General features: G+C 55.2%; 4 protein-coding genes and 2 long non-coding RNA genes across 10 annotated transcripts in view; 3 read left to right on the forward strand and 3 right to left on the reverse strand.

Moving 5' to 3' along the window:
- Tnfaip2 (TNF alpha induced protein 2) overlaps window positions 1-4,547 on the reverse strand; it is an 11,566-nt gene extending 7,019 nt beyond the window's left edge. Inside the window, exons 1-3 of the mRNA XM_055593149.1 lie at window positions 4,378-4,547; window positions 1,732-2,095; window positions 855-1,485 (exon numbers count right to left, since the gene is read on the reverse strand). Coding sequence (XP_055449124.1) covers window positions 855-1,485; window positions 1,732-2,080 — 980 coding nt within the window. The 5' untranslated portion in view covers window positions 2,081-2,095; window positions 4,378-4,547. The remainder of the gene's footprint in view (window positions 1-854; window positions 1,486-1,731; window positions 2,096-4,377) is intronic.
- A 10,450-nt stretch (window positions 4,548-14,997) lies between these two features.
- On the reverse strand, window positions 14,998-28,157 carry Exoc3l4 (exocyst complex component 3 like 4). 4 transcript variants are annotated; one of them, XM_055593104.1, is made up of 13 exons: window positions 27,885-28,157; window positions 24,765-24,827; window positions 23,089-23,504; window positions 21,566-22,220; window positions 20,557-20,668; window positions 20,224-20,349; window positions 19,863-19,963; window positions 19,620-19,700; window positions 18,324-18,438; window positions 17,838-17,957; window positions 17,610-17,762; window positions 16,943-17,064; window positions 14,998-15,841 (listed from the first exon to the last, which is right to left on the reverse strand). In XM_055593104.1, exons 3-13 carry the CDS (start codon window positions 23,486-23,488, stop codon window positions 15,658-15,660), a joined length of 2,169 nt encoding a protein of 722 aa, XP_055449079.1. In that variant the 5' UTR covers window positions 23,489-23,504; window positions 24,765-24,827; window positions 27,885-28,157; the 3' UTR covers window positions 14,998-15,657. The 4 variants fall into 4 exon arrangements, with proteins under 4 accessions (XP_055449079.1, XP_055449078.1, XP_055449080.1 ...); XM_055593103.1 differs by having other exon boundaries at window positions 24,765-24,936; XM_055593105.1 differs by lacking the exon at window positions 24,765-24,827.
- On the forward strand, window positions 28,157-30,060 carry LOC129666082 (uncharacterized). The gene is made up of 2 exons (XR_008718483.1): window positions 28,157-28,713; window positions 29,430-30,060. It is a non-coding gene; the product is annotated as an uncharacterized LOC129666082 (long non-coding RNA).
- Window positions 30,061-33,989: 3,929 nt separating this feature from the next.
- Window positions 33,990-39,691, reverse strand: Lbhd2 (LBH domain containing 2). 2 transcript variants are annotated; one of them, XM_055593088.1, is made up of 4 exons: window positions 39,281-39,324; window positions 37,938-38,024; window positions 36,149-36,305; window positions 33,990-34,644 (listed from the first exon to the last, which is right to left on the reverse strand). In XM_055593088.1, the coding sequence occupies exons 1-4, from the start codon at window positions 39,284-39,286 to the stop codon at window positions 34,511-34,513; spliced, it is 384 nt and encodes a 127-aa protein (XP_055449063.1). In that variant the 5' UTR covers window positions 39,287-39,324; the 3' UTR covers window positions 33,990-34,510. The 2 variants fall into 2 exon arrangements, with proteins under 2 accessions (XP_055449063.1, XP_055449064.1); XM_055593089.1 differs by lacking the exon at window positions 39,281-39,324 and adding an exon at window positions 39,564-39,691 and having other exon boundaries at window positions 33,992-34,644.
- A 64-nt stretch (window positions 39,692-39,755) lies between these two features.
- Window positions 39,756-44,578, forward strand: LOC129666057 (uncharacterized). The gene is made up of 3 exons (XR_008718480.1): window positions 39,756-39,814; window positions 40,336-40,526; window positions 44,381-44,578. It is a non-coding gene; the product is annotated as an uncharacterized LOC129666057 (long non-coding RNA).
- Window positions 44,579-62,041: 17,463 nt separating this feature from the next.
- Cdc42bpb (CDC42 binding protein kinase beta) overlaps window positions 62,042-67,979 on the forward strand; it is an 88,988-nt gene continuing 83,050 nt past the window's right edge. Inside the window, exon 1 of the mRNA XM_055593240.1 lies at window positions 62,042-62,589. Coding sequence (XP_055449215.1) covers window positions 62,415-62,589 — 175 coding nt within the window. The 5' untranslated portion in view covers window positions 62,042-62,414. The remainder of the gene's footprint in view (window positions 62,590-67,979) is intronic.

The raw sequence follows: 67,979 nt of genomic DNA on the forward strand, positions 1-67,979 counted from the left end.
GTCCTCCCGGCTCTTCACCTGCCCCCTTTCTCCATCCCTCCCACAGGAGGCTGGCTCAGCACCTGGCCAATTGCTTACACACTCCTGACACTGGATACCCCCAGCCTTTCCTCCTGCAGACTTCACACTCAAGGTCTGAGGAATCAGTAAGAATTCCTCGTCTCGAGTGCTGTGGAACTTTCACTCTGTAACACAAGTCACTCCCCGCCCCCACCCCTTCCCCCCCACCGGCTGGTGTGGATGACAGGTAGGCACACTCTGGGATTCACAGAGTCTGGGCCAATCAAAGGATGCCTGAGGCTGGGCCTAGCCGAGGACCCACGGTCCATCTACAGCTAGTACCGCTCCACTGTTGCTTCACCGCTGACTTGAGACACAGCAGCTCAGCTTCCAGAACCGTCACTCCACTTGCCTGGAACACTCTCCTCCCTATTACTTCCCTGTACGCCCTGTCCCCTCCCTGCCTGCCTGTACATCCATTAAAATGTGAACTGACTCAGGACGTAAGACTCCCTGACTCCCCCAGGCCTGGTCTCCCCTCAAGCCCCGAGCTCTGCCCAGCTCCACCCATCCGCCCTCCCCCCACGCCACCCATGTCCAGATGCCCCTTTCACGGCCCCTCCTCCTCGTTCCATGTGAGTGGGGCTGCCCTCCCCCGAGAATGAATAACAAAGCCTGTTTTCTTGCCTCCCTTCCCCCAAGTGCAGAACGGCAAGGTCCAGGAAACGGAAGTGCAAAGCCAACCTATGGGGCACAATTCCCAACTCTCCCCCTTCACCCCGACACCGTGGGTTCAGGTGTCTCTGCTCCCCGTCCCGTAGAGGGGACCCACCCCACCCGCTGGCGTGGCTCACTTGGGGTAGAGGTTCTGCACCCAGAGCAGCAGCAAGTAGGCGTCCCTCTCACACAGCTCGAACTGCGCCATCGCGCCCAGGTGCTCCGCGAAGTGCCTGTGGTAGCTCTCGGCGTAGGTGTGCACCACGTCGAACTCGTCGGGGAAGAGCGGTTTCAGCCGCTCGGCCACCGCCTCCAGGTCCTCCCTCATGGTGCGGCCCATGTGCAGGAACCTGCTCTCGGCCTCCGAGCGGCCGTCGGCCGCCAGCGCGGGCTGCGCGTCCAGGCGCTCGGCCGCCACCTCGGCCACCACGCCCCTCCAGAGCTGCAGCCAGCGGCGCGGGCGCGTGGCCTCGAGCGCGGCCGCCGCGGGCCCCCCGGCCGCCCGCCGGTCCTCCCGCTCCTGCTGCGACACCACGGCCAGCGCCTGGCGCAGGCGCTCGGGCGCCGCCTCCAGCGGCCGCCGCAGCACGCCGAGCACCTGGTCGCGCAGCAGCGCGTACAGCGCCTCCACCTTGCTCTGCCGCCACACCAGCTCCTCGCCGCTCGTGCCGCCCGCCGCCGCCGCCGCCTCCAGCGCCTGCTCCAGCGCCAGCACCTGCCACGCCGTCTCCAGCCGCCCGCGCTCCAGGGCCTCCTTGAGCTCCTCCACTGGAGCGCAGAAACCCGCGTTAGGACGAACCCGGCCAGGGGCACGAAGAGGCCGAGATTCCAGGGACGAGACCAATGTCCCAGAAAAGACCCTAGCCCAGGGCCCCCTCTCCTAGACTGGCGGCTCGCCCAGCCGTCTCACCTGCCCACTGTCCTGGCTGGCTGGTTTATGGGCCCCTTACGCCGCCCAAACCTGGACCAGTTTAGCCGCGCTACTACTCCAGCCCCACGATGGCCGCAGCCTACCTGTGAGCAGTGGGCCGGCTGGCTTCGGCTGGGACTGGGGCTGGACCTCCGGATCGGATAATCCGGGTTGACCTCTTTTCTTCTTTTTCCCTTTGGTGAAGACACTGAACATGTTGGCCAACCCTTTGGATTTCTTCTTCTTCTTTTCGGCCTCCTCCTCCTCTCTGTCAGGAACGGTCCCAGGCTCCTGGGGTGGTACCAGGTCCTCGGAGGAAACCTCTGACATGGAGGCCTCTGATTCCGCTTCAGACGTCGAGCGTGGCTTTGGGGGGCTTCCAGGGACGTTCAGGGTCCCTAGTACAGACTGCTGGCCAGGAAGCCCTTGGAAGAAAGTCACCATCTTCAGCATCACCCTGGCTCAGGCCTGCAGGTCAGAGGTGGAAGATGAAGTCATCAGAATTCACCGCGAGTGGCTCCCAGGCCTGTGCAGAGCCACCTCCCAGCCATGACAGGGCTGTTTTCTTTTCCACCACCAGCACCTTCTGGCCCCAACCTTCCTTGGCCACAGGTACTGTAGTGCCCACAGCTTGTCTTCCGAGGCAAGGAAGACACTGGAGGCTCCAGGCCTCCCAGACCTGGGGGAGGGGCAGTCTCTGCACGTGGGGAAACCCTCCCTTGATAGTGGAGGGAAAGGAATGTGAGGAGGGAGGACCTCTCTGACTCCACCAGCCTCTGGTGAGGAGACAGGACACAGGTTACCATTTCTCGGGACAGTAAGAGCCAGCCTAAAAGTTTCACAGCCATGGGGTGGTCACAGAACCCTAGCACCCCCCCACTGAGACCAGCCTCTGCTTCCTCCCTCTGCCTCCTTTCAACATTTGTAACTAGCTTTATACCACAAGCAAAATATACCACAAGCAAAAACACAGCAGTTGTACTGGGACCACAAGAGGAACAGAGCCTGTCCCTTATGCTGGCTTAGGATTGGGGCTCAGACTTCAGACCCTGGGCACATGACCCAGGAAGCCTTTTGCCTGGGAGCAAGGCTCAGGGCTTCCTGAGGTCACACAGCAACTTGAGTGTGGAAGCCATGCTGCTTGGCCTCCAGCTTACTACTCTGCTTGCTTACAAATGGGGTGACGCAACTTCACAAAACCTTCTGTTTCCACTCCCTTCTGAGGTGCCCACCCCATCCCTTCACTCTCCAGCAAGCGTGTTATTTAGTTTAAAATAACCTTGTGGTCAACAGCTTGAGCTTGGAGGCCAGAGCATCTGGCTTAAAGGACTGGCTTTTCTCAGGCCCACACCCCCTGCTGTATCTGGATTGTCAGAGGGAGGACAACCAGCGGGAACATAGCTAGCCTAGAGGGACGAAGCAGGCAGGGGCAGGTAAATAGTGTGGCCCATTACCAGGAGGTGGCCTGCCTGTCCCGTCCCCCAAAAACAAACACCCCAAGCTGTAACTTCAGTTCATCAAAGTGACCTGGAGGGACCCAGGAACCGCCCCATGAGGCAGGTGGGAAAACCCACCATCACAAAGGAGAAACTGAGGCTGCAGAGGGAGGTGCTTGCCCCAAACACAGCAGACTCTAGGGACGCTGATAAGGCCTGTTTCCCATGGCTCCTCTGTCTCCACCAGCTTGGCCGCCTGGCCCATTTCCTGAGGGACTTGTTCCATAACTAGGGCATAGGTAGAGCACCCTGACCAGACAGGAAGCCTGGGCCCTCCACCCCAGCTCTTATCACCCTCACTAGGTACCCTGAACAGAGAGAGCCCCCTTCTTTAACCTTATGAGGCCTGAGAATTTCGCATAGGATGACTTAGTGTTTAAGGCCTGTGCCAACCTATCCGGTTTGCAGGCAAACACCCATATGGGCTGGGCTGGCTGATGGAGCTACTCAGCCCTAACCTGCATGTCTGGTCCCAGTTGTCCCGTCAGAGGCCTGTTTGTACAAGAGGGAACGGCGGCCGTGGGCTCAGCGAGACCTCTCTCCAGTGTGAGGGCTAAACAATTTCCTTCCTCAGTAGGTCTCACTTTTCCCATCTGTGGAATGAGGATGAGCCCTCTCTCTCCCTCCTCACCAGTGCTGCTCAGAGGCTGTGGCAAAATCACAAGCCAGGAGCTTGGTCCAGGATGGGCCTTGTAGCCGGTCCCGTGTCCCTGTGACTGCAGGCTTCCCCCGCCCCCCAGGAGGCAGCAGAAAGAGTGATGAGGTGAGGTTTAAAGTATCACCAAGCTGGGCCCACTGAGGCAGAAAAGGCACAGGGGATGGCTGCCTCTGGTGGCTGGATGGCGTCACCTCCTTCAGTTCGATTCTAGACACCGACTGGACCACAGAGAATCTCACTGGTCTTGCAACCCACTGTCTCTGTCACCCTCACAAGAGGCCACCCGGTCAGGGAGTCCCGCGGGTGCTGGGACCTTCCTATTGTAACCCTGAACCTCCCTAGCATTTGTCCCGGTTTAACCAGAGTGAGCGCTTCGCTGCTCGCGGGAACCCTGGCGCCAGGGCCTCAGGGTAAAGCCTGTGTGTCCCTAGCAGTGGGTGAGCTGGAGGTCAAGGGACCCGAAATATCCCGCCCGCGTCTCCTTGGCCGCTCAGGGCCATTCCCTCGGGGAATCCGGCAGGAGACCCTGTGTCCGGACTGGAGTGGAAGCTACGCAGAGCGGTAGGGACAGAGGCACAGCGGCGGAGGTCACTTACTGTGTCCGGGACAGGACGGCCTTAGTCCTGGCCCTGGCGGGGCACAGCCTGAAATAGCCACAGGCTCCGCCCGGGCTCCGCCTGCCCCGCCAGCCGCAACCGCGGAAAATCCGCTGGCGGAGGCCAAGGTCCCGATTCCAGAGCTGGGGGGCGGGGCCGGGCCGGTAGGGAGAGGGGCAGGGTCACTTCGCTTTTCCCAACAGCCTGGAGAAAGCGTGGCAGAGCTGGCCACGGGTATGTGTGCACAGGCAAGGGCATCAGGGGGGCCACGAGTTCCGCTAGGTGTCGGGCCATTGTCCCACGACGCTCTCTGATTGGCTGCCTAGCAGGGCGCACGCCCAGAGCTGCTGTCCCGCGTCACACAGTCAGCACCTAGTTAGATCTGGGAAGCGCCCTCTCCTACCTCAACAGCCACGTGCTGTTACTTCTCTGAGCCCCACTGTGTCCGTGCAAGCCTGGAAGGCCAGCTGGGTACAGGGCTAACACTGGGATCTCTCAAGACCTCGTATCACCAAGCTCTGAGTGATAGGAGCGCCCTCATCTTTACCCCGAGGTCACAGAGGCAGAGATGACCGGCAGTCCTCACCCGAACCGCAGTCCTCACCCGAACCTCCCCCAGCTTTCCTAGGCTGGACCTGAGCCAGCTCCTCAGGATTCCCTTCTGAGGGCCTTTCCTCAGGGTCTGCCTTGGGGAAGGTGGGGAAAGTGAACTAGCTTAGAGAGGGGATGTTTCACCCCCTAGGAATTTCTGCCCCCTGGAAAATGGACTCACTCAGGAATTTCCCATGGAGACACCAGCTTTTTGTTTTGTTTTTGCCTCTACTTGGAGCTCAGCTCCTCCCCATCTTTTGTTTGGGCCCTCTCTTCCCTGTCAGCCTAAGCACAGCTTTGAGGGGAGAGGGAAGGGCAGCTATGTGGGTGGGTTATGTTTAGGGGTTGTCCCGGGAAACCCAGAACTTCCTCTTCCTTCTGGGGAGCAGTGGCCAAGTGCTGGGTTGAAGAAGACTCTCCTCCGTCCCATACCTTGGCAAGTGCAGAAGGCTGCAGGGAGGTGGCTGGTGCCCACCCTTATCCCAGCATTCAAGAGGCAGCCCGGTCTCAGAGGAATGTCCAGGGAGTCAAGGCTACACAGTGAGACCCTGTCTCAACACACAAGCAAGATGCCATCTCTTGTTCCTGAGGCCCTAACGGGTGACATTTTCTGTTGACCCCCCAGGGCCCAAGCTGGGGGTTGGTGCCTCTGCTCCACAGGGAACCTGGGGGAGACCAAGAAGCTTGGCATCTCACCCACAACTGCATGCAAAAACAGAAAGCGGACACTACAGGACTGCCCCGGACTCTTTCCCAGCTCTGCTCTGTCCATCCAGTTCTTAACTTCTAGTAAACAATTAGGAAACTGCACAGATAGGGTTGAGAGAGAGAGAGAGTCAGGCCTTCAAGAATCCACATCTGCGTGGAGCCTAGGGGCTCTGGTGTGGGACTTCCATCTTGTCCCAAGATGCCCACAGTAGCTTACTCAGAGCAGACTCAGGGCCGGCAGAAGCCAATGCCACCTATCTGTGTGGGCACACCAAGCACTTCCCTGTCCAAATTCAGGACGAGGGTCAAAGGTCCTATGTGAAGTTCCCAACGCAAATGGAATTTGAAAACCAGGCGATTTGGATAACATTTAGAGGGCCCTCAGGACCAGAGAAAGGTTAAGTCCTTTTCATAGTCTCTCAAAGGCCAGCCAAGGAACAGATCCCACAGGAGAGAAGCATCTGGATGGCTTGCCTGGCCACCTGCTGCCCCAACCCCAACTCCAGCAGCCTGAGAGTTGTGGCAGCAGCCAGGAGTCGGCTGGCAAAGGCTCCTAGTCCGAACATGGCCAAGAGTGATGCCTGCTGCTTGCACGCAATCCAGCGTTAGCCTCTCCCCCCCCCCCCAAGCAGCAACTGCTGACTCTTTATTTCTTGGGTGTTTGTTTGTTTGATCTTTACAGCCCAGGCATGCCTGGAACCAAAAATCATCCTGTTCTACATCCTGACTGCGGGGATGACAGGCATGTACCACCACAGGCTCTTAGCTTATGTTTTTAATCATTATAACATGTATAACATGGAATGTTCCATTTTAACAGTGTTGGGCATTCTAGCTGTTGGCAGTTAGTACACTTGCACTGAGTGCCCCTGCAACCACTCTCCATCCACAGAACTTAAAAATACACAAGTGTGCGCGTTTATATGTATGTACACACTTGGGCGCAGATGCTCAGGAGTCCAGAAGAGGGCGTTGAATCCCTGGAGCTGGAGTTAACAGGGAGCTGTAAGGCTGCTCAATATGAGTGCTGGAAACTAAATGGCGGCTCCGAAAGAGCAGGAGCTTAACAACTGAGCCATCTGCTCCAGCCCCACAGAATTCTTTTCCCCTGCAAAATTGAGCCACAGTCCCCATTATGCAGCACCACCCACTTCCCTTCTATCCCCTGAGTCTCTGCTACCCCATTCTATGGCTGTGTCTGCTCTGTGGATCCCGTGAGTGGGCGGATAAAGCCATCTCCTTTTGTGGTGGTGTGGTGATGCTGCATAAATGGAGAAAGACTAATCTTGGTGTCATTTACTCAAAATTGGACCTGATTTATTAAAAAGAGTGTGGGTCTCTCTTGTTCTGGTAACCTAATTAGGGTAGGTCTAATCTAAGAGTCTAATTTAAGGGTCCTAATCTAAGGGTCCTGAATCAAGGCTGTTCTCTCCCTAAGCTGAACAGCACAGTAACAAAAAGGAATGAACAACTTTGGTCTTCATCTTTTACAGATTTTTACATAAGATATCTTATGGTCTTATAAGAGAGGGAGGGAGCTGGAGAGATGGCTCAGAGGTTAAGAGCACTGGCTGTTCTTCCAGAGGTCCTGGGTTCATTCCCAGCAACCGCATGGTGGCTCACAACCATCTATAAAGGGATCTGATGCTCTGTTCTGTCATGCAGGTGTACATGCAGCTAAAGCCCTCATATACATAATAAATACATAAAAAAAAAGAAAGAAAGAGAGGGAAATTTTTTTTTTCCTGGCTCTACTGACTCAGAATAGAACACAAATTCACAATCAGGTTTTATAAAGCTAAACCCATGTTGTTTTCAACATATTTCATAGGGGGAGGAGTGGGCCTTTTTATCGGGGGAGGGCTGTGGCATTGTCTCCTTTGCGCCTCACTGCTTCCAGCATGATGTCTAAGGCCTGTCGAGTGCACACACATTACCTTAAATGAGTTTGTTGTGTTTAGCAGTTTCCTCAAGATTAAAAGCTTCAGTTTGGGAGGGAGGCTCCTAAGGACATGGACGATTTACAGGGAGGTGAAACAACAGGGCTCTTCCATCCAGCAGGGAAGAGCTGGTTAAGACAAGAAGCAAATAACTCAGAATAGCTTCGGGATGTTCCTGAAACTGACCAACCTCACTAGGCTTCTTCAAGCTCTGAGCAGTAGGAGTGGCTAAGAGATACTCAGATAAACCGGGCCGCCTAGAACACCCCATGACAGCTGAGCCTGCAGGGCAGAACAGAGATCAGCCAAATCGGCTAGACGTGCTGGAAGACCCTCAGAGCCCTGCTTGAGCTACCTGTAGAGGACACCCCTACCTACAGGTGGTTCACTGTGAGTTTCAGGCCCCACCGTTAGGAACCGTCACCGTGCTGGTGGCGGCTTTTGGTAAGAACAGCGGCCTTGAGTCAGTTCTCATCCTGTAAGTGACCCCTCACATACACACCTGGACACGACCCCCAAAAGCTCATTGTCTCACCGAGTGGGACCTCGTATCTGTAGTGAGGTTTATTTCCTCTCAGCAGACATTGGAGCCATCTCCCCAGGGACAGTGTGCCACAACAGGTACAAACGAGGCACAGGAGGCTAGTATAATCAAAGCGAGGCCTTCAGCTGAGCATGCAGGATTAATTATGTTTGCAGTCCAAAGTGTACTAAGATAACATTTTTCTTAGAGGTCAATTAATTCTGAACAGGCTGAACGTGCAGTATGTAACCAGAGTGAGTACGTTGTTAAAAACGATGTCAAAGTTCAACACCAGCCTGGTTACAGGTTGGCTGAGAGCTTGGTTTGTAAAGGCAAAGTTTAAACCGAGTTTCTCTGGGAGGCCACCCCACAGGGTTTTTTGTTGTAGTGAGTCTGATGTTCTCGAGGCCCAGCCATGCCATTGAGCGGGCTGGAGTTTTCCTGTAAATGTCCTAATTGTGCTCTCTCCTGTGGATGGGCCGTATTTTGTGTTCTCAGTGGGCAGGTTGGCCGCTGTGGATAGTGCTGCAGGGGACACTGACCTAACTCAGAGCTCCCAGCTTCCGGTTCGTGTGAATGGACAGTTGACTTTCTCAGACCTCCAGAGTTGCCAGGCTAGGCTCTGAGTGTTTTGTGTTTGCTAATAGATTCCATCATAGCTATATGAATTAGGTACTACTGCCTAACCATCCCTTTTCACAGATGAGGAAACTGAGGCACAGATAGGCCCCTGCCATCTGCAAGTTAATGATGAAGCTACACTCTGCTATACCCAGGGTTACTTTCTTTCTCTCTCGTTTCTTTCTTTTCTTCTTCTTTCTTTCTATCTTTCTTTCTCTCTCATTCTCTCTCTCTCTCTTTCTCTCCCTCTCTTTCTTATTTTGTTTTTTCAAGACATGGTTTTTCTGTGTAGCCTTGGCTGTCTTGGACTCTCTTTGTAGACCAGCCTGGCCTTGAACTCACAGAGATCTGCCTGCCTCTGCCTCCCTGAGTGCTGGGATTGCAGGCATGTGCCACCATGCCAGGTTCAGGGTTACTCTATCTGAACCCCAGCTCTATATGAAAGTCAGATGCAGGCAAGCCAGGAGTCTGCGTGCGGAAACAGGAGGCGTTGTCCTCCATTCTGTCACAGGGGCTGGGTAGCAATATTTTTCATTGCTCAATATTTTTCATTGCCTTATTCAGTCAGCTGATTAAACCATCATGGGCAATACAAAGGGCAGCCCAGCTCTGGCCGGACAATAATACAAGGTGGCTTGTTATTGACTCTCTATTCATTCCCTGGCTGGCTAAGAGAGGAGCTGGAGGAAGTGCTCAGAAAGAGAACCTGAAAGCAGAAGGAAAAGCATTGTGGGGCAGAACTCAGGAGGTACAAATGCCACATGAGGAGACTAGGCAGGTGTTGAAAACCTGGCCAAGTGGACAAGCTGTACCAGCTGGCATGGCTGGTCATGTTGGTCACAGGAGCCATGCTGGTTGTGGAGTGGTCCCTCTGGGAAGAAAGACTAAGGCAGTCCAGGGTGTCTTCCAGGCCTCCGGTCACTGGGCCCACTTCCCCCTTTGTGATGACTTGCATTTCCCACTTGCCTGACCTCGGTTGTCAGACATCAGTTTCTCCCTTTCGATTCTCAGGCCATTGCCAGACTTAGGACTGTGGCCAGACAATCCTGTTTCCTAGGGACACCCCAGGAATTCATGGCACTCAACAGAACCCCTGCATTCCTTGTGAACAGATGAGGAAACCAAGTCTCAGAAGTGGGCACCAAGGTGGGGTTTGCTGCTGTCATCTTTCTTCTCCCAGCCTTCCTGAGAGAGGACATGAACTGCTCAGGACATCAGCTGCAAGGGACTGGGGTCTGCTGACATTGTTGGGCTCAGAGGGTGACCAGGACAGGCCAAGCAAGGAGCCACCTTAATGCTATGCCAAGTCACCAAAGTTGAGACCAGAGCCCTTCATGAGCCCTTCCTGTGGTAAGCTGCTCACAATTGCCATGCCACCTCCCCTTCCCAGGATATAAATTAGCCTCCACACACACACACACAAACAAACTCATTATTTTTGCCAGAATGGGAAATTGAGCCAGGCCTACTTCCCTACCTTGACTTAGGTCAAGGGTCTTTTTTTTATTATTTTATGTTTTGTTTTCAAGACAAAGGTCTCTGGGGGTCCTGGAACTCCCTCTGTCAACCAGACTGGCATCAAACTCACAGGGATCTGACTGCCTACCTCTACCTCTTGAGTGTTGAGATTAAAGGCTTGCACCACCACGCCTGGCCTACTGGGGGGGGGGGGTCCAGGGTGGAAGTTTTACAGAGGAGTGCGGTGCAGCCTCCTGGAAGGCTAGCCCTGCCCCTCGGCAAGGGCGACCCTCCCTAGGCACAGCTGTTCTGTTGAGGATTGGCCAGCCTTTCTCAGCAGTTCTCAGGCAGTGATGTAAGCATAGTTTCCATCCCTTCAAGCCCTTCCTGCCATGAGCACTTTTCTGAACCGGCGTGACTTACGGGAATCAGCTGTGGAGCATGGTCCACTCAAGTCTCTCAAAATAACACAGGCTGGCCACAGGGCGGAAGTTCTCCTGGCAATCCCAGGCCTCACAAAGATGGCTGGGGTGCTGCAAGTACCCTAGGGTGTCCCTACCTGATAGCCGGGAGGTCCCAAGAGAGGGTGTCATGTAGGCTCAAGCTGGGGACCATCTGGGCCTTAGGGAGCCCCATGACCTGCATCTGTGGCTTTTAGTGACCCTCGAGGGTCCTGGGAACCCCAGAGGGCTGGCAGTGTAGGTTGGAGGAGACATCGCAGAGAAACAACTGCTGCTGCCTGGGAATCGCTTCATAGGGGCCAAGCCCACCTCAGCAGCATCCTCTGTGATGCTCTCGGTTTTACCCAGAAGACAGAACCTAGACTCACAGCTAGGCAGGTCTAAAGGTGGGATTCTTGCCCGCGCTATCTGCATCCAGAGGCTGGATTTAATCACAGAGTGACTACATGGGGAGCAGGCAGGCCATATCTTGACACAGTGAGTCTCCTCGAAAGAGCAGAACCTCTCCTTGACCTTTCTTCTTCCCAGCAATCCAGTTTCACTTTCTGGTAGTTTCTATCCCTCAGAAAGCCTGGGGCTCCTCAAGGCTTGATTTTTGGATCATCCTAGCCTCCGACTCAGTCACCCCAAACAAAACCAGGCCCCTCAGGGATATGGAAACACCACCCCCGTGTACATCCCCTGACTGAGCAGTGCTTTTGTAAGCCCCCTACGGGAGAGACTTTTTTTTTTTTTTAAGGCAGGATCCCAGGCTGGCAGAACTCTCTCTCAAAGGTGACCTTGAATTCCTGCCTGATTCTTTTGACCCTCAAGAGTGCTCAGATTACAGGCATGTGCCACCATGCCCAATTTATGGGGTGTTGAGGATTGAATCCAGGATTTTGTGGGTTGCTAGTCAAGGGCTCTACCAATGGAGCTACACTCCCAGCCCTGATATTAGACTTTTAAATCTTGTATCTTTTACATACATTTTAAGTTTTGGCCTAAGAGAATACAGATCCTGCCAGAACAGCAGCCCCGTAACATCGGTAAAGCTAAAAATAAAAACACTTGCGAACATAGTTTCAGCCCTTGGGAAGCAGAGGCAGGCAGATCTCTGAGTCTAAGATTATCCTGCCCGACAGAGAGTTCCAGGCCCTCTGGAGCTATGTAGTGAAACCCTGTCTCGAAAAACAAAAGCAAACTAGACATGATAAATGTTCTGAGTGGTGAGTAGCTGGTGGGGCTGTCTGTACATGGACAGAAGGACCTTTGCCACGCCTGGTCCAGGCCTCACAGCTCCGGACATGGAATAGACTGGGGGTGGCAGTGATGGCCACATTCCAGCTCCCTTCATGAGGTGGGACACGAGGCTGGACTGGGCTATTCTTACTACAGAGCGCTTGCCTCACACAGCAGACACCATAGCCGCTGCAGAGCAGGGCTGCCCCTGAGCCCTGTGGGTTCGCTGTCAGCACCTGCGGCCCCTTCGCCTTATCTCAGCCGCCAGTACAGACCCTGCCCAGACTCAGACTGACTAGAAAAAGACAGTGTCACGAGGCAGGCTACTCTGATGATGGATGGTGGGAGACTCTGGTGGCCTGCTGTAGCTCCCAAGGGGTTTTTGTTTTTGTGGTTTTTCTTTTCTGTGGGTGGGGGGGGGTAGCAAAGGAAGGAAGTGAGATTGGGAATCGAGTGCAGTGCCGCCTCCTGCCCCCTCCCCAGCCCGGTCAGTGATGAGAGGCTCTGCAGGAAACACCTCAAAGTCGCTGAGGGTGCCCCCCCCCCCATGAATGTGGCTTACTGAGCTCTGGGGCCAGGAAGGAAGGAGCCAGGATCAGCAGGCAAGGAAGGAAGAGGGAGAGGCTGGGAAGGCACGAAGGTGACAGGATGGCTGCCACCTAAAGCAGCCGCCCACCAGGACCTCTGTGGCCAGCCTGAGCTCGCTCCCTACTGGCTGCTCCATTCTATGGGACTGAGCCTCAGCACTGAAGGGGGCTTCAGGTTACAAGCTTCAGAGGACAGGAAGGTGCTGAGACAACATGCCCATGTCCCCAGTCTGTCCCACTGAACCAGGCTGGGCCCAAGCCCGGGAGATGAGGGGAGAGAGGTCATCACAGAAGGCATTGTGAGACCAGGGCAGGCAGAGGTTGGGGACTGAGAAACCAGGCTGGTAGATGCTTTGCTTTGAGGTTGAGGGGTGATTCCAGGCTCCCCTGCTTCTGAGAGGAGCGAGAGGCGGGGCACAGGCTCTGCCCTGTGGGATAGGTTGGCAGTGCCAGATCCCGTAAAGACAGGCATGTATACACACGCACACGGCTTTCCAGCCAGCCAATTGGTCAGTGAGTCTCAAGATAGCTCTGAGAGACCGTTTATGTCCCCTCAAGCTTGGCCTGGACGCAGATGGCCATGAGACACCCTAAGGAGTCTCTGTGGGTAGTGGGTGTAGGAGGGGGATGGGAGGCTCCCAAACCGTGCTGGTCCCAGGGCTGAAGAGCCATCAGAGTTCCTCTGTTGAGCCTGTCCTCTTGCCCTCGGTCTCCCTGACTGTACCTTTGGCCTCCTCTGGCTCCCGCTGACTGAGCCTTGGGAAGGCAGGCCCAGCCCCTAGTCACTGCCAGGCTCATTGGAACACACGCTGATGGTCCTTGCACAAGGTACCAGCATTCTAAATGCACACTTCCAGCCAGGAAACCCAGACTTCCTGTTTCCATTGAGGAATTTCTAGACCAAGGCTCTAAGAAGGACTAGGCCCAAGTCCATCTCTGTGCGGTTCTGATGCTGCTCAGCCATGGGCACTTCCTCCTAATTTCTCCTTACCAGTGATGCCTACCACCTCCCATTCCATTCCCCTGGCTTCTGGCCTCATGGCTGCATCCTCATTCACCATTGATGTGTAGATTATGGCCTTGGTGGGTCATGGAGTCACAGGGAGGTCAGAGGCCTGGCTTCATAGCTAGCTCGGGTTCCACCCTCCTCAGCCAGCTCTAGGCTAGCTCCTCTGACAGCATGCCCATTTCACAGCTGGAAATACTGAGGCACAGTCAGGCACCAAGACTTGCCTATAGAGTCATCTGGACAGTCAAAGAGCTAGGACCAACCTCCCTTTTCTTTCCAGCCTGGCTAGAAAGCCCACTCAGCCCAGAGGCTCGGGTAGAGCAGGACAGCCAGGATGGGGCCTGTTGGACCTGGTGAGGCCTGGGACTCAGGTAGGGTTGGGGAGGGAGTGGGCTCTCTGGGGAGAACCTGGTTAGAATCGGGCTTTCTGTTACCTCTCAGAACCCTGTCTACACTGCCAGCAGGCCTCTGATGGCCACTGAGGGGCCCCTGGGGGACGAAGCAGGGACACTGACCAGTGAAACACCATTTTCCCTCCTCTGTGACAGAGGGAGCCTCTCACACCCTGAACCCCAGGTTTTGAGGCATCAAGGCCACTTACCCTCTACAGACCTCAGTCTCCCTCCTAGCAGGAAGGACTGGCTACCAAGGGTCAACAGGCACAAGTTCCTGGCCTTCACCTCTGGCTTTGGAGCCTGGGAACCTCAACAACTTCACTTCCTCATTCCTGCCCTGCCTCTCCCTTCCCCCAGGCCTGGATCTCCCCTGCTAGGGTGGACCTGCCCCTGGCTCCCATCCCTGATACACAGTGTGGTGGGGTCCTGGTGGATGCTCACACTGCCCCTCATGCCTGCTCCTAGGAGGAGCCAAGAATTCCCAACACCCGTGCCAGGGCTCCCAGCGGACCCAGACACGGCTCTGAGCTCCAGCCCTAGCACAGAGAGGGGTCTGGGAGAGCAGGAAGGATGCCTGGCCCGCTCACCGCTCACAGCAGCCTTTTGGAACACTGGTCTCAAGGAAGGAGATTTCACTGGGCTTTTGGGACCCCAGGCCACCCGCAGTTACCTGACCCCTCACAAGCTTGAGTGAGGGGCAGGCCCGGCGCTGCAGTGGAAGCGTTCTGGGGAACAGTAGGGTAAGAAGACTGTCACAGCCTGTCAATCCCAGCTTAGCTCTCATCTTCCCTGCAAACTGGAGCCACCAATGCAAAGAGGTCCCTCCCTTGCCCCTCAAGGCCAGACAAACCTATCAGTTATCTAGAGCACATTAGGACGTCTCCTGGAGGTGTATCCAGGGCTGAAACTACATGGTTACCTTCCCATCCACGTGACTTTATTGCTGGCAAGTCCCTCCTACCTGAAACGAAAACCGCAAGCTGCCGAACCGGTGTGCACGGGGGCTCAGGTTGCCCAGAATGGGGCCGAGCACTGCGCACCCTTTCTGGGCAAGCCCAACTTGGTCTCTGAGGCTAGGGAGGCTGGAGTCCAGGTGAAGGCCTGGCTTTGTTCTGTTGTTGCTTTTTAAATTTTATTATTTTTACTTTACATACACGCAGGAGTCTTGCCTGTGTGCTCCTCTGCACACAACACAAGCGCATGCTCACAGGGACCAGAAGAATGAGTCTGAGCCTCTGGAATTGAGGGATCAAGCTGCCTACTGCCATGTGGGTGCAGGGAACACAAGCAGGGCCCCCGGAAGGAGGGGCGCCTGTTCTTCAGCTCTGAGCCACCGCGTGGCCCCCGAGGCCTGTTTTGGTCTGCAGCTACAGGCAGGAGCATTTCCAGGTCAGGACTTGCCTCCGCCACCCCATTCAGTCACTGACCAGCTGGCCACGGAACCTTCAGCCTCACCTCTCCCAGCCAGCTTAGCTTGCCCAACCTCAGGCACTATTTTAATTCGCATTTATTTTTAGGATGGCCAGCTTCTCACGATAGCGGGGTTGTGCTGAGCAGTTAGAAAGTGAAGTCCCGCAAGCAGCCTCAGCAGCCCCCCAAAACTCCCCCGCAAATGCCTGGAATGCCTCCACTCTTGGCTCCCCCTGGCTGAGCAGCCAGGCAGCTGAAACCAAAAATTCCATGGCTCCAGGCTTCATTGCTGAGGGTAGGGCCAGAGTGACTCACTGGGCTGCCAACTCGGGGTCAGCCAGGCTCCTGCCTGCCGTTCAGATACAGGCGATGAGGACGTCCACAGAGGCGCGCACTTCGATCTCCTCGAAGAGCACCGGGGGCGGGGCGGGCCTGCTCTCGCGGGCCGCTCGCAGCAGGTCTTGGCTGTGCTGCAACAGATTCTGGTTTCGACGGCGGCCGAGTCTGCGCAGCGCCAGAATGGCCAGAATGTGGTCGCGCCTGTGAAGAGACGGGGTCTTCGCTGCAGAGTGGTACCCCCTGGCATCCCCCCGGCCCTCGTTCCACCCCCAGGGAGGGCAGGAATCCAGGCCTGGGAGGAAGCGTGATTCACCCAGCATTCCTGGAGCTGGGTCGGAGACACTTTCGAAAGGCTGGGACTATCCCCGGCTGAGCCGGGACGGGCCCTGGAAGGAGGAGGGATCGTGGACCTGCGGGCGCACAGTAACTGCATCTGGAAGCACACAGCCATGCACACAGCCATGCACACAGTGCAAAGAGAGGCACGCAGGCGACCCAAGAAATCCGACCTGGGGAAGGCTCCAGAAACGGGCGGAACACTAGGGAGGTAGAGGCCAGGCCAGGCCAGGCTAGGCGGCCTGCTGGGGAATGTTCTCACAGTGTGCAAAGCAGAGAGGGGCTGTACGGGGCAGGAGAAGGGGGCGCGGGGGGGGGGGCGGGTGAAGCAGGTACAAAGGGCATCCTGAGCCGCTGCCTTCCCGCTGGTTCCCCAAGCCGCTGTCCAGGGCTACCCCTGGAGCCAGCCAGGGAGGGCCACGCTCAGGCTGGGGAACCCCTATGGGCCGGCGGTGGGGAAGCTGCAAACTTAGAAGGGGCCTAGCAGGGTCGTCATCTAGATCCAACATACGGCAGAGCATAGAGTCTGAAAGCGGCAGGGAGCCAGGGAAGGGGCTGGCCCAGGGGCTTTCAGCGGCCTCTCCATCCTGGAATCTCCGAGGGCGCTGAGAGAGCCCAACCGGGATTTCCTCGGGGTCCGGTGACTCATTGCCCCACAAAAACCCGGGATTCGAGCCTCCTTCCGGCTGTCGAGGCCTCAGAGTGCTTCCAGAGAGGGTTTTGAGCCCGAGGGCGGGGGCGCATCGTCCCCATGGTGGAGAACTCGAGGGAGAATGGCCCGCTCCACTGCGCTCCCTGTGGCCCTTCCTCGCGCGCATGCGCACACGCTTCCGTCGCGGTTAGCTCCCCCACTAAGGCGGTTCTCTCCGCCCCGACAAACCAACAGGACTCTATAGAGGGCGCGAGCGCCAGGCCCAGTGGCCCTGACTCTCGGTCAGGAGCGAGCGGGTGAGGAGGTCTGCGAACCTGATGTCGGGGTAGCTCTGTATAAGCGTCTCCAGGTGCCGCTGGATGTCATCTTTGTACGTCTCGCCCAGGATCTCGGCCACGCACAGGATGGCCTGGTCCAGCCACGTGGCTTTAGAGCCCTGACGAGACAGGGAGATGTGTGCTGTGGCCCACCTCCCCAGGGAGTCGCTGCCTACAAGCCCTCCTTTAGTGTTCTCTGCTGCACCATCCCACTTCCCATAGTGAGACTCCGCGGAGGCAGGGGACGAGGGGCGCCTGCAATGGTTCTGGGGAGATGTCTTCCTGTCTGCACAGACGGGAAATCCGAGCCCTGACCAGGCCAGTGCTGACTGGGACCTGTCACCAGCAGCCTAGATTAGGGGTGTGGGCATGGCTTAAAGTGCTCTGGATCCCGAGGGGGAAAAGCCTCCCACAGATCTTGCCCATCTTAACCTTCACTCCTTCTCCTTCATCCACAACTGTATGCAAATGTAATGTAAAGTGACACCCCCACCTTGGCCTGCCCCTCTTAGGTTCAGACCTCTGCCATCTTCCCTGTGGAGTTAGAACTGCCTGGCCACCGGAAGCTCCAGTACCCGCTCCACACCCATCTAGGGGTTCCTTACAGGATGAAAGGAAATGAGAATAGGGGGTGTCTGGCCACAGACTGAGTCGCTGCTCCTACCAAGCCCTGGAAGGTGCTGCTAATGGCCTGGGCATCCAGGTTCATTTTGTGGGAGGCATTGACGCGATCCAGGCCGCTGAACCTCTCGTGGGGCCTCAGCACCTGCCCCAGGTATGCTCGGACCACAAAGCGGTGCAGCTCCTGAAGAGTGCCCTGGGAGAGCGAGGGTAGGGTCAGGATCCCAGGCACGGCCCTGCACACCCCTGGCAGCCACCCACTTCCGGGTACCTGGGCCAGCGGCGGGGTCACATGCTCCAGGTGCTGTGCAAAGTCCACCACCTTGTCCATGAGGGGACGCAGCGTGTCCAGTGTGAGCCAGCTCTTGGTATAGAGCGCCTTGAACAGTGGCTGGGGACAGAGGGGCAGGGGACTGAGTTCTGCTCACCATTCCTAACCCCTTCACCGCCGAGTTCCTTTGTGCCACCCTCTTTCCCAGGCACAAGTTTTATCACTGGGCCTTTCTCAGAAAGTGAGGGAGTGTCTTGCAGCCCTTTTTAGGGGGTGTGCTGCAGATAGCCTGAGTGGCTGTTCAGAGGGCTTCAAGGCCTTCCTTCTTGGCCCACCATCCCAGAGCTCAGGTTGATCAAGAGAGAAAGGAATTGTAGTAGGTGTTTCCCAGCTGCCCCTGCTCAGCTGAGAACTCACTTAGGGCCGTGACCTAGAGCCTCAGGGAATAGATGGGCGTCCACTAGGTGTGGAAAGTGTCCAATTCACCTGCATGTCTTGCTGTACAATCTGGAGCAAATGCTTCTGGAAGCTGTTGGTGGCAGCCACCAGGGGCTTCTCCAGTTCCTTCATCGTCCCTGGGAACCTGGCCAGGAGGCTGGTTCTGGGGAGAGGATATCTGATATGTGATCCCCGTGAAACGAGTCCTTCGACCCCGCCCTCCCCCCCCAAAAATGGTCACAACCCACGGGCCGAGAATCACTGATTTAGGCTGTGCTGTGGAGGGCAGTCCCTGGAGTTGTGCAGGACTGAATGAGAGGGCAACGTAAGGCCCCGGAGCCAGTCCACTCTGGCAGCAGGTGGCAGCCCGGCTCCAAGCCATAGGCCCCATCTGGCAGCCTTGGGACGCCCTCCATGCCTCTTGGTGATGGGACACTGTAGCATGCCACGCCTGACGCAGCTCTCCACTGCGCTGCGTCACCGCTCCGAGGAGGACACTTATTTCACTGCCGGGAAGCTGAGCACCAGTGTGACCACACTTTGGACGCGGGCAGGCCTGGTTCAGCTCCTAGCTGCGCGGCTTCCTGGCTGCGCCATCACCCGCTTGTCCATCTGTACCAGGGTTCCCTGGCCTTGGGAAGTCACCTGGGCAGGGGCGGGGATAAAGCAGGCACATAGCGCCTGGTGTGTCTCGGTGCTCTCAGAGAGCTCACAGGGACTGAATCCCCACGCCAGAGGAATCAGGCTCTGGCCTTGTTAGAAGAGGAAAGAGGCGAAGAAATGGCGTGGCTTGTCCCAGGGCCCACAGCCATCCGTGGGGGACGCTGGAATCCCACCCCGCAAGGTGGTCCAGATCACGTGCCTCCTGGATATGGCTGTATTCCCCAGCCTAGCCATGTCTGCGGGGAAGCGGGCGCTAGGTGTGGTCTGGAGGCCAGGCTCGGGAGCAGTCTCTGCCGAACAGAGGGCCTTGCCTTCCGAGGGGAGAGGCGCTCAGGAGTGTCCAGGGTGGGGTTCGGGGAGGGGGGTTCTCGGAGGAGAAGGTAAACCCAGAAGAAAAGAACGGAATGGAATGGAGGGAATGACGGGGGAGCTCAGGGACAGGGCGGCCCTCTCTGCTCAGCCTCCGGTCAGCCTTGAAGCTCTAGCCTCGCTGAGCACGTTTGGGCCAAGGTGAAGAGGGGACGATATGGGGAGGCCTTGGGGAACCCACAAGAATCCACACTCCGGAGGCGCTAAGCTCCCCCCCTTCCCCCAGCGACCGCGGCTTCAGAGCGCTTTCCCTGGGCTCGTGCGCCCCCTGCCGACCGCGCCTGGCAGTGCCCCGGAGCCGGGGCGACCCACCTCAGCTCCGCACACGCGTTAATATAGGCGCCCAGGTACCACTCGCTCACCGCCGCCGACGCCAGAAACGCCTTTTCAAACCTGGGGGCCGGAGAGAATCACTCCTCTGGTCTCAGGTCTGCGCCCGCCCCCATTAGGTCCTCACCAGGGATGAGGGTCTCACACAGCCCACCAGCAGACCCCTCCCATTCCGGCCAGGCCATCGCCCATCCTTCCCGGCCTGAGGATGAAGGCCACCCTCACCTGGGCACAAAGAGGCAGAGCGCGCGCGCGCAGATCTGCAGGGTGGTGGCTTCCAGCTCCGCGGAGATAGCGCCGGCCGCCTTCACGTGCTCAGCCACGAGCTGCCAGGGATGCCACACGCTGAGCGCAGCCAGGTTCGGACCCAGCCCACCCCTCGCCGCAGCGGTCAGCGGCCCCAGTGTGAGCCCCCCCCCCACACACACACACACTCTCAGAGTCCACAGGCAGAACCCAGGGCTGTAACCTCGCCGGGCCATGCGCCCCCTGGTCTAGATCACCTCACACGGTGCCCTCTTGGGATAACTTAGCTCTGAGGGATCTCCTAAACACAAGCCCTTCCTTCGCCCCGTCCCGGGCGCACCATATGAACGTCGATGGACAGGGGCGCGTGGTAGAGGCCCTGCAGCACCTCCCGGTCGTCCTCGCCGGCCTCCCAGCGGCTCTGCTCCAGCCGCAAGATGCTGTCGAAACAGCTTGTGATCTTGGTCTGTGGGGTTAGCGGGGCTGCGGTAAGCTCTCCAGGAGGAAGGCAAGGGCGCCGCTCGCCTTCCAGGCCTCATTTTGCGCCATCAGGGACTAGCGTCATCCGACCCCAGCCACAGCCCCCGCGTCCAGGTACTGCAAACACAACCCCAATCCTCTCAAGCCTCCGCCAGGGCCCAGCCTTTGCAGCCCGGTACCTCCCCAGCCTCACCTCTAGGAAGCTGGTGTAATCACTTTCCAGTCGGGCCCACAGAGCAGGCTCCAGGAGCGGGGGCAGCGGTTCGGTGGGCAGGGCCAGGTCTGGGGTGCCAAGGAAGTCAGGACTGAAAAGCAAGGTGGAGTGCGAGTGGGGGGCGCTGTGAGGACCCGGGCGGGCTCAGATGCTCCAGCAGCTGCTTCCTGTCCCCATCCTGGCTCAAAGTCTAAAGTCATCATTGGAGCCCTGAACTCCACTTCTGTCGACACATTCCATTCCTCTACCCGTTAGAGATCTGTGCCATCACTTCCCTTCCCAGAAGCCTCTGATGGCTGCGCTGGACTTTTGGCACTCAGCTGGCACCAGCTGGGCCTGCTCAGGGTGCTTAAGGAGCTGTTCAGATGGACTTCTGCCAGACTGCCTCAGCGTGAGCCCTGCCCTCATGGTTAGCCTACCGTCGAGCCGGAGCTAACATAAATCAGGGTGTCCCAGACACGGGCTGATAATGGCTTTCGACCGCACAATTCAAAGAGGCCAGGACTTTGGCAGCCTTCTCCCTCACGTCTTCCTGCCTGAGGCAAAGCTGGGGCCTATCCATCTGAGGGAGCTACCCACCCTGGTCCCAGCATGGACCAAGGATGGGTCAGGCTGCACTCTGCGTGTGAATACCCGTCCAGAGGCAAAGCAGGCCGAACCCACGCTGCTCTGGCCGCTCGGCGCGGTGCTCTGCCTGGAAAGCCGCCCTTTGCCAACGCGCTTGCAGCCATCTTATGGGCCAGCGTGAGAGCCCTCCGAGCTTCGGGAACCTGGACATGGGGGGCCCCTCAGGTAAGCCTGGGTGGGAACATGCAGCCTAGCACAAAGGGAAAAGGGACAAAGTCCCTGGTCTTCCTGGTACCCTATCGCCTTTGCCAGCAAAGGAACGGGGGAGAGAGATGGTCTCTGTTACTGTAGCCGTTTCCCATGGTCTCCCGGCGGGTAGTGGCACCCGCTCCTGCCTTCGGCACCCGGGTTCAGGCCTCACCTGCCGTAAACGTTAGCCGCCCAGTCCAACAGCACATAGAGCTGCTCACAGCCGCGGGCGCCCCGCGCCAGCTCCTGCAGGCGCTGGGCCACGGCGCTGTGGAAAGCCCGCAAGTAGGTCTCCCACACCGGGAAGTCGGTGGCTCCGTAAGCAGGCTGCATCTCTAAGCGCACCTTCTGCAGGTCGCGGCGGACCAGGCCGCCGAGCTCGGCCAGAAGCTGAGCCAGGTCGGACGCGCCCTCGGCAGCGCCCGGGGCGACGCCGGCGCCGGCCTGCTGCACGCGCTCCTGGGCGCTGAGCCGCACCGTGTCCGCCCAGAGCTGCCGCCAGTGGCGGGGGGTGCTCAGGAAGTCCCCTCCGGCCTGCGGGGCCCGATGGGCCTCCTCCTCCAGGCGCACCACCTGGGCCACTTCCGCCAGGGCGGCTCGGTCCGCACCTTCGCAGCCCAGCGCCTCGCGCACGATGGCGCCGATCTCGGCCGCCATTCCGTCGTAGTGCAGACAGAGGTCCATGGCGCGACGCGCGTAGGCCGTGGGGTCCTGCGCGAACGTGCGCGAGGCGTTGTCGGCCACCAGCCGGGTCTCCAGGTGCCGCAGCTGTTCAAAGGCCTTCAGCAGTTTCCGCTCAGTGATGAGGTCGGCCACGGATTTGCTCTCTGCAAGCGTGAGTGAGAAGGGAACAATGAGAGAGACCACCATACCAACCTAGACATCCTCTGTGCTTTGGGCTGGGCTGCCTGGCCACTGCCCGATCGTCCTGTGCGCAGCCGAACCGCTCTACCTGCCACAAGGCCTTGCTTAAAAGCACATTAGAAGGAGCAGCGTCAGAGCTCCCTCCAATCCTGGCTGAAAACAAGATGGGGCAGCTCCTGGCCGCACCGCTGGCTGTATTGTGACCAGCACCTTTTACCTTGTACTAACCCCCCCCCCCCCCCCCCCCCTCTGCTGAGGTCGGTGACCTCCTATGGGGCTGTAATTACAGGCCTAAAGGGTCAGAGCTCAGGCTGGGTGTGTCCTGCCCTTCTATCCAGAGCTTTCTGCTGCGCTGTCCCCTTCCTGACTCATGTTCCAGGAGCTCTCTACGCTGCTGGATCCCTTCAGGGTCCAAGTCCAGTTTGCCCTCTCCTGAGCAGCGTCCCCTAGATGCCCCGCCGAGTAATAATGGCTTTCTTGAACCTCTGAGACCCTGCTTCGGTAAGGGGGAATCTGTGCCTAATGCCTGAGTCCAGCTTGCCCAAGGGGCTGGGCTGTGAAAGGCCGGGCGTGGTTTAGAACAGTTCTGCAGTCATGCAGCTCTGGGTTCCAAGCCCACTTCTCTGCCAGCTTAAGGCACCAAGCAAGTCACTTAGCTGAGTATAATGTTTCCCATTTGTCCAGTGGGTGTGTTGGGAGGGGGAGGGCTTCCTTTGGAAGATACTAAAAGAATTCGTGCAGAAGGCAGGATCTGAGTGAGTGAGGCCTCAAGGAGAATCCATCAGGATACCGTGGCTCGGCTCCTGTCCCCTCTACCCCCACAGTGCCTACCTGCCTGGGGTTCCAGATCCTCAGGCCGTGTCCCGGCGGATACCTGCCGGCTGACACCATCTGTAGCACTGGGGGGCTTCTCTGGCCCAGCAGTGACCTGGGGATGCCCCTCAGTCGGGCCTTCATCCAGAGCCCGTCTTAAGGACCGGAGCAGGAATCGGGAGCTTCTCCTGAACAGGCCCGGGTCGTCCTTGGGCCTGTGGGTAGAAGCTGGCAGGCTGGTCCGGAAGAGGGTCCGCTTCAGGGTGCTCAGGCTGGGCTTCACGGTGTCCCCGGGGTGTGCATTTGGCTCCTTCATACTGTTGGATTTCCGGGTGGACAGGGGTAGGCTCTGTGACTTCCCGGGCGCCTTGGGGTTTTGAAGCTCTGGCCCAGGGGTCACTGCCTGTGGCAACGGCATCTTGGCAGCAGGAAAGCTGAGGGTGAGAAAGTAGCTCTAGGAGCCTGGAGCCTGCCCAGCCCCGGAAGCACACACAGAACCCTGGGTGAATTCTCTGGGGCTGGTTAAAACTCAGGAACATGGTGCAGGAAGGCTTGGTCTCTTCTATGGGAAAAGAAATGTTTGCTGGCTACTGGGCTGGCCAGAGCCTTCTGCATGCAAGGGGGCAGCTGCTGTTAAGATGGAGACAGCTACTGCCAGCAGAATGCCTTCCCTCATGCCATGCCCAGAAGGCTGTCTCCCAGGTGCCCACCTTCACTCAGTCTGAGTAGTTTCCACTTGAATTAGAAGGAGTATTGAGCTTGCACATTCTGGGAACCAACCCAACCCTCAACCCCAAGGGCAAGACCCAGAACCCACACCCCAAACTTCTAGGATTTTAGAGTCCAAGGCCTAAACCTCTCCCCATCCCTTCCTCCCACAGCCTCCCTTTAGCCCCTCCGGAGACCTGGGCTCACCCCTTCAGCACAAAAGGCAGGACCACGTCTGCTCAAACAGGGACCTCCTTAAGAAACCCTTGGAGCTGGAGGAGGGCACAATGATGCCCTCAGGCCCTAACCTCAGGCACCCAGCACTTATCTTCACCACACAGCCTGAAGGGAAGGTGGTGGGAGGGGCATCAGGTCTATATTTAACCTAAAGCTGAGGACTCCCAATACACTTCCTACCTACCGCACTTCCCCCTCTTGCCAAACGCCCAGTCTTTACCACACAGAGTGTGGTAGGGGTCTCAAGAGTGTAGCAGACACACACCGCTCAGGCCTCTGACAAGCACCGCCACCACCACATTCCCTTTTGGCTAGCAAAGCCTGGCTGTTTACTTTTCTGACCGTATGTTTAGCTAGGGGTAGAGGAGAAGAGACAGCCTTCCTGACCACTGGGACCTCCTGCCCACCACATTGTGCAAGCCAGACATGGCTGGGGGATGGTACTGAGGCTGCAAGCGCTCCCTGTGCTGACGGAAACTAGGCCGAAAAGGGGGCATGGGGCGCTGGATTGGGGTTGAAAATGGCTTAGTGCCTAGTTGCTCTTGCAGAGGACCCAGGTTCAATTCCCAGCACCCACACAGGCCTCACAAGCATCTGTAACTCCAGTCCCAGGGCAACCATTATGCTCTTCTGACTTCTGAGGGCCCCACATGTGGTGCAGAGACACACACACCAGCAACACACACAACATAAAGCAAAGAAATAGATCTGAAAAGAGAGAACAGAAAGGCTGGATCTCCCCACCTTACCAGATCGAATCCAAGCAGGAGCTAGGGCCAGACCCTGGGTGAGTCAGAAGGAACTGCCCTTCCCTAGGAGTTAAGGCACGCTGGTCAGAGGCCAGCCCCTAGGGTCTAGCCCTCCAGCAAGGCATCCGTCAGCTGAAGCCTGCATTTCTGGAGCTCCAGAGGCCACCAGCAACTTCAAGGAAGCCCAGGGGAAGGAGGGAAGGTGAAGTGAATGGTTGGAGTCTTATCAGCCCTGCCCTGGTCACAGTTCATCATCTGCCTGGCACCCGGGTCAGGGACCCTGCCCCACACAGCCCTGTCTCAGGCACACAGTCTCACAGTCTCTGCCGGCCTCCTCCCTCCCTTCAATGCCGAGTGTGGGAAATGGCACCTGCCCCTGTCGTGTTCTCGGGGTTTCCTGACCACAGGCATGTTGGGAAAGGACAAGGTGAGCTCTGCCTTGGCTGGCAAGAGTTCACCTTTATTTATTAAGCACTGACTGTGTGTCCAGCCCAGTGTCATCACAGATCTGATCCCCATGACAACAAAGCCGGGAGTGTGGCAGGGTTTAGCCCCAGGCCACTCAGCCTGGCCCACACGGGTCTTTCCAGAAGTTCCAGACAACAGTGGGATGGTGTGTACTCCTGGGCACCAGAGGATCAGATGTTACCCCAAAAGAGCTCTTTTCCCTGTGAGGACCCCAAGACAGCAGTTGGACATGGCAGTCCTTGGGGGGAGCCTGGAGGCAGATTCTGAATAGGAGGGACAGCTGGATACATGAAATTTCATGGCAGGCTACACAGAAATCTTTGGGCTCGCTTGTGGTGCTCACCCTCGTATCAAATCAGGCTTGCACTAAAGGGCCGTGGAGACCACCAAGCAGCTCCTCTGGCTGCAGCCCTACCACCCTTGGCTCGTGGCTCTCCGCAGCCACCCAAACCCTGACCTCCCCAGATCCAAATGGGTCACTCCTTTGTTTTAATGCTTCTGCATCCCCTAATGCCCTCAAGCCACCCCAAGCCCCACACTTGGCACCCAAGCACTTCTCTTTCCAGACTGACCATTCTTCGCCTTGTTCTGGTATGCATGCTACCCACAGTAGCTCAGGGACCCCCTCCATCCTGCTGAAGGTACAGTTTTTTGGTCCTCCCTCCAGCTGTGACCCTCTTGGTCCCCTCTCTCTTTAATCTCCAAATTGGACCTGGCTTTCAGGACACAAAGAGTTCCCTAGGGCCAAGGGACCTCAGCTCTGCATCATCTGCTCAATAGCTTCTCAGGGCTGTCTCTCCTGTGGCATAGCCTCTTCCAGGTGTGAGAGTCTGTCTCCTCTCTCTCTCACCCCAGAGTGTGGACTGTCCAGTGTGAGTGGGTGTCCCATCTGAGGCTGGCCTGGCCAAGTGTCATCCTGGGCTGATATGTGGGCTCCACGGCCATGCCTTCCCTCTGTGGCCTCAGGCCCATCCCTGGCTCTCTGTCTCCAGGCCCCACTGCTGTCACTCCCTAAGCTTCAAGATCCTGCAGATCCATGGCAGTCTGGGCCCTAAGCACACCTTTTTATAGGTCAAGCTATAGTACCAACTGCAGGGCCAGGGGCAAGGGCACCATCACGAGCCCCTCCAGCTGTGGCTATGGGCTTAGGTCAAGACTTCCCTTACTTCCAGCCTTGGTTTTTTGTTTGTTTTGTTTTATTTCTTTAAGTTTTAAGATTTATTTATTTATTTATTATGTATGCAGTGTTCTGCCTCCATGTAAGCCTGCATGCCATAAGAGGGCACCAGATCTCACTATGGATGGTTATGAGCTACCATGTGGTTGCTGGGAATTGAACTCAGGACCTCTGGAAGAACAGCCAGTGCTCTTAACCTCTGAGCCATCTCTCCAGCCCTCCAGCCTTGTTTTTGCCCTTTTCTAGACCTTCCCACTTGCACCAGCTCCTACTCTGTCAGTTTTTCTCCAGGACAAACCACATTCTTCCTCTCTACCTATGCTAGGACTGGACTATCCCCTATCCTTCAAAGCCCCAGGAGAGCTGGGCACGGTGGCACTTGCCAGTAACCCCAGCACTCAGCGAGGCAGAGGCAGGTGAATCTCTGTGAGTTTGAGACCAGCCTGGTCTACAAAGCGAGTCCAGGGCAACCAAGGCTACACAGAGAAACCCTGTCTCAAAAAAACAAACGAACAAGCGCAAGCCCCAGGAGAAGCCTCTGTAGGCAGGCTGTAGCTCTTGTGTCTTGAAACTTTCCCTGCAAGCGAGGAGTCATTTCCTGAAAATATGAAACAGGACGAGAAAATATGGTTTCAATCTATCTCAGTGTTCGCCTTCAAGATTTATTAAATCGACAAGGCAAGGAGACTGAGTAAGAGCTGCAAATGCCAGAGGGGACCAGTTCAGATTGCCATTTAAATTAGTTTTATCTGCCTGCCTAAAAATCCCAAGCTCGGCTATTATGGGAATAACAAAGGCGTTTGGTAAACTTCATGTTGATTTTGCAAACACAGTCAGTAGCTGTCCTATCTGCCAGCAAGACCTATTTTTTTTAAAAGACACAGGCTCCCTTCACAGTTGCCAAAATATAAACGTCTCTGGTTGCCATCGCCCTCCCAAGTACAGGCTTCCTAACTTGGCGCACAAGGTTCTCCCTAAGTTTTGTCATGCGTTCCCTGTCACTCTCTAGCCCTCTGTCCGCTCACGGCTCAGTCTTCCTCCAAGCCTTTGTGTGAGTTGCCACTGCTCTTCCAGCTACTAACTCCTCGGGGCTGTACTTCTGAGAGGCCTTCCCTGACCAGCTGAGATGTCTGCCCCTCGGCCGAGAGCCCCAGGGAGCAGGGACCGAGCCTGGCTCAGACCCATGGAGGGTCAGCAAATGTCACGGTGCTTCTATGTGTGTGCCTCTGTGTGTGAGTGTCTGAGTCTGCATGCCTCATGTATGTTTCCGCTCTCTGGTAGTGTGTGTAGCTGTCTATACATTCGGATGTATGGATATCTTCTGTGGCTGAGCTGGCACTCTAGCTCAGCCGCCCTGGGCTTGGCGCCTAGACCCTTGACCAGAAAGGCCACTAACAGAGACAGAGCAGTCTTGGCTCCACACCCACGGCCTCCAAAACCCTCCTACCCTCCTGTCCCACCTGGCTGGGTCATACCTGCTATGCGAAGCAGACAACTGTACTCAGGCAGAAGAGGTCCTGGGCAAGTCAGCCAAGCAGGATCGTGAGACCAGGTCCAGGCGGGAGGCCTCCAGAAGAGTCCAGTTGATTGAGCAGCAGCTGGGACTTCCCAGCTGCAGCACCGCCCAGGCCCACCTTCCAACTAAGACCCCATACTTTCGCTTTCAGAGGAGTTCCGCCCCTTCCAGAGGCAACTGCCTAACCTTTGCTCGGTTGTAACCCGGCAGTTTGCCTGAGCGCGACCTGAGCTGGACGCGCAGAGGCTGGGGAGCGGCAGCTAGGGAGGGCCTTTAAGGAGGAGGTGGGGGTGAGCGGAGGAGAGGCTAGGGAAGCAGAGGTTAGGGGAGGACGCTGGCTGCGGCAGTGGGGGCAGGAGCTGTTGCGGACTACTGAGGACTGTCAGACCCTCCCGCGGCCAGAGGTGAGACGGATGCGGGCCACTCCGCCCCCTAGTGACCAAGAGACACTCCTCTCTCCCGGGAAGGGCTGCCGCTCCAGGCCAGCCTAGGAAGTTTAAGCCAGTACCCGCGATGAGAGGCGAAGAGCAGACACTAAGACCTGTTGAAGTTTTCCGTAAAGCCTGGAGGAGCAGGTGTGAGCCATAGACGGCTCCTGAGTGCTGGAAGGAGAGGGCCCAAGGGACTCAGGGGCCTTGGCCGCTCCTCGGAGTGAGGAAGAAGCAGCGCCGCAGAACCAGCGAGGAGGAGGGGCTGCCGCGATAGCTTCTGCCTCCTCAGAGACTCAGACAGGAGGTGTTTGTCGGGAAGGCCACGGAGACCTCCCCTGATTTCAGGGGGATTCCGAGGTCAGCGTCTTAGGAAAGAAACTTTGGGGGAATTAAAGGACACATTCAGGCCTGTCCCATCCTGCGCTGGGTATGGCATGGATGCTCCAGTTACAGGACTGGGATATGAGAACACACACCACACAGTTAATGTGCTCCCAGTCCTGGGTCCTGAGGGCTGAGGCCCTGAGGCCTCTGAGGATTTTCTTCCTGGTCTGCAGGCTACCTTTCTTCTCCTCCTCCTCCTCCTCCTCCTCCTCCTCCTCCTCCTCCTCCTCCTCCTCCTCCTCCTCCTCCTCCTCCTCCCCCTCCTCCTCCTCCTTCTCCTTCTCTTTCTCCTTCTCCCTCCCATCCTCCTCTTCCTTCTCCTCCTTCTTCCCCTCCTTCTCTTTCTCCTCCTCCTCCCCTCCTCCTCTCCTCTTCTTCCCTCTCCTCCTCCCTCCCCTCCTCCTCCCTCCCCTCCTCCCTCCCCTGCTCCTCCCTCCCCTCCCCTGCTCCTCCCTCCCCTCCTCCTCCTTGAGACAGGTCTCACTATGGATTCCTCCACAGCCTGAAGCTCACTGTGTAGACTAGGCTGGCTTTGAACTCGCAGATTAAAGGTGTGCCATCATGACTGGCACTTACTATCTCTCTGTGTCCTTTCCTCTGTATGTGTCTGTCCATTTTTCTTATTATATTGCATGTTGAACCACCCAGATAAACTCATTCTGTTCTTCTTCCTCTCTCTGTTTCTCCAGGATCTTATGTAGCCCTGACTGACCTTAAATTCACTATGTAGCTGAAGATGACCTTGAAGTTTTGATTCTTCAGCAGCATCCCCCAGGTGCTGGGATTGCCTGTGTGAGCCGCCTCGGTGCTGGGGAAAGTAAGCACTCTGAGGCAGGATAGAAGGATGGGGAAGTGTGGGCACAGAAGAAAGCAAAGGAGCCCCGCTGGGCGGAGCACTCACCAGCAGAGAGGGGAGGATCCTGTACGATCAGCACCTCTTACGGCCTTTCTCCCCCACCAGCTATCGACCTTTGGCTTTTTAGGACTTTTACCAAAAACTTCATTTATAGAGAAAGGATATACTAAACTGCTTGAGAAACGTCGTCAAATTATAATTGCAAACAAGACATCTCCATCACCACCACTCATTTATCCAGAAGCGAGAGGAACAGGGAAAAAGAACCCTTCCTTAGTAACCTCTGCACTGTAACTGGAAGGTGTGACCTGAAGATGGTCCATTGAAGATGGTTCATTGCGGAGTCCCCTGAGCACCTGGTGTGTCTTGCTTTCCTCCGCTCTCCCTGTATGTCCTCACTGAAGTCTTCCTCTCTTTCTCCTAACCCTACGTGTAATCCTATATTAAAGTATCTTTAATAAAAATCTCTGTTTGGCAGTGGTCGTGCACACCTTTAATCCTAGCACTTGAGAGGCAGAGGCAGGTGGATCTCTGTGAATTTGAAGCCAACCTGGTTTACAGAGTGAGGACAGCCAGGGCTACACACAGAGAAACCCTGTCTGGAAAAACCTAAAATTAATTAATTAATTAATTAATTAATTAATTAATTAATTAAAATGAATAAATAAATTTTGTCCACTTCAGACTGGCTAGTCCTGAAATTTTATTCTTCACAAGCCTCAGTTTGGCATAAGTTGGGGTCTGTAAAGAACTAAGAGAATTTTAAGATGGAGAAAGGGGACATGTCTCTAAATGTCCTTCTCAGAGGTGATTAAAGCTTAGCTATATTCTCAGCCTCCTAACTGACCTGATTTTAACAGATTGTCTTTTTGGAGACCCTGTCACCATGTACTGTCAGGTTCTCAGGTTCTGGAGCTAAGCACATAAATAATAGATTTAGTGATACCAGGCACACGTATGGCATCCCATGCTATTTGGAGACAGGCCAGGTCAGACAGAAGCCATCAGCACCTCCTCCAGGGAGCCCTCCAGTTAACCACTTCTTCAGGAACAATGAGCCCTAGGCTCCCTGGGTGGAACTGCCAGTCTAAGCCTCAGAGGTGCCCAGCTGGACCTTTCCTGCCAGCTCAGCCTAGCCTGCCTGTCACTCCCTCTAAGGTGGCTGCCCTGCGCTCAGCCAGCCTCCCACCACCTGGGGAGACCAAGGTTGTCTTCAAGTCAACCTTGAAGGTTGACTCTCCACGTCCGAACAAATGACCTCAAGTCTAGCCTTAGAGTCCGAGCAGTCCACTCTGGTGTCCTTCTGCCTCTGTCCCTGTGCTGCCTCGGGAATGCTGCCGGGCTTGCTCCAGAGTCTCGCTCGCTGACCCCCAGGCCAAGCAAGCCAGTGAGGCTGGGATGTTTTCGTTTGTTTGTTGTTTGTTTCATTTGGTTGCTGTTGGTTGGCCGGTTAATTCTGTTTTTGTTTTTTTTTTTTTAAGAACTTTTCAAAAAGGTAGAAGTTTAAATTATATAGATATTAAAGTTATTGTGTGTGCAGGAGGAGAACAGATCCCCTGGAGCTGGGGTGGTTGTGAACCATCGCGCAGGAGCTGGGACTGAACCCTGCATCTTCTGCAAGCACAGCAGGTCCTCCCAACCTCGGAGCCATCTCTCCAGCCCCAATTTGTCTGTGTGTGTGTGTGGGGGGGTACTTTGCCTACACGCATGCCTGTGCATTCCTGGTGCACAGCCTCTGGGACAGGAGTTAGAGACAGTTGTGTGGCACCATGTGGGTGCTGGGACCAGGCTTAGTGCTCTGCCCGAGCAGACGGTTCTTTCCTTTTTTTGAGACAGGATTTCTCTGTGTAGCCTTGGCTGCCTTGGACTCACTTTGTAGACCAGGCTGGCCTCAGACTCATAGAGAGCTCACAGAGCCCACCTCTACCTCCTGAGTGCTGGCTTTTTTCCCCCTAAATAAATGATTTTTATTTTAAGTACATTGGTGTTTTGCCTGGATGTGTGTGAGGCTGCTGGATCCTCAATGGAACTGGAGTTAGAGGTGGGTGCTGGGAATTGAACCTGGGTCCTCTGGAAGAGCAGCCCATGCTCCCAACTGCTGAGCCATCTCTCCGGGCCACAGGTGACCCTTTTAACCCCTGAGCCATTTCTTCAATTCCAAGTTGGCTGGTGTTTTGAGGCAAGGTCTCAGATAACTCATGCTGCCCTCAAACTTGCTGTGTACTTGAGGATGAACTTGGCTCCCTGCTCCTCCTTCTATCTCCCAAGCCCTGGGGCTACAGGAACCTGCCCTCACACCAAGAGACAGGGACCTGCCCTCACACCAAGAGACAGGAACCTGCCAGGAACAAGACCAAGGGACTTGTGCTGTTTCTTCTGCTTTCTCATGTCCCTTTCCCCTGGCTTTTTCAGTAAAATCCCAGCGGAAAAGTCCCAGCCTAGTCTGAGGGAAGCACAGGAAAGGGGCAGTCAAATTGAAGTCAACAGAAGGCCGTGGACCGGGCAGTTGATAGGGAGAGGCGTGGCTAGGACACCAACCGATCTTCAACCCCAGTTCCCCCCGACCCTGGGAGAGGCATCTCTGTCTCTGAGCCTTATATACCCATTAAATGGGATTATTTCTGGAGTGAAGTGAGTTCACCTCACCTGAGGACCTGGCTTCTGGGTAGGCAAGAGCAGGAAGGACCCTCCACAGATATTCGCCTGTGTTGGGGTCAGTTGCTAAGGGACTCAGTCTGGAGCCCAGTGTAAGACAAGAGAGGCAGAGTTCACCCTCTGCCCCTGGCTGCTCCGGTGTACGGCTGCTCCAAGGTAGGGGAGAGGGTGGATTGTGCCCCTATCTCTCGGAGGTCAATTTGCAGCCAGCTGAACCACCTAAACGCACCAGGCCATGGGGTCGGCTGTTTTATGTAGTGACCGCGGCGTGCGCCAGAGGGAGCCACAGGGCGCTTTCAGGACTCCCGCTGAGGAGGGGCAGGGCTGGGCGGCTGAGTGGGTGTGGCGTCCGCTCTGGCCCCACCCAGGCTCTGTCCCACTGCTTGGGGAGGAGTAGGCGGAGGTCCCACCCTCCACGCCCCCTCTAGCTCTCCGACCTAGTGAATGGGTCGTCTCCACTCCGGAGCTTCCACGGAGTAGTGGACCACGGGTAGACCACGGAGACAGCCTGGGCTTGGGGCGCAGGAGATCCCCTCTCAGGGTCCTGGACTTGTCTTCTGTGGGACCCTGTTTAATTGGTCATAATCCTGCCCTGGAGAGAGGTGGCGTCATCCCATTGCTCCGTTCTGCTCTGCTTCCCGAAGTGGGCAGCACTTCCGGCCAAAGGTCAGCCCCTGCTGCCCCCCCCCCCCCATTTCCTATTCTCACTGCCTTTGCTCAGAACCGGCTGTGGGACCCACAGGAAGGGCTGGGGACAGGGAGGTCCTTGAAGGACAACAACACTTCTAACTGTGAACCTGGGTAGGGCCAGGAGGCATCCTGGGCGCTGGACCCACAGCGCCCACGGATTTAAATTTAAAGCAGACTCCCAGGCGAACTTCCGCACCTCCCCTCCCACCTCTGGCGTTTGGGGGCCAGGCTATATTTAGAAAGAAGGCGGGCTGGAGAAACTGCTTTATTCATCTTGGAGGTTAGCGAAGAGGCCAGGAGAGAACAGAAGGCCTGTGTCTCCATCAGCTTACCAGCTCACCCAGAGTGGGGCCTCGGCCTGGGGGCTTTGCTGCGCAAACATTTATGGAAACTTTCAAGTGGCTAGGCCCTGAACTCCCTCAGGCCTGTCTCAAGGGAGGGCAGCACACCTAAAGAGGGGGGCCTAGACATGGTCAGCGTTCTGCTACCCAGGCTGGCCCTGACTAGGTACCATCGCACCCACCCCCATTCAGTGAGACAGAGCCAAGAAACTTTGTCCTTATATGGTTGTGGAACAGGCCATTATTTAAAGGAGGAGGAGGTGCGTGCCCACCCAAGGTCCCACATGGGTCCTAATGGCAGTTTAGTGGATTACTAGCCTGAGGGTCGCCTCCATTACCCTGGCCAAAACTAGCCCAAAGCACCTCTTTTTCACATAAATTTTCTTATCTGTAAAATAGAAGTTTTGCAAGGTGGGGGGGGGGGGGGGGGGGGAAGGCGCAGGTCTGTAATGCCGGCACTCAGGGAGGCAGAGGCAGGCAGATCTCCGTGAGTTCAAGGTCAGCCTGGGTTTACAAAGTGAGTCAAGGACAGCCAATGCTACTCAGAGAAACTCTGTTTTGAAAAGAAAGAATAAAAAAAAAAAAAAAAAAAAAAAAAAAAGGATTTTTGCAAGGAATTAATGAGGTCCAGGATGGAGGAAGACTCCTTACCCTAGCTACCATCCTTATGCCCTAATGGACCCAGGATGGAGGGCACAAGGGGTGCCTGGCCCCCAGGAGATCTCCAACAGGAGTGGGAGGCCACCAGGAACAGTGGCCGTGGGCAGTCTAGCTGAGGAAAAGCAGCGAGAGGGTCCCTGGGCAGAGACAGTAGAGGAGTCCACTCTGCAGCCCTGCACAGACCCGCCCCTGGAGCCTTCTGCCTCTGCTCAGCCTGCCTTTCCCCATCCCAGGCCAAGCACCAAGCCCCCGAGGTCTTACCCACCCCACACTCAGCCTAGGTTCTTAGGAGAGATCAGAAAGCCACCGGTAGAACCAAAATTGTCCCTAGCACCTCAAGTACCCACCAAGGGTGGCCGTAGCTGCCAGGAAGGGTGCCTTTATTTCTGCTTCAAACCACTGGACAAAGAGGGGTATCCTCCAGATCTGGGCCAGGGGGCACAAAGGCAGGGGTGGAAGTCCTGGCCACACCTAGTCAGGCAGGAAGCTTGGTGAGCTGGGTGTCCTGGTGGGCCCAGCCTCTTCTGTGAATCAGCTAGTCGTTTTGGGATTGAGGCCTTCTCAGCGGTCAGAGAGCAGAGCCTGTCGTGCCCTCATCTGTTACGGGACCAGGAAATGCCTGCGGCCCAGAGCTGGCACCCTGGATGCCATCGTCATCATCTGCTTCCTTTCCTGGTGCTCCTGGTGGACTCGGGGAAGGAGCTGTAAAACAGAACACCACAAAGGTGCAGAGCAGCAGCTGGATCGGTCCTGGGGCTAAGGTGAGCTTTGGCAGGCATCTGGGCGGGGCAGTCACTTCTTCCCTGGGGCTGATGGGAAGGAAGGAGCGATGGCTGCTTTGTTTTATTGCAAGGGAAGAAAGATTAGGCCCAGCTCTGGGAGCCAGAGCAGCCCTCCCCAACCCTGCCCTGTGCTTCAGTGAACAGATGGCAGAGAGAAGGGTGATAGACCGATAGCATCCCCCGAGCCCACGTCTCTGTGGTTACCTAAGGGCCGGTCTCTGCTGCTGCCACCGTCTCTGCTGTTGGTCTAGCGGGGGTGAGGGAGCTCTGAGCAGAAGTGGGGGCAATGGGCACAGACCCCTTCAGGCCCAAGCTGCATAAGGGCTACTCCCAGGGGCCGAGCTCTGGGAGGAAAAGGGTTTGTGGGGCTCTAAGCTTCCCTCAGTTCCTCACAAGGAGAGAGCTGCTCCAGGGGCTTCAGGGAATAAAGACCAGGGGACAGCTCATCTGTCATGTGTTGTGAATGTAAACAGGGTCTTGTTTTGGCCCCAGGTGTGGGATGTGGGGCTGATTCAGATGGTCCACAGCAGCAGACTATTTGCCTCATGTGGGCTCTGAGAGAAGCTCTTTGCCAGTTGCAGATAGTTTAAATCTGAGGACTTTGAAGAGAGAATAAATGCCAGAACCCAGAGAATGTTGGGAGGGCTCCGAGAAAGGAGGAGGTTGCTGTTCCCCCCTGCTGCTCCTGGTTGCTGTTGATGCACTTTGAGAAGAGTCAGAGATATCCAGAAACAAAGATTGGACTTGGCCCAAGGAACCTGACGACTCTAACCAGCAGGATGTATCTAAGAAAAACTATGCCCCTCTCCCCACTAACCCTTTCTCTCTCCTCTCTGGTGTTAGGGTATTGGAAGGGGTTGGAGTGGAGTAGGGAGAAAGAGACATAGGAAACGTAAATAAAATAGTATAAAAAGCAACGTCAACACTCATGCCCATAGCTTTCAGTGGCTTGGGAGCCACTCTGGAGGCCTCCACTGCCAGCCTGCTGGCTCTGAGGACTGACCCCTCCTATCTCACCCTCCTCTAGAAGATCCAATCTTTCACCAAGGCACCCGCTGCCGAGACATGAGGAACTCACGTTCCCAAATATGCTTTGGTACCCTGGCCCCTCCAGGTCCTTGTGGGCAACGTGCACTCTTCCAAAGATCTCAAGTCAGGGAAGAAGGGAGAACAGAGAGCAGGCTGGATGGTAGGAAGTGAATGAGCATCTCTCAGGTGCCAGGCCTGGTGCCAAAGGTGTGCATAAGGGCCAGGTACAGATGGGAGGAAGGATGGCAACAGGAGGGTGAAGGCCAGAGCATCTGGCACTGAGCAGGTGCTCCGGGTGTCGGGTGTGAACTAGTTTGGGGCCCTCACACCTACTGCAAACACAGACAGGAAGTGGGGTGCGTTCCCGAGGCAGGTGAGAATGTCCTCCCGCTTACCAGCAGCAGCCTGGATCTGAGGGGTAACCCTCTGGGTGCCCTCAGGTGGCCAGCGCAGCTCCCCGCTTTCCACAGCACCCACTTCAGTAGGTTCCACCACAATAGAAGGCAGCCGCTGGCAGAGCCGAGGGCCCTTCTCCCGGACACCTGCCACAGCCTGGAGAGAGAGTGGGGATCAGGGCAGTACTGGGCCATGGCCTCCTCTGCCCTGTCCTCCGAGGAAGGCCAAGAACAGGCAGGGTAACCAGCCCCTGCCTCTTCCCCCACTCAGAAGTAAGCACCCAGGGAACACTGTAGAAGTCACCTGGGCTCAGACCCAGAGAACCCCGTCTCACAGGTAGAGCCCGAGACGGTAGGGACCAATCACTCAGGAGTGGCCCAGGACTGAGCACCCCAGGTGCTTCCTGTACCTGGAACCCAGCACAGTTCCTTTCTGGGCGCTTCCCTGCTGGGTCCTTGGCCTCCTCCCTCCACATGGCAGGCCAAGGAGCTAGGAAGATGTTGCCATGGCAATCAAAGCCGGCTCCTGCTCATTGTTCAGTGCCCACACGCCCTCTGGGTGCCCTCAGCAACTCCACCTCCCATTCAAGGCTTTTCAAGGCTGAGGCTTTCTCACACAGCTCCACCCCTAGTGCTCTGAGGCCCTGGCTGGTCTGCGAGGCCCCACCTCCGTGCCCTCCTGGAGTTCTGGAACAGATAGGGACCTAGTGTATGTGCCTTCCCATAGTGCACACAGCCCTCTGGGGAGGGCAGGCACGCTGTTAACCACTGTTGCTGCATGGCTGCTCAGGACCAGCGGACACTGGCTTCCCACACACGTCCACTCTCTCTACCCAGGATGCTTTTAGCCCAGCACTGCAGGTGACCCTGAGGTCTGAGAACAGATGTCACAAGGCTGGAAATGAAAGAACAAAGGGCTCAGAGCAGGGACCCCATCCTGCCCCCGAAGCTGGACCCTCCGGGGGCTGGGATTGCCAAACCAGGCCTCCTTCCCCATCCTGGCTCCCTCCTTACATGCTGTTTTACTTCTTGTCCCTCAGCCAGGGGTTCTGCCCGGAGGGTGGGTGCCCAGTATGGTAAGATGGCCAGTAAGACTGCGCCTATGAGTCCAGAGTCTAGGCTGTGGCTATTCCTTCACTGGCTCCAACAACCTAGCCAGCTCCAGAACAGAGGGCCACGGCTGCTGCTTTGTGCAGACTAGATTCTCATTTAACTTCTGAAACAGGGTCTCAGACCCCAGACTGGCCCGAAACCCGTGAGATAGCCACGGCTGCCCTTGCTCCCTCTGACTCCTTCTATAGACTACTGGGATTACAGGGGTGCATCAGTGTACCCCACTACAAACGTGAGCATCTTGCTGCATCGACCTCCCTGCCCCCAAAAAACACTGGATCTGAGGGCACCCTATAATTGCACCACCCTGCAGAGAGCAAAGCGTGGTCCTGCTCTTGGGGAATGGGCGCTGGTGTCCCGAGGTCCAGAAGGGGCGCCATTAGCACGGTGGCTTGCGGTCAGTTGCTCTGTCCACCAACTTTCTGTAAAAATAGCAGTGGCCGCCAGGTGTGGTGGCTCATGCTGCTGATCCCAGGGCTCAGAAGGCAGAGGCAGGCGGATCTCTGTGAGTCCGAGGCCAGCCTGGACTACAAATCAAGTCCAGGACAGCCAAGGCCACACAGAGAAACCCTGCCTCAAAAAAAAAAAAAAAAAGCATCCCCACATGGAAGGGTAAACTGAGGCTGGCAGAGCTGGAGGCCAGCTCCCTCATGTCTCCTCCCCCTCCACCACTTACCTGTCCTGCTGGGCCTCTTGTGCCCTCGGTAGGACTCTCTGAGGCAGCTGACTGCGGGGCGCTCATGCTGCCGACTGCTGCGTTGGGCTATACAAAGACAAGAGCAGAACTGAGGCACCCACTGCTGGGTGTCCTCCTCCCCCAGGGACCCGCCCCGCCCCCGCCTAGCCCAGTGCTCACAGCTCCGGCCTGGTCTTTCCATGCTGCTCCCACCCAAGACCCCATCTGAAGAGCACAAGAGAACAGGACAGCTGCAGAGCACCCAGGGCCACAGAACCCTGGGGGGAGATTGACCCAGCCTTGAGAGCCTGGAAGTCTTCCCGGAGGAAATCAGCTGGCCCCAGGCCTCTCTGAGGGATCGGCAGCAGATCGTCAGGGCAGCAGAAATCATGGCAGACCCGAGGAACCCAAACAGGTCTGAGTCAGGAGGCTGGGAGCACCTGGGACTGAGCCAGCCAGACGCCGAGGTGCTGAGTTCCTCCCCAAGAACACCCCTTTACCCACAGACCCCTGGGGCCATGCCCTGAGAAAAGCGGACATCTTGCCTGCACACAGCCATGCCTACCCAGGCCGGGCACAGGTTGGGGAGGCTGGTCAGAGCCTTCACAGTGAGGGTGGTGGAAAAAAAGGCCCTGCCAGAAACCATCCGTCCACCCTCAGACTTTGCCCAGAACTGCAGCGGGGTGGGCTCTTGGGACCCAGCCCAGGCCAGAGGAGAATGAAGAGTGAGGGCTGACAGGCGCTGGCCGGATTTTGGACGGGCGGCACAGGGCCACCGGCTATAGGCCTGGGCTCTGGAGGGCAACTGGGCCAAGGCAAAGTAGTGAGTGGCAGGCTGAAATGCCCGAGACACCCTACTGGGACGCAGGTACTGGGGGCCTCCACAAGGTGAACTGCTAGTCCGGAAAATGAGGTTCCTTCTACCTCAGCTCAAGTTCCAAGGAGTCCCAGAGGGTCTGGCAGGGGGACACACCTGTGATGTGTACCCACCGGCCATAAGCAGCCACGTCATACTACCCGTGCCTCCGTCCCGAGCCCCCGGGGTGCCCTGTGGACCACTCCCGGCTGAGACCCCCTTAGGTTCCCGCCTACCTCCGAGTTCTGGGAACCTAGGCTAAGCCCGGAACAGAGACCCAAAGAGATGTCTCAGAGACAGAGGGAGGGGGGAGTGACCACAGAGGCCATGCAAAAAGGTGACGGAGGGGAAAGGGGCAGAGAGGGAAAATCTGGGGAGCCAAGGTAGCAGTAAGGATGGCGCTAGGATCGGGCAAGTGCCCACAGGCTGCCTCGCTGTGCCCGGTGCCGGGTGTCCCATGCCGCTGCGCCGGGGATGCCGCCCACACCTCCATCCGCTCTGGGGGAAGCCGGCCAGGTGTGGACCGCAGGCGCTGGGGGGCGCGGGGGGCCGGGCTCCGCGGGGGGGGGGGGGGGGGGGGGGGGGGGGGGTACGACCATGGGACCCGCGCCCGTCCCTTCCTCGGGGGTGCTCCCACCAACTCCTAGGAGCGCTTGCCCTCCTTCCCAGCCCCGGCTGCCAAGGCGCGCCCGGGGGCGGGGCGGAGGGGGGACGGAGCCTGAGGGTGGGGAGGGGGCGCAGCGCCCACCCGCACAGCCACCGCCACTCACCGGCGCTCGCTCGCGGGGCCTCCACGCTGGCTGCGAGCTCGCCTCCCTCGGTCCTCCTCCAAGCTCTCCGCCCACACGCGCTCGCTCGCAGCGGCCTCATTCACACTCCCGCCCTCTGCTCTGCAGGCCACAGGAAGAACCTGGCCTCCGCCTCCCTAGACACCACCCTAGCCCAGAACCAGGTCCTGGCCACTTCAGTCCCCTCTCAGTCTCAAGGTTAGGATGGGAGGTGTGGCGTTATGTGGAGCCAGGTAAGAAGAGGGTTTTCTCTGCTGGGCAACCGAAGGGGGAAATGGAGAGGACGGAATGTGGGGCAGGTTGGGGGGGGGGGTGCCACGTTCCTTCTCACATATTCAGCCCCAGTCCCGTTCCTCTTAAGCTGCTGAGTGACTCGGGACAGTCGGTCTGATGAACAACTGTCACCCAAGGCCATAGAGCAACACCAGGCACACAATGCCCCTTCCATGATCCACTGCGGGCTCTCTAACGGCCGTTTCTCCCAGAGACCTGCCATCGACACCCACATCTAGCTATCCAATCACCACGCGCCCCAGAGTTCAACAGCAGCCATGCTCGGCCAGTCCACCCTTCCCTTCCCACCAGCAGCCCGTCCCCATCCACCCCTCAGCCGCCGACACCAGCCCACCGTCCCCACCTGGCAGCCGTTCTGCACACACCCATGCTCGTCCTAACGTTGCACCCCGAGTCTACCCCTCAGCAGTCACACAGCCACCCGTGAGGCCTCCATCCCCTTCTTTCCGTGTATTCACAGCCATCCTGATATCACCCGACGTCCAGTGACTGTGAGCACCGGATTGCTTCACCCGTCCAGCCGCTCGGTGTTTACCATCCACACACAATTCTCGAAACACCAGCACAGGACACGCCCACCCAAAAGACAGTGTTTTTACCATCCTTCACCATCTCTCCAGAATTACCCAGGATGTGCCAGGCTTCCGCCAGGTAACGGCGTCATGCTTCCATGCACAATGTGCCTAACTCCAACTGTGAGTTTACTATCTGTGTACTCTCCGTGTGTCCTGAGCTACCTACCAGCTGTCCAGTCAGTCACGGTCCCTGACCTATAACTGAGCCCTCAGCCGTCATCCGTGCCCACCTCCATCCGTCCACCCACTGGCCTCACCCTCACCTATCATATGTCTACTTGTTCCATATCCATTTTCTGCCATAATTCACTATTAATCCCAAGTCTATCCAAGTCTAAGTGTCGTGACCATCTCTCCGCTCTTCTGTCTTGGAACATCCCACCTCTGTGCCAAGCATAGGCGGTGGGGAGAGAGAGACAGCCGTGAGCTCACCCGCCCCTGCTCACTCGCCACTGAAACCTCCCCGCTAGCCAACCAGTCAGCACCCACACATCGCCCCACCGGGACCATCGTTGGCTATCTACCGTCAGTGAGCTCTCATGATCCGCTTGACATTGACCCATCTGTACCCTGAGTCACCCGCTGTCTCCACACCGCTCCCTGCCTTCCAGTCAGCCGCCGTCCCCTTGCTATCTGCCCGTCCACCTTGCATGAATCCAGTTTTCCAGGAGGAGGTCACCTACCGTTTGCCCTGCTCCGTGTCACCACGTGACATCACCTGCCCACCCCACGTCATTCACTCTCCATCTTCTCTCTGTACTTGGTCCACTTTCTGAGCAGTCAGCAGCCATTTGCCATCCATGACGGTTACTCCTGGTTGTACACTTAACAGGGCCTGGAATCAGCTGAGAGGCAAGGCTATCAGGGAGGGGTTTTCTTTCGTTTGTTTATCTTCATTTTGCGTCTATTGGTGTTTGACTGCATGTATGCTATGTGAGGGAGCTGGATCCCCTGGAACAGGAGTTACACACAGTTGTGAGCTGCCTTGTGGGTGCTGGGAATTGAACCCGGGTCCTCTGGAACAGCAGTCAGTGCTCTTAACCACTGAGCCACCTCTCCAGCCAGCCCCAGGGATTTTCTTGATTAGGTTAAAAAACTCAAACACCCTAAGTGTACTTTTTGGTGGTGACTCAAATAAAAGAGGTCCTAGGGGGATGCTTTTGCCTGATCGCCTTTACACCCCAATGGTGAGCTCACCCACTTTGTTGCTGCTATGGGGGCGTTGGCTGCCATTTTCACTGGCATCAGAGCCCAACTTCTTTAGTCTCCCAAAGTGGACTGAAGGCCAGTGGCTCCCCAGGAATTCTGCAGGCCTTCAGCATCAGATTAGGACCCAGCCTCATGACTGAAGCTACCAGTTTGCAGCCTCTCCGTGTGAAGATGATCGCTGTTGGACTACCCAGACGGCATCCTGGAAGCTAATCAGATAAATCCCCCTTTAATATACATTCATTCTCTTGTTCCTCTCTGCTATTTCCCATTCACGCCCACCCATCTGCTATCCGGCATGCTCTTATCCATCACTCATGGTCCATCCATCAGTCCTGTACCCATCAACATTTTCCAATTCATTCATTTAAATAGACCCAACTTACTAGTTAGCCACTGTCCATCCGTTTACGATCCATCCATCAAGTGCCCACCGTCCGTTATCTATTTTGCCTGCAGCTCACCTGCTATCTACAGATCGTTCACTGTCTACCTGCTGGCTCTTTATCCATATCCAGCCCACCCTCCAACGGTCTGCCGTTTGTCTGTGGGTCGCTTCTCAGCCGCCCACCTTACACAGATGCTTCCTCCCTCTTCCGTCCACCCACCAGGGGAGCACAGCCTCGTTTCTGGTTCCTACCTGACCACTGTGCATGCGTCCTGTTTACTTCACTCTAGCATTGTAGCCAGCACCCCTCCTCCGCAGCCACCCAGCCACGCTGTGGCTCACGGGCATCCTGCCATGGCCGGCATCCTGCCCTGGGGCCATCTAGGATCCTTCCGTCACTGGCAGTGTTCATCAGTCAACTGTGTTCACCCCCCTCCTTACACCTCTTATTTCCATGATTTACCCTTTTTCTTATTTACCATTTTTCCTCTAGTCCTTCATAAAGCAAACGTTCACTTACTGATAACTATTAAAATTATACCTATAATATATTTTATATATACGGGGCTGAAGAGATGGCTCAGCAGTTAAGAGCATTTGTTGTTCTTGTGGAGGACCCCGGTTCACTTCCCTGCACCCACACAGTGGCTCACAACAGCCCATAACTCCAGCTTGGGGGAATCCAACACCCTCTTCTGGCCCCTGAGAACACCAGGCACGCACATGGTATATAGACTACCTTCAAGCAAATCACTCACACATATAAAATAAGACAAATCTCTGAGAAAAAGTCAGTATAAATAATAAACATTCATGGTTGAGGGTTGGATTCTGAAATTACAAAGGCAAATTAGAGTCAATCTAAATCTATAGTCCGATGATCCAGAAAGAGCCAGCCAGTCAGTGAGAAGCGTGTCTGCATAAAAATGCACACTCCGAGGGTGGAGAGACCGCTCAGTGGGTCCTGCGCTGCTCTTGCAAGGGACCCCAGTTCTGGTACCAAACCCCGTATCAGGTGGCTCATGCCCACTTTGGCTCTGGGGGATCTGACCCCTTCTGACCTCCACAGGCACTCACACTGACCTGCACACAGCCACACACTGGCACAAATGCATTTGTGTAATTGAAAAGAAAAATAAATCTTTTTCTGTTTGTTTTTTCTGAGACATCCTGGACTATCTTTGTAGACTAGACTAGCCTCCAACTCACAGCTATCCACCTGCCTCTGCCTCCTTGAGTGCTGGGATTAAAGGCATGTGCCACCATGTCCAGCTGTAAACCAATCTTTAAAAATGTACTTTGGGGGCTGTAGAGATGGCTCAGAGGTTAAGAGCACTGGCTGCTCTTTCAAAGGTTCTGAGTTCAGTTCCCAGCAACCACATGGTGGCTCACAACCATCTAGAAGGTCTACATGCCAACAGAACATTGGATACATAATAAATAAATAATTTTTAAAAGATGTACTTTGAAGGCAGGTGCAGTGACGCATGTCTGTAATCCCAGCTCTTGGAAGGCAGAGGAAGACGGATCTCCAAGAGTTTGAGGCCAGCCTGGTCTACAAAGTCCAGGACAGCCAAGGCTACACAGAGAAACTCTGTCTTGAAAAACCAAAAATAAATCTATAAATAAAATAGAAAATAAATAAACAAATAAAAATGTACTTTGTACTGAAATTTCAGTGCCTCCATCTCTTGCGTTTGGGATAGGTGAAACACATTGCCCAAGTTCCAGGGAGGGGGAGGGGAGAGAGGCGTCGCAGCGGGGTCTGCAGAGGTCTGGCTTGTACCTGGGCCTGCATGCTGGGAGGCTTGGTGACAGGAGGCAGAGGAGCCATGGGACAGGATCCTGCAGAGGGGCTTGGGGTCAGCCCCAGCTCTCTGTGGGAACGACCGAGAGCTCCCACAGAGCTTGAGGGAGGCCCGTTCTTAGAAAGGACCGCGTTCACACATATGCCCTTCACTCCAGGCACAGGGACCCAAAGGTCAGGACCAGAGGCTCACATGCCAGTCAGTCAGGTGCCACCGCAGCTTCAGCAGGAGATGCCCTTGCAGACATACCCTTGTCAGGCGCCATCCTTCACGACTTCCTTCTCACCTGGGCAGGAACTGCTCCCCTCATTGGTGCAGGCGTAATTGCCAGCTCAAGTGTTAGCTGTCATCCAAGGTGTTATAACAAGAGCATCGCAGCTTGGGGCTTGGCCCTGCGCGTGCTCAAGGCGGTGAGGTATGCGCTATGCTGTAAATGGGTGGGGAGAGGGAGCGTCTACAGAGACAGCACTGAGCCAGGGGTTCCTACAAAGTCACCTTGGGGCTTTGCTTTTTCTCAAATTCTAGGGGTTTCCCACCTTCATGCTCCCACTTGGGGCGTTCCCCACAGAGAAAGGCGAAGCTGGGAGCAGAGTTTTGTGTCTGGGTTGTGCATCTGAGAGAAGCCGAATCACTCCCTGGGCCTCCCTGTCTGATGCCGACTGAGTAAGGGATGGAGCAGCGCCAAGGAAGGTAAGACCTGAGCGCCTCTGACCGCCTCTGCTGGGAAGACCGCGGTGGACGCCGGCTTTGGGCCTGGACGCTTTGCTCTTGTCGCCCCCTGGTGGCCACTCGGCTAAAACACACCCACACAAAATGACACAAGGCGTTGGGGAGTCTCAACAGGGAATATTTGTACCGGTCGCTATAAACTGTACAGCCCTGCATTTTGTCCTCACACTCTGATTTTCTGAGAGAATACAGGTTTTCATTCCGACCTCCTGTGTTTGAGGAAACTGCAAGGAAAACGTCTGGCAGGGCCAGGATGTTCATAGCCAGGAAATGCTAGTTGGCTGTAGAAAGTTTCTGGACATTAGAGTTCCAAACTTAAGAACAAGCTACTTTTAATCAGAGAATTTTACCAAGAGGCGGCCCTAGGGGTTAAGGGGCAGGCGTGCCCTGGGCCCCAAGCCAGGGTAATGTGAGATGCAGAGCTTGGACCCTTGGCCTCACATCAGGACAATCTTCCCTCCCCACAGTGTCCCACAGTGGGGTGGACACAGGAGTAAGCAGGCCTGCCCCTGCCGCAGGACTGGGCCCGACCTCGGAGCAGCTCCAGGGTGGCAGCCTCCGGCTTCAGCACAAAGCCTAGTAGAGAGGCAGCTCGGCCCATCCTCTACTCCTACAGCCCTCTGGGGCCTCACTGCTCCACCCACCCACAATCCACACGTGGACTCCGCCCGGAGGTGCCTTTTCTCTCTCTCTCTCAGTGGGGTCAGGTGAACCTGCTTGCTGTCTCCGTCTCAACCCATCCTGCTCTGGGGCGGGAGACCGCACTGGCTCATGATGGGATGGGATGGAGTGGTGTGAGGCTCATTACATATATCTTTTAAGATTTTACGTGTGTCTTTTTGAGTATGTGCATGAGCGGAGGCCGGCAGAGGGTGTTGGACCCCTTGGAGCTGGAGTTACAAGTGTCCGCAGGCTGGCTGGCTTGAAACTTGTCAGATATATGTCGGGATTTGAACTCTGGTCCTCATGACTGGGCTCCAAGTGCTCTTAGCCACTGAGCCATCTTTTCAGCCCCCACTGTGCTTTCTGAGAACTGTGCCCTGAGTGGTGGCTGCCAGTCTTCAGCTGGGAAGTTCCCCATGGCCATCCTACCCTACCCTACTAACCGGCAGCCCGTGTTGGCAGTGCTGGGGACAGTCCTGCCCCAGGGTCTGTTGCAAGCAAATGGGCAGTAATGGTCAGGGGCCCCTTTGGGTAACAAAGTCCAAAATGTGTGCAGCTCACGCATGCTTGTTTAACACAGGAGCATTCCGGAAAGATACTCAGGGATTCTGGCCAACCCAATGGTACTTCCTGGGTGGCACGCCTCGTCTCTAAGTAGAATCTATTAGGTCTTTTCCCTTAATCACGAAATCCCAGTGAGGATGTCATGAGGCTCCAGGACAGACAGAGGAAGAAGTTAATTAGGCACAGGGAGGTGGGTCTGGGGTCCCAGAGCTGATGGAGGGGTGGAGCTTGCGTTGGAGCAGGTGATGTCTTGCTGATGGCCTGTAGGGGGTCCATAAAGAATGGGTGCGCACATCCCTTTCAGTAACTGGGAACTGTCCCACCTCACCTCAGCGGAGGCCGAGGTCGTCCCCTCCTCCCAGCAGTGGGGGATGGGAGCCATTCGCTCTCAGACGGGGTGGTGAGTGGCTTGCCGCAGGGTGAACAGCCGGAAAAGCTGAACTTCAGTTGTCCAGGCCTTTGCTGTCGACTGAGACCTGGAGAGCTACAGCATTCTCCCTCTCCACGAGCCAGGCCCACGTCGCACACTGCCGCACCACAGCCTGGAGTTTAACAGGCTCTTCTGGTTGACAGAGTCTGCCCTCCAAAAGCCCCCACTTGAAATTCCCTGCACACCTAGAGGCAGAGCCCATGACCAGAGCCAGTCAGCTAGGGCGCGCCACTCCCTGCTCCGGCGGGGACTGCTGGTGGGGGCCAAGCAAGGTTCAGAGCCACTTCCGCTTTGGTTCGCCTCATGCTGAGGGCTGGGGCCCCTAGGCCCCTTCACCCCGAGGCAGCCGTGAAGAACAGATGCTTACAGTATGGCTGACGTGACATCTGAATGCTCTCTCAGAGGCCTGGGCACCCATTTCGTCCTCCCCATCCCTCCCCACGCTGTATGGGACTCAGTGCCACAGGCCCGCATTTCCTCCAGGAGGCCATTCTGGACCGCACGGCAGCACCCCTGGAAAGCACCCCAGCACAGAGGCCACCCTGGGGACGGCTGGGCCAGTGAGGCTGGAGAAAGACCAGGAGCCAAGGTGAGAGACACAGCCTGGCTCAGCCTCAGACGGCGGCAGAGGGAAGGGCGTGGCTGCCCGCATAGCCTGGTCTGCAGAAGTGGCCCACAGTGGGAGCCTCTCTGATGAGAATAATGGCAATGTGGCAGGGATGTGGCCAGCCTGCCCGCAACATCACCTTGGCCCTCTTCAAGCCTTGCAACCTGTCCTGATTAGTTTTGTTGTCAACTTGATACACCTGGAAAGAGGGAGCCTCAGGAAAGGTTCCGCCTCCGTTGGCTTGGCCTATGGGTCTGTCCATGAGGGCATTTTCTGTCTTTCTCTCTACATAGCCCTGGCTGTCCTGGAACTTGCTATGCAAACCAGGCTGGCCTCAAACTCACAGGGATCCACCTGCCTCTGCCTCTGGGAGTGCTGGGATCACAGGTGTGCACCGCCATGTCTGGCCCATGTAGGACATTTTCCTGATTAATGATTAACATGGGAGGGCCCAAGGCCCTGCAGGGGGCACCACCCTGGGCTGGTGGGTCTGGGTTGTGTGTGTAAGGAAGCAGCCTCTTCTTCCATGTCACTCATTCTTCAGATCCTGCCTCCAGGTTTCCACCTCGAGCCCCTGCCCCGACTCCCCTCAGCCAGGAGCTGTGACCTGGGACTTGTAAGATGTACGTACTTCCCTCCTCTGTCATGTCTTTTTAAAACTCTCCTGTATTTGGGGTGTTTAGGCCTCTACCTCCTTTCACCAATCCCCCAACCTTAAGTAGGAGAGAAAAAAGATTAGTGGGTGGAGGGGGCCCAGACCCCTTTTCTTCTTCCGGCTGTTTAGGGTCAAGGGTTCTTTTAGGGCTCTACAGCAATCTCCGGCAGCTGCGGACACGGCTAGCAGCCTCCTCCACGACGCTGCACCCCGAAGTGTGAACCTCCACACCGTCTCTGGTCTCGGATCCCTCCAGACTGCTGCATGCCACACGCCCACACTGAATGCCTGACTGCACGCCATGGGACTCCTACTTATACTTCCAGAGTCCTAGACCACGCCCCTCTCTATACCATGCCTAGAAGGCCGTTACCAGCTGGCAAAGCCACGCCCTGCAGGAGACAATTAACAGCTGTGGACAAACTAGAGCCCAACCAAAATCCCACACTTGGGATTAAAACAAAAGCATTTTTATGTAACATTCAAAGGACCCAGAGCTTCCATTACAGTCCCCTGACTCAGTTTTGATCAGTGTTCCTTTTTTCTTTTCAGACTTATTTTAATTTTATGCGTGTGTCTGTGTGTGTCTGCACATCAATCACGTGCCTGCCTGGGTGCACACAGAAGGCAGAGTTATAGAGTTACAGAGTTGTGAACTTTCTTGTGGATGCTGGGACTCGAACTCTTCCTCTGGAAGAGCAGCCAGTGCTCGAGTGATTGCTGAGCCATCCCTCCAGCCCCTGGTCAGTGTTTTTTACAGCAACGTGGAAAGCCAACTGGGACAAATGGTGGCTGACTCCCGTTGCTGGGCACCTGGGGAGCAAGGTGCTGGCGGGCTGTAATCCTCTCCCTGTGGGACAGCGTCCAGACTAGCTGTCCCTGGGACACTCCCGCTGTCCTCGCTCAGGACTGGAGTGCCGCTACGATTAGGATCTGAGAGCCCAGCAGAAAGAAGCTAGGCCACCAGGGTGTGCTTTCCAAGAAGACACTGGGTCCAGTCCTCTTCCTGTCTCCCTTTCTGCTACCTTGACCCCATGAAATGAAGACTTCATCATGTGTCACATTCCGCTGTGACTCACTGTGCTGCCACAGGCCTAAAACCACACAGCACCAAGTGACCTTGTCTGAGCCCTCTGAAGCCATGGGCTAAAATGAATCTCTCTGGCTCTGAAATCGGCTAGCTCTGGCTATTTGTCATACCAAGGACAGCTAATGAGCTCAGGCAGGAAGGCAGAGGAAGGCATGTGTTCACAGTGCACTAGGCAGCGCTGGGGAGAGGCTGTCACGAGGCCTATCGGCTCTGGCAACGAGCCCAAAGGTCTAGACAGGATCTCAGCCCAAGGCTACCCTGGGATTCCTGACCTCCCCTCGGGGTTCTGGGCTAGGTTTGGGGTCTATGTCTAACAAGTGCTCAGGTACTGTTGCTGGTCCCACTGGAGACCACACAGAGAGTGGCAAGGTGAAGGGATGGCCAGAAGACAAGGACGTCCTCGCCCTGCCCCTCCTGGCTCTCCTAGGTCCACAGCTCGGGCAGGAGCCAGCCTGGGATCCTCCGGGGCCTCCCAGGCCTCTGCTGCTCATACAAGCTTAGGTAAAGATCCAGCTCCTCCTCCACCTCTGAACCCGTAGAGGGCCTCGTGCCCGCCTCAGCCTCATTCCTTATCTGTGCTGGTCAGAGGAAGAGCACGAGCCTGTAGCCCCAGGGGAAGGTGGAACAGTATCCCGGGAATAGCCCAGGCCGCCTCGGCTTCCTCTCTGCAAACCTCAGCTTGCTCTTCAGAGAGTGAGGCAGACCAGACCCTCCCTTGTCCCTCTGCTTCTCACGCAGCTTGGAGTGGAGTCTGCAGAGCGTCTGAGCGCACAGCACAGTGTAGCCAGGAGGAGATATTCTTGACCCAAACGCAGCCTCAGAGCGCCCCATCATCCCTGAGAGAGTGGGAGCTCTGGAAGGTTTTGGAGCAAGGTTGGGAGGCAGTCAGCCCCTCCTTTTCTGAAGATGTCTCTGGCAGTCACTGGGAGAAGGTCAGGCTGCCAGGAAAGTTGTGTGTGTGTGGTTTCCACAGGCTGTGTTAGCCTGCAACCCTTGTCCCTGCCTTTTTCTTGTTGCTGTTACCAGCTGTCCTGTGTGACTCTAGGATTGTCTGTGAGGACTGTGCCTCCTGTGACCTCAGACGGCACCTATGGCTTTCCAGAAGCCTCAGAGAATGACAGAGAGACCTCTTCCCTTGTAAATGAGCTGGGGGCCTCAGCGCAGCCTAAAGCTGTCCAGGGCGGGCAGCTTCCAGCATTGCTGGGCTTGCTGTTAGATACCAGAAGTGTCACTGCGGTGGGCTTTCCCACAGATATGACAGAGGGTTTAGAAGGGCTTGGGCTCAGTATAAGCCAGGGTGACTAAAAACAGCTGGTAGCATGTTTTCAGGAGACAACATAGGTCACTGGGTGCCCAACGGGCTGGAGTTGCTGGCCTGAGACTACCCTCACCTGGAAGAAGCGAAGGTAGCAGAAATTGGGGTCCAGAAAGAGAGGGTCACCCGTCCTCAGCTTCCTAGACAGGTGAGAAACATTTAGTCAGGACACTTCCAGGTGCCAATGGCAAGGAAGAAGCCAGGTGTAAATGCCCTCCTGTCTTCTTCCCCCTAGATGCCCTTCAAGCTCTGCATTACCTGAGCCCGTGGGCCGGATAGCAGGCCCCGATGTGATGGTACCCGCACAGGCCTCTTTGTAGACGTAGCCGCTGGAGAGGGTGGGGTGAACCTGGGGTGTGGGGGTGACAACTGTGCCACCAGCAGCTTTTCTCCTGGACCGCCCCGTGGCTCCTACCTCTACCGCTCTGTCATAGGGGTCTCTGCAAACAGCTCTTTCTGGAATAATCCTGACCTGATGGTGCTAGTCATTCCCTGCCGGGTCCTTGCCTGACAGGGTTGATTGATGCCCTGTGAAGGCTCACTGGCACCTGGCTCCTGCTGGCTCCCTTTCTCCAGCGGACCAATGGGTTTTCCCAAGGAGACTTCCTGCCTTGGTCCCTGCTGCTCTGGCCTTTATGGTTCCGGCTCTCCGGCCCCACCCTCCTCGCTCCTCCATCACACTGAGCTCCTGAACAAAGACATGGTGTTCAGAGGCCCCAGCTCTCACCCTGAACAACGCTGTAGGCTCCCCAGGGCCCTCTGTGCCCGCTTCCCTCACAGCGTTCTGCCTCTTTCCGTCACATACATGTGACGTGGGCATCTCTGTGTCTGGCCATGGCCGGTGCTCCTGACTGTGAACTCTTCGGTGTGGCCAGCTGGGGTGTTGAAGAGGAGGCCCCATGCCTCCAGGATGAGATGTGGTCCTGACAGCCTGACTAATGGATGCTTAGGAGAGTCAGTGCCAGGATCTCAGGGGTTTGGGTGGCCCGGCAGGTATGGGAGGAGGCAAGAGGCCCTTCTTAGCGGGCAGTGGCTGGCTGTGCTTGTCTGGGCCTTTGAGGGTTGGCTTTCCCACTCTCCATCATTCCACTTCTGTGTCTGCCCTACACAGGGCTTCTCTTGTTCTCCCCACTGTGTCCCTGGAGGAGAGAGACTCCTTCCTCCCTGCACGTATACCCCCACAAGTCCTCCGTCCTCCGCCCTCCTTCCTCGAAGGAGCAGCGCTCCCTGGGAGTCTCCATTTTGTTGTTGTTGTTGTTTTGAGAGACAGGGTTCCTCTGTGTAGCTGTCCTGGCTGTCCTGGAACTCTGTCTGTAGACCAGGCTGGCCTTGAACTCACAGGAATCTGCCTGCCTGTGCCTCCCGAGAGCTGGGACTAAAGGTGTGTGCCATCACCACCAGGTTCATATTTCTTTATTCCCTGGTTTGTGGTCAGCCCTATGGTTGGAATGCACCTTACACCCAGAGGGGGTTTCAAGGAGCAGGTGTCCCCTAGCCTTGGCTCGGTTAGAAGGGTTACTTTGCACTGTCTTAGGAGCTACATGGAATTCTACTGTTGGATGCACATGCGTGTGTGTGCGTGTGTGTGCGTGTGTGCATGCGTGTGTGCGAGTGGAAGACGGACGAAGTTTATTTGGGGCTAAGGCTCCAGAAGGTAAGAACCCACTGGCGTGGAGGCACAGCAGCAGAAGCGGGAAGCTCGAACCACAAGCCTGAAGAAGAGAGGCACGAGGCCCAGCCCTAGTGATATACTTCCTTCGGTAAGGCCACACCTCCTACGCCTCCCCCAAACAGTGCCACGAGCTGGAGACCGAACATTCCAAGGCCCAAGACTGTGGGGCGGGGGGTGGGGAGGACAGCTCTCATTCGGTCGCCACACGGGATTGCAAGGGCGTGCCAGCACCCCTGGCTGCCATTCCAGCCTCCGAGGGTCCCAGACTTACCTCTCCAGCTGCCTGTGAGGACATTTAGGCCCTCACCTTTCCACAGGCAGGAACATGCTGTGACTATCAGTGCACAAGTGACAGGGTCAGCCCGGCAGAGGTCACACATGCAGGAGGGCTGAGGAGGCCACGCAGGTGGCCTGTGTGCCAGGGCGTGAGCAGGCTCAGGCTAGGAGCATGAGAGCGCCCTGTTGCGTCCCAGGGCAGGTCCCATGGAGTGGTTGGAAGGGGAAGAATCACATCAGAGAAAGGGCCCCTGAGGAGCCTGAACGGGAGCTGTACTGTCAGCCACAGGGTAAAAACCATCCCTTTTGTTGCTAGACACCCGCTGAATCCAGAGTCGCCCCGAAGAGCCCTTTGGGTGGAACTTAGGATCTATGGGTGAAAGGCAAGCCACTTAGCTCTGTGGCTTTCAGCCTTCTTTGTCCTGTGGAGGCAAATGTATCCTTAACGCCAACGGCCACAGATCTGACTGTCAGTCTCTGGTGACTGTGACAACTAGGATTGTATCTACCTGAAGCCAAAGACTTGGCATCACTGTCGGGCTTTGCATAAAGTGTGTGCCAGTGGGTGCAGCTGCCCGGCAGGAAGCCACCCTCTGTGGTCCCATGCTGCCACAGTGCCTGCCTCGTGGGGGCACTTAACAGCTCTTTTCCTTAGCTTCGGTGAAGCAACTGAAACTTCTGTTCATCCAGGACCTGATTCCCCTCGGGACCCATTTCTAGCAGGCACTCTTCCTTTTTTTGCAATAAGAATTGCTAAGAAGAATTAGGAGAATCCAGACAGGATGGTGCACCCCTGTGGTCCCAGCACTCAGGGAGGCAGAGGCAGGCTGATCTGTGTGAGTTCAAGGCCAGCCTGGTCTACCAAGTGGGTTCAGGACAGCCAGGGCTACACAGAGGGGGGAAAACAGTATGAGGAGTTCCTCCCTGAGATTCATAGATCTGTAGGAAAGCCCCTGCCCAAATACCCCGAAGAGCTCTCTGTCTGCCCTGTGGCCAAGGCTGAGTGAGCATCTTAGGCCTGTGAGTGTGGAGGGGTGGGGCTGGGAGAGCTGGTGGGGGAGGGGCAGCCTCAGCTTTCATCCAGTAATCCATCTGGACTGTGACATGATGTGACTCTGCTTCCTGAAGGAAGCACTCCTTTCTTGGACACTAGCCCAAGGTCACAGGAAGGAAAGCAAAATTCCTGTGTTAGTTGGTGTTAAGTGGGAGGGCCTCCTCCGCTGGGTTCCTGGACTCATCGAGTGCTGGACTCTTGGGGCGCTGTACCACTTGCTGCCTGCTGGGGAAGGAACAGACCACACCTTGCAGGATGGGCCTGGCGGTGAGACATGTGGTAGTCAGGGGATTTCATGGGCACGAGCTCTCTACCATACTGCCTTCTCCATAAAATGATCCTACGGTTCCCAGTGGTGTTGTCTGAGTTGCTATGGTGATAGATAAATAAAGCATTGTCAAGGCCCAAAAATGGTGGTGCTGGTGGAAGTGCTGTGGCTGGAAAAGCAAGTCCTTGCCTGAGGTCTGGACAGCCCACCACGGCTCTCTCTGTGACTGAGGGGGTCTGACATCAGATGAACCGCACAGCATGGGTTCCTGTTGATGAAGCTGGGCTGCCTGCCGTGATGGAAGCCATGTCTGTCTGCGTCCTCCACCCTGTCTCTTTTGTCAAGTGTACCTGGGTCGTTTGAACAGCCCTGTGGCGGGGGATGAGAGAGACACCCACGGGAATTCTGAGAGCCTCCTTCCCACTGAACCTTGCTTGGTGATTCTTTGTTCTCACAGGCTACCATTCTATGCCTATCCTGAGAACCATGTCCAAATTGGTCCCCTTCCCCCCCCCCCCCCCGGGCATCTTTCAAAGCCTCTGATTGCCTGGATAACACATTAGTTATGAATCAACACAGAGTTTTGCCTTCTAGGAGAATTTCTCTTCAGCGTTGTCTTTTAGGAACTGACCTCACTGTGTCCAACCACCAGCTGGCTGGCTGAAGCCATCACACCCTGGAGAACAATCCTCACTCAAGCCTCATCCTGTGTTGACTGACGATGAGGTCACAGCTGTGAGGTAACAAGAGTGTGTGGAACAGTAGAAGGAAATGCCGAGGGCACCATGCCACCTACTCGTGACATGCACTCCATCCTTCCAGCTGCATCTGGGTCTGGTGTCATTTTACAACGGAATGCTGCTGTGCAGACCTGGTTTGGGTTTTGTTGTCGTGTATAACATTTACTTTTCTGATGGGCAGATAAGTTGGGTTGAATAGTTTCTTGGTATCCATGGCCAGGCAGTCACCTTTCTTAACCTGGTATCGAGCCAGCAGGAGCCTTCGGAATGGAGAACAGTCACTGGTGGAAGAAACAGATTTACTCCACAGCCCATGGAGTGGAGAGCATGGTGATTCTTCTACCCAGCCTGGCTCTGCTGGCTCTGACCGCCCCTCACACTCATGTGCACGTGTGCACGCACCTGTGAGCGTGCGTGTGGCGGTCAGGGGAAACCTGGGGCCTTGCGTGTCGATTCTCAGGAGCTAGCCACTTTTCTCTCTTCTTTTGAAGACATGGTCTGTCACTGGCCTGGAATTCACAGAAGCACACTGGGCTGGTGGCTACAGAGTCCAAAGCTGCCCCCACCCCCACCCCCCCCCGCCCGCCCGGCACTGGCGTTGTGCATGCACACGGACACCTTTGCTTCTGTCCAGATGAATGTCCTCGTGTTTGCAGGCACTTTACCAACTGGGCTATCCGTATAATCCCATGTTTTCAAAACATGCTGGCTCATGAGGCCGACGTGGCAGGCAGCATTCACGAAGCCCATGCCACGTCACCTCCCTGCCTGTTCTGATTTCCACCCAAAATAGGCCGTCTTACCCTCAAGCTGCTTAACCCCAAGCAGACATGCTTCTTCTCTCTTCTTTACAGTGGGTGTGTATGTAGCTGAAATGTTTATGTTTTTTTTATGTATACATATTTTTTGGACACTTTGTAGACCAGGCTGGCCTTGAACTCACAGCAATCCACCTGCCTCTGCCAGTCCACCTGCCTCTGCCTCCCTGAGTGCTGGGATTAATGGTATTTTAGCTGAGGATAAAATGTTGGCTCAGAATTTTCTTTCCTTTTGGTACTTTGAAGTGTTGCCCCAAATGAGATATTTGCTGTCATCATATAGGTACGAGGTGGTGCCTGGGGAGCCCAGAGGCAGCATCGGATCTTCCAGAACGGGGGTGACAACGCGGTTGTGAGCTCCCCTGTGGTGCCAGGAACCAAGCTCTGGTCCTCTGCAAAAGCAGTATACATCTTTGTCTTCCGAGCCATCTCCCCACGCTTATACAAGGCCCTTTTCTTTGGCTGTTTTTTCTTTTCCTTTTTCCTTTATCATTGGTTTTGAGCAGCTCTTTGTATGTCTTGGTGCAGCATAGCAGTGACTGGCTTTATGTTCCCTGAGGGCTTGCACATCACTGAACATCTTGAATTGATGGGTTTACAGTTTTCAACAAGTTTGGGAAATACTGTCCATTTCTTTCTTAAAAATTATTCCTTTTTCTGGGAGTGGTGGCTCATGTTTTTAATCCCAGCACTCGGGACGCAGGGCAGGTAGATCTCTGATTTAGAGGCCAACCTGTACTACAAAGTGAGTCCAGGACAGCCAGGGCTACACAGAGAAACTCTGTCTTGAAAGAACAAAAAAAACAATCATTCCTTTTTTATTTTTATTTTTTGAGGTTAAATATAATTACATCATTTCCCCATCTAAAACCAAATCCTTATTTCCCTCCCCTCCTTACTCTCTTTCAAATTTATGGCCTTTTATTTATTAATTGTTGTAACACATGTGTATGTATATACATGAATATTGCTAGATACATAAGTACAGCCTGCTCAGTCTGTATAGTATTACTTGTCTGTATGTTTTCAGGGCTGGCCATTTCATATTGGACAGTCCATCAGTACGCTCTTCCCTAGGGAGGACTGTGTCTCCTGCTCTCAGCATTCATCAGCCTCCTGCAGTTCTTGTTGTAGGGTTGAGTCTGGTGGGCTCCTCCCCAGCCCTCTCTGCTTCAGCTTGTCCATTGTCCTCGTTCAGCTCGTATTTAGGCAGCCATGTTGGTGAGACTCATGAGTGAAGCCTCTGACATTCCTAGGAGACACAATATCACAGCAAACTCCCTGCTCCTCTGGCTCTTACCATCTTCCACTCCCTGAGCCTTAGGTTTAGGAGTTGCTTTGTAAATGTATCCATTGTGACTGGACTCCATTTTGGTTGGTTGTTGTTTTCTGTAATGGTCTCTGTCTATTGCAAATTGATGAGGCATGAGAACAGTTTTGTTTGTTTGTTTGTTTGGTTGGTTGGTTGGTTGGTTTGGTTTTGGTTTTTCCAGACAGGGTTTCTCTATGTAGCTTTGGCTGTCCTGGATTCACTTTGCAGACCAGGCTGGCTTCGAACTCACAGCAATCCACCTGCCTCTGCCTCCCTGAGTGCTGGGATTAAAGGTGTGCAGCACCATGCCCAGCTGAGTGGTGAGAACTGTTGTAGGAGGTTTTTCCTCCTGCTCTAGCTCCCGGAACAATGACTCATGAGACTCAATTATTATTTTAGGCTATGTAGCTAGGCTCTTCTCTGTCTCGATGGTACCTTAAAATAATTCATTTATTGTAATCTACATTCTGCCACATGGCCAGTTACCTGAGCTCAGGCACCATGCACCCACCATCTTCACATTTTGCCAGCTGACTCTCTCTCTCATGCCTGGCTCTATCCCAGAATCCCTTCTGCTTGCCGGGTGTCCCATCTATTTCCCATCTCAGAGAACTACACTTATTATATCTGAAAATTTGGAGCTAGAAGCTTCAGATTAGAGAGGACATGTGGCATTTGTCTTCCTGGGCCTGGATTACCTCATTCAATATGATCTTTTCTAGTTCCATCCATTTGCTTGCAAAGTTCATGATTTCATTTTTCTTTTTAGCCAAATAGTATTCTATAGTGTATATCACCACATTTTCATTATTCATTCCTTGGTTAGAAGACATGGAGGCTGTCTGGTTATTGTCACATTTCCTGGCTTTTGTCACTAGAGCCGCAATGAACATAGCTGAGCAAGCGTCTGTGGAGCAGGACGTCCAGTCCTTTGGGTTTAAGCCAAGGAGTGGTACAACTGGGCTGTGTGGTAGATTTATTTTTAGCTTTTTGAGAATTCTCCACGCTGATTTCCAGAGTGGCTGGACCGTTGAGCAATCCCACCCACAATGAGTAAGGGTTCTCTTTTTTCCCCAAGTCCCCTCCAGCATTGGTTGTCAGTTGTCTTGTTGAGCTTTGCCATGCTGAATATCGTCATCTTCTTTTCATTTTTATTTTCATTCGTGTATGGGTGCTTGGCCTATGCGTGTGTCTATGCATTGTATCACACAGTGCCCCTGGAGTCTAGAAGAGGACATCACATCACAGGTGGCTGTGAGCCATCATATCGATGCTGAGACCCAGGCCCACGTCTTCTAGAAGAGCAGGCTGTGCTCTCAACCGTGAACCGTCTCTCCTGCTCCTGTCATTATTTCTTCAAATGTTTGCTCTGCCTTTCCTCCGACCTGCTCTTCTCTTTCAGGGTTTCAGTTATTCACAGATGGTTCATCCCTTGCTGTTGTCCCTGAGTTCACTGGTGCTCAGTTTATTTATTTATTTTTTTGCTCCTCTCTCTCCCCACCCCCTCTTCTTATTTTGAATAATGTATTTATTTTTAAACATTTATTTGTGTGTGTGTGTGTGTGTGTGTGTGCATGTACTCCTGCACATGTGTGTGGGTAAAGTTCAAGGAACCAAGTTTTGGGAGTTACTGCTTTCCTTTCACTCTGTGGGTCCCAGGGATCAAACTGAGGTTACCAAGCTGGGTAGGTAGCAATCTCCCTTATCAGTTAACCCATCTCCCCTCCCCCTGAATAATTCCATTTTAAGTTTTCAATTCATGAGGTTTAGGAACTGTCTAATCTGTTAACTAGTTACATATAGTCCATTTATCACTTCAGGGGCTGTAGTTTTCATCATTAGATAGATATTAACTTAAAATTCAAATGATCTGGTTAACTTTTTGAGCATAGGGAATATAGCTACAACAACCATTTTAGTATCTTCTGCTGGTTCTCTTCTGGTGTGAACTGCAGGCTTTGATTCTTTGTTCCCTAATTATGGGATGTGTTTTCCTACTAGCTTGTTTGAAGGCTTGGTTATCTTTGACTGTTTGCCAGACATTGTGATTTTGCCATTTGGGATACTGGGTCTTTTTGCCTCTGATAAATGTTTTGTAGCTTTTGTTCTGGGATGAAGTTAACTTACTTGCAAAGAGTCTGATATCACTTCACCTTGTTTTGGTGATTTATTAGGTAGACATGAACAAGTGCTCAGTCTAGTAACCCCTCTTTTCCTCCTCTTTTGGACCTAGGGCCTCACACTTGCTAGGCCAGAGCTCGACATGAAGCCAAGTCCCAAAAATTTGGTCTAAGGCGTTATTGAAGGAAGCCTAGTTGGGGGGAAAGTGTCTAGATGTCTGGAAGTGGTGATCCCACCCCTAAGGCTGATCCCACCTTTAAGGCGTCACTATTCCTCCAACGGCTCATACTGAGTGCCTGCACCCCAGCTAGTGGCACTAGAGATAATGGAACCCTTAGAAAATGCGGCCTGGTTGACGGAAGGACAAGCCCAAAGAGCACTGGGAACCTGGTTCTTTCCTCTCCCTTTCTCTGTTTCCTGGTTACCATTATGTAAAGGTCCTTTCTCTGCTCTATGACATACTTTACTTCAGCATGGGCCTAGAAACAAGGCAGGTGGTCACAGAATACAGTTTCTGAAACTCTGAGCCACAGTAAATGCTTTTTCCCCTAAGCTATTTTTTTTTTCAGACATTTTTGTCACAATGACAGAAAGCTGACAAACACAACAACCTTCCTGGGAATTCTATCCCATGTCTGACAGTTCTGGGGTTTTCTAGTCTGGCTTGTGGGAAACGACGTTATCTTTTGTCGGTGTGCACAGGAGATACTAGTCTTCTCCTCTATAGGAAGCCTCTTCCCCACCCTGGCGGCTTTCTTTGAGTAGGAGCACTGCCTAGCAGGCTCCTGAGGGAACTCTGGGGCTCTCCAGGGAATCTCTGCAGCTCTGGGCTGTCTTTCCGCCTTGGGGAGCTCACTGGGCACCGCCCCAGTTCTCCTCTCTGCCTGGCTGGGCCAGAACACTCACCTCCGGCCAACCGTATCTCGGGGAAAGGAGTCACTGCCATGTCCTGTCTGTTTCCACCATCACAGACTTTCTTATTTCATGTATATTTTTTTCAGGTAGAAGAATAACTCTGATCTTTGTCACCCCTTGATATTTAATTTTTTTTTTTTTTTTGTGACAGGGTCTCACATATTTGTCTTTGAACTTGAAGTAGCAAAAGAGGACCCTGAGCTTTTGATCCTGCTGCCTTCGCCTCCAGAGTGCTGGGATTATGAGGTTGCCAGCCTGGGCCACCATGTCTGGTTTTATACATCGCCATGGACAGAACCCAGGACTCTGCACATGCTAGACAAACCCTGTGCCAACCACACCACATCTCCCCTGCCCTGGGCCCCTTTGAGCCAGGGTCTCACTTGGTAGCCCAAGCTGGCCTAGAACTCCTCCTCCTCTTGCCTCAGTCTACTGAGTGTTGGAATTAAGGGGTGAACCATCATGCGCATTCCATCTTGCCTGGAAGCAGAGGTTCAGATGGTTTTCTTTTTGCTTGTTTGTTTGTTTTAATGCCAGTTAGATCAAACAAATCTCTGTTAATCCTTCGTGTTTTCTTTCTGCATTATTTACTGTTCCTATTCCTTTCTCTTGGACACTATCTCCTGTTGCTCTTTAGTGACTTGAAAAGATACTTTTCAGGCACAAACTGCAAGTCCCTTTCTCACACTGATTTAAAGAGAAAAAGAAACTTTGTTTCCTCCAGTCAGATCCCTCCTTCCTTCTCAAAGAAGGGTTTTGTCTCTGAACCTGAAATCCCACTGTCACAGCTTGTACTGTGAAGCAGGTCAGCAAACCTCAGCCCTACAAGGCACTGGCTTCTGCAGATAGTGCTCCATGGCGCAGAACCGCTCCATCGTTTAGACATCATCGATGCGGATGTGGGATTCTCAAGCTTTGGGAGTTAATCCTCCAGGCTGCCTACGTAGATTATCAGGGGAAACTCTTGGGAACCTGTCCCCTCTCAGGACCAGGTCTTTGCTTGTGGCTTGAAGTTACTGTGCTGTGTGCATTCTTAAGGTTGGGATAGGCTGCCTTGCAGTAGGCTTGGCGTGTTGATCTGAAAACTCAGAAATGCACTGGCAAACCCCAGCAGTTTTCTGTAGGGACACCGTGGGCTCTCATGGATGCCAGAGAAGATATATAGCTAGGCTTCCTCTGTCTAGGGGCCAAGAGCCAGCACCCAAGGCGATTTCACCTTCCGCTGGTCACAGATCATCTGTTTTCTAAAACATTAACCATAACGTTCCAACAGCATCCACCAAAGCAAGAGTAATTACGAACAGAGCAGTGGGCAAAGAATCCTTTCCCAAACTGGCTGAGATGCATAGGAGATAGCTCTTACTCTTTTCAGGCCCAAGGAAGCAGAGGTACAGAAAGATTTATTTATTTATTTATGATCTCAGGCTAGTGAGCAAGCCCCACGTGGACTCACTGTTCTAAGTTCAAAGGAAGCCTACAAAGTACACGTGGGTCTCATCTGTCCCAGGGGCGTAAGGCGTCCTACAAGGCAATGAAGAAACAGATCTGGGATGAAGGCACTGAAGGCAGCTGGGAGAGGCACCCCAGGCTAGCACAGGGGGGCAAGTGCAAAGCCCTGATTTGGAGGGATTAAATACTCCAGAAGCAAGCAACCAGAGAATGGCCTCAGGGGAATGGCTGGAAGTCTGACAGGGTCAGCCAGAGAAGAGACTCTCTTAAGGGGACACTTATGAGGCAGAGAGAACATGGGAGCTGTAAAAAAAAAAAAAAAATCAGTTGTCTGGTCACATTATTTTGGGTCTTTGTCCTACAAACAGTGCTCCGACTTTAGTTTTGGGTAAGGCGATTCTCTTAGCCTGAATTTTAAAAACTGGGCATCACACAGATACAGTAAGTAGTGACTGTAGTTTATGTGTGTATAGATTCCCTCCCAATAATACTGGTCTGATAAGGGTTCGCTCTACCCAACCTACTATGTCGGGCTATTTTTTCCTACGTTTTAGAAATCAAGGCTACAAACACACCTATTGACGCGCGTGAATTTTGAGGACAGTCTGGAGGCTTATATGTGTGCTTCTGTAAACCCAAGCAAGTCATCCATCATTCCCAGCAGCCCAGAGGGCTCCAGGGACCCTCCAGCCGCTTCCTGCGCAGGAGTCGCCATTGGGCTGTCTCTCCAACCAGCGTCTTGCCTCTCAGCTTCCGGCTTCCAAACCCCACCTGCCCCTCCTCCGCTGCACCACAACCCCCCATTCTTTTGAAGCGACACTGGGGTCCACAAAGGGCTCCTCCTCTGCGGAGGCTCGGGGCTTGCCGCAACGCACGTTCTACATCCACCTTCTCAGCCGCCGAATCTAGTAAGGGCGGCGACTCCCCTGGAGGCAACAGTCTACTGCCCACCGGGCCGACACCCTAATAATCAGTCGGGGTAGAATGTGAACAGACCAGGCAGGGTACTGCCCATCCCCGGGGGCGCGTGCCCGCGGGGGAGCGCGCATCCAGCGGCTCCGGGAGCCTCCCGGCAGGTGCCCCGCCCGCGCCTCGCGTGCGCACATGGGCGCAGGGCACCGTCCGTCCACAGCTCGGACGAGTTCCGACGCGACCACCGAAGGCAGCAGAGCTGCTCCTGGGGCCGCGCCGGGCAGCCGCCACGCCAGCCACGAGGGTGGGCGCGAACGCCCGAGAACAGAGCCGAGCTGCGGGACCGGGGACGCACAGCGCGCGGCGCGGCGCCCCGCCCGGGCTCCCCTGCGCGTGCGCCACCCGCAATCTCGGGTTCGCACTCGGCGCCCCGCCCCACACGGCTCCTACGGTGAACCGCGAGGCCCAAAGCGCCGCGGAGCGCCGCGGGCCGAGGGCGGGGCGTCGCGCTGAGGTCAGCGCGGCGGCGCTCGGCCCCGCGGTGGTTGGCTGCGCCGCGCTGGCCGCGCCCTGGTTGGCTTGCGGGTCGCGGGCTGGGCGGCCGGCCGGGCTGAGGTCGGGGCTCGGGCGCCGGCCGGGTCTGCGCTGTGCTCCGCTCCGCTGCGGTCCGGGTCTGCGACGGCGCGCGCGAGGGCGCGGCCAGGCGGCCGAGGGCGGGGACGGCGTGCGGGCGTGCGGGCGGCGCCTAGGGGAGGAGACCGGCCCATGGACCCGCGGGGCCCGGTGCCCCAGACTCGGTGCCGCCCGGACGGAGCCCAAGATGTCGGCCTAGGCCGGGCCGCGACGACAAGGACTCTGCGGCTACTGGACGCCGGGGCGCGCGGCCGCTGGGCCGGGGAGTGCTGGCCCTGACGCCGGGGCGCGCGGGCGGCGAGAGGCCAGCGCGTGGGGAGCGGGCCGCGCGGCACCATGTCGGCCAAGGTGCGGCTCAAGAAGCTGGAGCAGCTGCTCCTGGACGGGCCGTGGCGCAACGAGAGCGCCCTGAGCGTGGAGACGCTGCTGGACGTGCTGGTTTGCCTCTACACCGAGTGCAGCCACTCGGCGCTGCGCCGCGACAAGTATGTGGCGGAGTTCCTCGAGTGGGGTGAGTAAGGTGCCGCTCGCCCCTCTGCGCCTCTGTCCTCGCGCCGGCGCCGGGCCTCCTGGTCCTGCGCCCTGAGCCGTCTGTCCTCGGTTCGCACTCCCCCCACTCCCGGCCATCGCCCTGGCCGCTTCCTAGACCCACCCTCCGAGTCTGGATATCATTTCCTGCAGCGCTCCCTGGGACATCCGCCCTGCCCCCGCCCCGGACTAGCCTTTGGGGTCCAGAGTCGGGCCTAGAGTTAGCCCTCCCAGCCCTGGGCTCCGCCAGCTCGGGGGACAGCCCCTGCGCCTTTTGCTTATCCTCGTCCCCCGCCCCCGCCCGGTGGGCCTTCGGAATGCCTCGCCCCAAGCCCAGTCCCGAGGGCTCCACCCAGGTGACAGCCTGTCCACATCCCCTTGATGTCCAGGCCCTGAGCATCCCTTTTCCTTTAGCACCTCCAAGCGATGTTTAATGTTAAGAGCTTTATTTCAGATACACCATGCAAGAGCTATAGACTATTCCCCCAACCCCCGATTTGTAATCCTGTCAAGACTCTTGATTTTTTGGGGGGCAGGAGCAGCTGGAACTGTCACTTAAAAACTTTCCTACATTCTGATCTTGGTATTTGGTTCATTTAGGGATCTAATGCAGTAATCACAGGTAGGATAACCTATGGTGCTTTATTAGGACAAATGCTTGATTAAGACATTTATTGATAGTTCCCAAGGCCGGTTAGAGTGTAAAGTGAAACACATGCTTCAGCCATCTCTAACAACCATTTCCCCTCAAGACCCTCAGTTCGCCGAGTAGGAGGAAATGAGGCTTAGGTTCAGGTCAAACTGTAAATCCTACCCTTGGGTTGCCTTCGTCACTGGGCTAGGGCTGTGCTGTTTGAACCAGCCATTTCTAATCTTTGGGACTGATAAAGCTGATATTTACACGAGGAAACCACTGTATTCCACATGGAGGCTGTCTGCTCTCACAGTGGTGGCCAGAGTCTAGAATTTCGTTTAGAACTTGAGTTTCACTCCTTTTTAGAGGGTGTCTGTCTGCTTGCTGTTCGGTGAGGCGTTGCTGCAGATGCGTGAGAGCAGCTGGAGGAGGTACCCTGCCCCAGGACAGTCTGGGGCTTTGTTGTGAGGGGCCTCAGCTCTTGCTTACACAGAGGACTGGGGCCTCTGTCGGTGACGTGATTTCCAGTTGGATAATGAAGTGACTTTGGAGTTGCTTTGAAAGTGAGGTCTTTAGTGCTGCAATCTGAGACGCCTGGATGTTGTATTTGTCATTCTTTCCTGAGCACTGGAACTTGAAATCCAGGCAATTCCACCGTCAGGTTCAGCTGGGTGCATAGCATGTGGGTAGTGAGAGCAGGCTTAGCCCACTCCTGAGGTGTGGGACCTGCGCAGCGTCTGGTGTGGATGTGCCGGGAGGTTGGGTGCCCGCCGCTGGGTACTGCGGTCTTCCCTGCAGGAAGCTCTTCTTAGCAAGTGCACAGGGCAGATTTTAGATTTGACTTTCCCAAATCCAAACGGCAGCTCTGGGCGGTAGTGTAGATACAGTTTTAAAATTGTGTTTGGCTGTTGGAAATTGTGATTACAAATAAACTATCCTCTTAGCTCAGTTCCTACAGCCATGTAAGCTTTTAATTGCGAGCAAGCCAGGTGTGGTGGCGCTAAAGCCAGCATGGGCCACTTGGAGTCCATAAACAGCAAAACCAAACTACAGAACAGAATGCTCTTAGATACAAGGTAGAAGTTTAATGAAATAGTAACGTAGTTTAGGCTGCTGTGTGCCCTTCTGTATGTTCTGTACCCACTCTTGTAACATTGAAGTGCTGTGTTACGGTAAGGGCACATGTGCAGTCAGTGGTTAGCTTGACAGTGGAAGGACTTCCGTTCAGGAGGCATCCGCATCAGCCTGCATCGCTGAAGTTTGGGCTTCTTCACTCAGCCTGTTTTGAAGTCCCCGAGAGCCAGTCTTTCCTCACCACACAAGTCCTGGCAAGTGTATGGTGACAAGTAGGTAGGGTTCTTGAAACTTAGGAAGGAAACAGCTAACTCAGCCCTAAGAAACCTTAGGGAGATCCTTGAGGACATTTGGAAAACAAAGTAATAAAAAGTGTTAAATGTTAGAGATTGTCCCCGGCTCTCTGGCCACTGTGTTTGTGTTGGATGTGTCACTGTGGCCTTGAATGCAGCACTGTCTTCACTTGCCCTTTGAGTGTGTTTATCATTTGATTGGTTTCCTCTATGAAATTCCAGACCGGAATTGAAAGTTGGAAATGTGTGTTTCTCAACGTGTAAATTAGAAGTTGTTTGAAGCACAGCGTACGAAGCACTTTAAAATTTCCACTGGCAAATGGTAAGATACAGACACCCTAATGTGCTGTCTTTTCTCTCTGTCTTTTTCTCTTCATATAAAAACGTGTTTTCACACACTGAGTTCTTTCACAGCTCGAGTGTAATCTTTGAAAGCACTTCTGTTGAAATTCCAGGTTGCCTCACTGCACAGGCTTCTGCAGCCTGTAGACCAGGAGACAGGGCAGGTGTCGTGAGCTGCCAAGTGCCTGTCCTGGGCGTCTTCTCTTACTGTGTTTGACCTCTTAATGAATAGAGCTAAGCTTTGTATCCTTCTGGTTAATTCCTTGTAGGTTTTCTTCTCTTCCTCCTCCTCCTTTTTTCTTTTGGTTTTTCAGGACAGGGTGTCTGTGTAGACCAGGCTGATCTCAAGCTGACTGGGCTGCCTGGCTCTGCCCCTTGAATGTTGGGATTATAGGTGTGTGTCACCACACCCAGCAAGCATTTTTTTAAATTTCTTTAATGAAAATTTTCATCATTATTATTATTTTGTTGTTGTTGTTTCGAGACATGGTTTCTCCGTGTAGCCTTGGCTGGCCTGGACTGGCTTTGTAAACCAGGGCAGCCTGGAGCTCACGAGATCCCTGAGTGCTGGGATTGCAGGCGTGCACCTGGCTAGTATTGTTTTCACATATGGGTGTTTTGCACGTGTGCATGTGTATGCATTGCATTGCATGCAATGCCCCCAGAGGCCAGAAGAGGGTGTCAACCTCCTGGGACTGGGTTTATAGGCAGTTGTGCGGTGTCCTGTGGGAACTGAACCTGGTTCCTCTAGAAGAGCAGAAAGTGTTCTTAGTGTTTGAGGAATCTCTCAAGCCCCTTGAAAATTGAAAGTAAAAAAAAAGATCTCGTGTGTGCCCAGGCGTGTGTGCTATAGTGCCTGTGTGGAGGTCAGAGGTCAGGTAGCAGGAGTGAGCTGTGTCCGCTGTGAGTGTCCTGGCAGTAGCACTCAGGGCTATTTGCCAGCCCTCCCCCTCCCACTTACCGGGCCCATGCACCCGGTGGCCTCCTTCACTGAGCTCTGCGGGGTGCTCGTCTCTGTGCTCGGGCGGTAGGACCTGATGGTACGAAGCACTCCAGAGTACCCGGTAACTTCCGCTTTCTCTGCAGAAGATGTTTGCGGAACGTGAGAGATTTAGGAAACATCTTTTAATAAGACCAATTAGAAGGAAATGCTGGAGATTGCATGATTAAAAGAAACAGGCTGACATAATTCTGATTATAGCTCCTTAAAGTGCACACGGACACTGAGCTCAAGACATGATGTAGGAGAGTGGAGACCATTAAACATTAACAGGCCAGCCCTACTTTGTCTCTGGCCACACGGCTTCGTGGACAGTTGGACTGTAAACTGAACACGCAGCAGTGTGTGTGTCAGACACGCAGGACTGAGGTGAATTGTTCTTGTCAGGGCGCCACAGCTGGGCCACCTACTTGGCAGTTCCTGTCCTGTGGTGAGCACTCCCGAACAGTGCTCATGGGAGCGGAGTCCCGGCGGCCTGGCAGGCCCTCTCCTGCCTCCTGCTCCTGCTCAGCCTCTTGCTGGGGAGCCAGGTCTCCAGGTTGCCTGTCTAGACCCCAGAGATGTATGCTCAGCCAGCGAGTGGGCAAGACTGTAATTCCAATAACGCAAACCTGCTAAGAAGAGCCGATATGTTCTTGTTCAAGAGGAGAAACTATTTTCAGGTTTTTAAAATTGTATAGATTTTGTGAACATACGTGTGGGCAACCATGTGTGGAGGCCAGAAGACGGCCTGCGGGGGGGGGTGGTGGTGGTGAGCTTTCTTCTTCCCCTTCGTGAGATCAAACTCAGGTTGTCAGGTTTGCTGATGGGCACCATTACTTGCTGAGCCATTTCACTGGGCCCTGGAAGTATTTTTCAGACTGACAGCGTTAATAGGTTCTTGTTATCTGTCTATCTATTTATTTTTAAGGAATGAAAATCTGGATAGGCATCTGGCTTAGCTGGCAGAGTCCTTGCCTAACATGTACATGTTCTGTCTGGCTAATACCACGTATAAACTTGGCATGGTAGTGCCTGCCTGTGGCCTAGCCCCAAGGGTAGAGTTAGGAAGAGCAGCGTTCAGGGACATCCTTAGCTGCATAGGGAGTTTAAGGTCAGCCAGGGCTACATGAGACCATGGGTCAAAACAAAACTTTAAAAAACTAAAACAGCATAGCCATGTATTCTTACCTGACCTCCGGGACCACACACACTTTGGGTCCTCCTCCACTTTGATGCTTTATTATTACTTTGTGTGTGGATGGCAAGTGCCCCAGGGCACGTGTGGAAGTCAGAGGACAGCGCCTGTGAGTTGGTCTCCCTGGGCTCTGGGGAGGACAGCTCGGTGGCAGGCGTCTTCACCCGCCCTCTCGAGCCGTCTTGCTGGCAGTTGCTTTCACCTTTACCTTTTAGGGTTTTATTTAATCCGGGCTGGCGTAGAATTCTGTGTAGTGAAGATGATCCTGAACTCTGTCTCCTGCTTCTCTCTCCCGAGTGCTTGCCCCCCAGCCTCCGGTCGGCGTGCCCAGCTCTTACAGGTTTTATCCTCAGATTCTTGTCTTGTGTAACAACCGGACTGTAAGGTTTCCTCGAGGTGTGCATGAGCTGCCCTTGCCATCTCACGGATGAAGATGGGAAAGCGAGGAAACCCTGGTCCTCAGTAGGAAGTCCTGAGTGTGCTTGTTTTGGAAGATGCTAAACTCTCACCACACACATAATAATTTTTTTCACAAAAATTTGTAAAATTTAAAATCTACCAGAGAAACTTACCTATGAAGTAGAGACCACTCTTTGAGGTTTTTGTTTGTTTGTTTTCTAGACAGGGCTTCTCTGTAGCCTTGGCTGTCCTCAACTCACTGTGTAGATCAGGCTGGCCTGGAATGCACAGAGATCACCTGCCTCTGCCTCCCCGAGGCTGGGAGTACAGGTGTGAGCCACCACACCCAGCAAGTTTGATTTTAGTCTTTGCTGACAGTTAGGTTTTGGTTTGGTTTGTTGGTTGGTGGGTAACTGGCAGTTGTTTTTAGATGAACACTGTCCCCCGAAAATTA

Source organism: Psammomys obesus, unplaced genomic scaffold (assembly GCF_907164565.1).
Source record: "Psammomys obesus unplaced genomic scaffold, mPsaObe1.curated_primary_1811, whole genome shotgun sequence".
In the NCBI taxonomy this organism is placed as follows: Eukaryota; Metazoa; Chordata; class Mammalia; order Rodentia; family Muridae; genus Psammomys; species Psammomys obesus.

Bases quoted from the DNA above. Each gene is read 5' to 3' on its own strand.
- Exoc3l4 (XM_055593105.1), bottom strand. From the start codon at position 23,488: ATGCCGTTGCCACAGGCAGTGACCCCTGGGCCAGAGCTTCAAAACCCC. The intron at 20,669-21,565 runs GTGAGGCCTGAA...CTTGCTTTTCAG, and splicing joins GCGGCTAACGTTTACGGCAG to TCCTGACTTCCTTGGCACCC. The intron at 19,701-19,862 runs GTGAGGGTGGCC...TCCGGCCCCCAG, and splicing joins CTCTGCCTCTTTGTGCCCAG to GTTTGAAAAGGCGTTTCTGG.
- Lbhd2 (XM_055593088.1), bottom strand. The intron at 36,306-37,937 runs GTAAGTGGTGGA...CTCTCTCTCCAG, and splicing joins CAAGAGGCCCAGCAGGACAG to GCTGTGGCAGGTGTCCGGGA. The intron at 34,645-36,148 runs GTAAGCGGGAGG...TCTGTTTTACAG, and splicing joins TCAGATCCAGGCTGCTGCTG to CTCCTTCCCCGAGTCCACCA.